General features: G+C 45.3%; 2 protein-coding genes and 2 pseudogenes across 2 annotated transcripts in view; 3 read left to right on the forward strand and 1 right to left on the reverse strand.

Moving 5' to 3' along the window:
• Nucleotides 1-16,395: 16,395 nt before the first annotated feature.
• On the forward strand, nucleotides 16,396-17,342 carry LOC140615549 (olfactory receptor 52R1-like; annotated as a pseudogene).
• An 18,425-nt stretch (nucleotides 17,343-35,767) lies between these two features.
• LOC140615313 (sal-like protein 4 pseudogene) lies at nucleotides 35,768-38,015 on the forward strand (annotated as a pseudogene).
• Nucleotides 38,016-44,215: 6,200 nt separating this feature from the next.
• LOC140615314 (ubiquitin carboxyl-terminal hydrolase 17-like protein 17) lies at nucleotides 44,216-58,740 on the reverse strand. Its single transcript, XM_072795221.1, has 7 exons — nucleotides 58,660-58,740; nucleotides 57,930-58,034; nucleotides 53,598-54,937; nucleotides 46,364-46,462; nucleotides 45,804-45,912; nucleotides 45,056-45,148; nucleotides 44,216-44,308 (listed from the first exon to the last, which is right to left on the reverse strand). Exons 1-7 carry the CDS (start codon nucleotides 58,738-58,740, stop codon nucleotides 44,216-44,218), a joined length of 1,920 nt encoding a protein of 639 aa, XP_072651322.1.
• A 12,633-nt stretch (nucleotides 58,741-71,373) lies between these two features.
• Nucleotides 71,374-72,089, forward strand: part of LOC140615315 (ubiquitin carboxyl-terminal hydrolase 17-like protein 6) — a 1,605-nt gene continuing 889 nt past the window's right edge. The window contains exon 1 of the mRNA XM_072795222.1: nucleotides 71,374-72,089. This exon is cut by the window's right edge and continues 889 nt beyond it. Within this exon, the coding sequence (XP_072651323.1) occupies nucleotides 71,374-72,089 (716 nt within the window).

A 72,089-nucleotide genomic window follows, 5' to 3' on the forward strand; every position in this document is an offset into this window, starting at 1 on the left:
TTGCAATTGTGGGCTCCGTGGCCCTTTCCTTTCCCAATCCTGGGATGTGTAAACTGCCTGCCCTGCCATTTGCCTTCTGATGTATCACTTTGGATTCACGTCTCGCATCTCCCACCTTGCCGAGGGTGGTTGCTTTTCTACTTGCAGAGGTCCAGCAAGTCTTTTATTAAACGTCATGTTGACTTCCTGGCTGTTCACAATGATTTGGTAGCATCTACCTAGCTTCAAGGATCCAGATGAACTGAGGTCCCCAATTCTTCTACCATCTTGCCCCTTCCCTATAATTTTTCATTTCAATTGTAATTTTGCCACTGATTTACAGACTTGAACTCAATGATTTTTTAAAATATATTTATTCTTGAGAAAACAATAATCAATTTGCCAGGCTCCTCGGGGAGTTGGTGCATATACAACGCCTAATATCTTTTGTAAGTTATCATAGAAATACAAGTATTGTGATGAAGCTATTTGGAGTTAATGATGTGCATAGAAACAGGGTTAGAGGATGATAACACCTCTAACTAGTTCATATCCAAAAGTAGATACTGATGCATTGATGGGAAGCCAGAATGGTCACTGTCCTCCTAATTTCTGTCAAATGCACTTAGTCCTATTTGGGAAATTTCAAATTCGATGTAGAAAACTCTTCTTGTTTAACTGATGTGCAGTATCTGATGGCTCTAGCTTTGCTTATTTAATAGAGGATGCACGGGCATAGCTCGTTGTTTTCCAATCCCGAGGAATCCACCCACATGTAGAGAAAGTATCCTCTTTCGTTTATTTATTTATTTTTTTTAATCCTCTTTCTTTTAGAATATAAAATAAATATGTGTCACTTGCTTCAAAAAGTTAAAATACATTGGGTCCAGAAGTGACGAGGTCTGAAGACAGGTGGAAAACCATTTGTCTTACTTAGACAATATTTAGAATCGTTCATTTATGTGTGGATGTGTGTGTTGTTCGAGTATCTGTGTGTGTTGGGGGTTTGTTTCAGGAAAGAGGGTCTACCTGGAGGAAGACCAGACCTTGCCCACCCCACAAGCTGTCCTCCAAAGCCCCATCTGCCCTGAAAACTCTAGTGATGAATGACCTGTCACTCTTCCTGCAATTTTCTCTATCCTACAACAGTCATGTCTGGGTCCAGGTGTGACTCTGAGACTGGGCTAAATAGTTCCCTCTGTGCCCTGAAATCCTGTGTCTGTCATTTTGGCTGGAGCCGTTTTGTAAAACCTACCAACCTTTGCATCCCTGGATCCAGGAATTCCAGATCAAAGAAGACTGATATAGTATTTTTGGAATTAAAGGGTTTAAACTCACAAAGTGGAGTTCGATTTTGAATGACTACATCCAATGCAGTCACTTTTATTGTTGATTTGATCTAAATTGACAAGAATCTTAAGTGACATGGAAATAGGGCAGCACGCATGAATGACGAAGGAAAAAACCACAGAAAAATCCACATATACAAGTCAGTCTGTAGATTTTGGTATCCAAACTTCTGCTGGATTAACATGTGCTTTCATACGCACACACACAAGCGCACACATTATTTGATCTTATCTCATGAAAACCTCCATAATTACCCATTCAGCTCCCTGCACGGTGTGGCCAGCACCTCCAGGAGGCCCTTCTCCCACCTGTGCTACCCACACCTGAGGAAGTCCACCCACCTGGTTCGCATTCCATGGGGGAAGTCACAGGAAGGAGCCTTGCACGGTGATCTCAGACCAGCAGGGGGCGACGCTGGCCAGCACAAGTTTTTCCTAGGCTTCCAGGAGGACCCCACTTTGTGCAGTTGCTCAGGCTGGCAGGTGTGCAGCTCCACACTTTGGGCTGCAGCGTGTGCAATTGCTAGAGCTGCAGAGGCACGATGAATATTTACAGAAGGTCTGGGAACGTGGTATTCCCACCTTGCAACTCTAATGTTGGCACAGCTGGACACTGCATTCTGAGGAAAGGTGAAAAAATCCTTCATGTGCTGTGCTTCCAGTACTCCACAGTCCTTGCTCATCCCCTGTGCAGCCCCTGCATCTGTGGAAATCGTGGCTTTCAATGGAAGACTGGAGGCCCTACTGAGAGTTAAATATTGGTTTGGAAAAGAGTAGATAGGTTGTGACCCTGTAGGAGCCAGGAAGTTTCTGATAATACTGCCCTGCTAGTAATTGCTCCTCAAGATTCACCTCTGGCTAGGAACTTCCAAGCAGGGAAGGAGGCCTGAGGAATCGCTCTCAAGAACAATGTTACTCCCTATCTATTATTCGATCTACTGTTTTGTCCACCTATCCCTGAAGAACCTATCTGTAATCCATGTCTCCTCCATCATCTCTCCATCATACACCTAGAAATATCTCATTCATCACAGTCCACATATTCACTTTCACATAATAGGAGAGGAGATGATTTTCCCGCTGCTGTGCACCTGATTTCACAGAAACTACTAAGGCAGGACTGTCTTGGCCCAGTACATAGTAGTTTTTAAACATAACTGTCTTGTGTTTTAAAATGACTTAGCTTGTGAAAAGTCCATTAAAAATGACATTGGCACAGGCATGTTGACTTCCATGTCTCTTAAACATCCTGCCTGCAATGCTGCTACTTTCTGGTGAATAACTCCATGACCAAGAGAAGAGAAAAAGAAAGTAGAGGAGCCCCAGTTTGCACAAACACCACAGTGTCCTCCATTAACTTGGTAATGAACATGTCTGCACGTGGCCTGGCCCAGAGCCTGATCCTTTATACTCCTGAGCGCTTGCCCCCAGGCCTATAGCCTTCCCCACCGCTGTGACACAGTCAGCACACACTAGCTGCACTGGAGCTTCAGTTCTGTGAAAGCAAGTGTTCCAGAAGACATAGGAAATAACCGGCCCCCTCCTGGACTCTTCTAAATAGCACATGAGTTAGTGAGTGTGCGTATCCAACATAGATATCATTTAATTTGGAATAATTTGTGTGGAGTCAGTCTTCTTGAATGTGTAACTCATGAATCGAAGTGTGAAGAGAAAGGACGGTTTTCTGAAATAGCTGCAGTTTTGAACACCTGACCCAGGGTTACAGGGCACCAAGGGTTCCATTCAGGAGCAAATCCACAACCCCAGACTCAGAATCACAACAGGAGTCCAGACGTATACCTTCTGACTCCGACCTTCTTCCATGCAAACTTCCTTCCTGGAAAACACTCACAGTCAAACACACACACACACACACTCACACACATTAAATAGTATTGTTGAATTGGAAAGACAAATGGTTTTCCAGATATTTTCCTACCCCATCACTTTTTGCTTCAATGCATTTCTGCATTTTGGAGCAAACAGCTCATATCTAACACACATTTAAAGAAGAGGACAAGTGCTTAGTTACTTGGATGTGTCTCTGAATTACTCGGGAAAGAGAAATGTTGAGGCACATTAGAATATCTTTTTTTTTTTCAAAGAAGCAAAATTAACACTCATCAGATAATGCATCATTTTCTCTTAACAAACTTCGGCAAGAACAGTGTTCTATTTTAGGCTTAATCCTTCCAAACATGACTCCATGAGTTTGGTGGAAGCTGAAAGGACAAGGAGATAACTTGCCTTCCCTAAATGCTTCTTTTCTAGTGCACGATATTAAATGAGTTATTAAATTTCTGACAATAGGCTCATCAATGCTCTGTATAAAAAGAAGTGTTATTTCTGTGAGTGAATATTTCCTTTAGAAATGTGGATGTTTAGGATGACTCCATGGGGCAAGACCAAATCCACTGACTTGGCATCAGTAATTGCTCAAATACTGGTCCAAGTGAGGGCACCCTCTGGTGTTCCCATAATCAGTGTCACTTTGCCAATCATTGCGTTGTTATTATCCGAAGCCTTGACTGAGTTGGATATACATCCTGGAAGAAGATTTCCTGGAAAGCCTCGAGAACGTAATACCATTGCCTGAGCTTCCTGCAAATCTTTCACCTCAGTTCAGAGCCCAGGGTCCAGCAATTTTCAAAGTAGCATCACTAGGGGGGATTTCTGGGTCCTCAGATATTCTGTAATTACCCACTGTCTCTTTAGGGCCCTAGGGAATGCTCACACTGCAACCCCAACCCATGGAGATGCAGACCTCCCTCCCTGGGCACCTGCACAGTGTCAAAGCCTCCTGGAAGCTTAGGAAAGGATTCTGGTTGCAGACGTCGCCCCCTGTTGGTCCAAGGACTCCTTACACGACTCCCTGTGGTGACCTCCCTGGAGAACCTGAAGCCAAGAGGGTGGACTTCCTTAGGTGTGAGTGCACTGCAGAAATTCATGTGGGAGCTGCCAGCAGCAATCATGCAGGGAGCTGCGAGGATGCTAATGAATGTCCTCATGAGGACCATTTCAATCACTATGAGCATGTGCATGTGTGTGTGTCTCTGTGAATAGAGATGGAAGTCCATGAGGAATATGGTGCAGGGTTTTAGACTGGAGAAAAAAGCAGGACCCATCTATTTGCTGTCTACAAGAGACTCATTTTAGACAGAAGGACACCTACAGCCTGAAAATAAAAGGTTGGAGAACCATTTATCATTCAAATGGCCCTCAGAAGAAAGCAGGGGTAGCCATCAGATAAACTAAAATTTATCCGAAGACTGTAGTGAGAGATAAAGAGGGACACTATGTCATACTTAAAGGATCTATCCAACAAGAGGACTTAACAATCCTCAATATATATGCCCCGAATGTGGGAGCTGCCAAATATATCAATCAATTAATAACAAAAGTTAAGACGTACTTAGATAATGATACACTTATACTTGGTGACTTCAGTCTAGCTAGCGCTTTCTACACTCGACAGGTCTTCTAAGCACAACATCTCCAAAGAACAAGAGCTTTAAATGATACATTGGACCAGATGGATTTCACAGATATCTACAGAACTTTACATCCAAACACAACTGAATACATATTCTTCTCAAGTGCACATGGAACTTTCTCCAGAATAGACCACATATTGGGTCACAAATCGGGTCTGAACTGATACCAAAAGATTGGGATCGTCCTTCTGCATATTCTCAGACCATAATGCTTTGAAATTAGAACTCAATCACAAGAAGTTTGGAAGGATTTCAAACACGTGGAGGTTAAGGACCATCCTGCTAAAAGATGAAAGGGTCAACCAGGAAATTAAGGAAGAATTAAAAAGATTCATAGAAACAAATGAGAATGAAGATACAACCATTCAAACTCCTTGGGATAGAGCAGTACCAAAGTTTCTACAAATAGTCCTATATTGGTTGATTTTACTGTGGGTTTTGACCTGAGGCTTCATCTCTGCTGATTTTTTTTTTTATTTTATCACGATTCTGCTCAACTTAGAGCAAATAACAATGGAATAGACCTACAAATGTGGATCACCAAATTAACTGAAATAGTTATCAGTCTACTAGTTTTAAAATGACCAATGGACGCCTGCCTGGCTCAGTCTGAAGGGCTTGTGGTTATTGATCTTGGGGTCGTGAGTTCGAGTCCCACATCGGGCACAGAGTTTCCTTAAAAAAAAAAAAAGAAAAGAAAAGCACAAGTGTTTAAAAATGCCCCAAATCAATAAGGCTCCCACCGCTGAGCTGGCCCATGGTGGGATGGGACTTCCCACCTGCTCCTTCAGCCGCTGAGCCACAGCACAGATAGTGCCAGAGCTGAGAAGCAGACCAGGTCCTCCTTCTCGGAGCTCATGCTCCAGGGGGAAAGATGGACAAAATACGGAAAATCATCAGGAATGAAAAGAGCAATTGCTCCCTAAAAAAAGAGCCTGGTGCTACCTCTGACTCCTGAACTCTACAGGTGAGGCTGTGTCAAACTGTGGGGCTTTGACAAACGCAGCAGCTGGGGTTCCAGGGAGCCACTGAGGGGAGGAGGTGCAGATCCAAGCAGAGCCACTGCCTGCCAGGATCACAGCCTGTGAAGAAGGCAGAAGGGGGCATGAAGCCAGCTCTGTGTCCTCTGTTGGGGGCCAAGGCTGCTCCTCCCTTCCTGAGGGGGCTGGGAAAAGGTTGTGTGGATGGAACTGGCTACAGACATGGAGATGTGACGGGGGTGGGGGTGGGCACTGACAGCCCAGACGGGAGGCATTCCAGCACATGTCAGTCTGAGGAAGAGCCCGGGTCAGGGCGACACACTGGGTGCACCGCTGTCCACAGCTCACCCAGTGGAAATGAAGGAATGGCCTGTAACACACGACAGGTAGGGTTTCAGGATGAGGACAGCCTCACACCTTCTGGGCCAAGACTCCGACAACTTCTGTAGGGTTTGCCTTGGATTCAGGAGCCTAGGATCGTGGGAAGCTATTACCCATCCCTCCCCCGGAGGGACTGTCATCTTCTGGGCCTCCAGAATGAGAATACAGGTGCCCACGTGTGTGCACACAGGACCTTGTGGGCCTGGACGCAGGAACACACCAAGGAAGAACATGTGGTGGAAGGTATTTCCTGCATGTGACACCCGCCTCCAATGTCATAGATATGATGCCACAGTGGCCTGGGGACATCTGGAGGAAGCACCCGCTAGGATACTCCCTGTTCCACAGGCAAGACACAGACCATCCCCGACAGGCACAATGGCTTCTGAGGGGTCAAAACCAGGGAAGAATGGAAAGTTGTGTCTGAACCCAGGTGTGTTTCCAGGCTGGGGCCCTGGCTGCACACAGTCCTTCCCTGGGGCCTGTGGAGAGGGGTGCGGTTGTGTCACTGTGTGCACACAGGCCATTGCCTGCAGGGAGCGGGGAGCCGTCGGCAGCCCCGAGCGCTGCTCCTGAAGCTTCCTCCAGGAGTGGACTCAGGTAGGGGTTTCCAGGCAGTGAGGTCACTTCCTTGACACAGAGCCCAACAGAACTTGGAACCCCTGTAACCAGGCACCCGCATTCTAGGGCAGCCCCACCTCAGGCTCACTTGGCTGGAGACATCCGCGACTGAAAGATGTTCTCTTGCTACTTTCCCACTTCTGGGGACTCTGGTTTCCAGGAACCCCAGGGATGCCGCTTGTTCACAAGGGCTTCCAGTCAGAGGAAGAACCCGGGTCAGGGCGACACACAGTTCACAAGGGGCTGTAGACTTTGGCTCCACGATAAAATCCAACGCCTCAGGGCGTTTATCAAGAGGCACCATAAGGTAATACAGAGCAGCCCAGCCCAGCCCAGGCCACCTCTGCCAGCCATCCTGGGCAGCCCCATCCCCTCCTCTTCAGTTTCAGGGAAACAGGGATCTGTGGGCAGGTCACATCCAGGCTGGAGGAGGTTGCAGGGCAGCAGGTTCTCCGGTGATCCCTTCAGGGTCACCCTGATGTCACGGTGGGCAGGGTGGAAACAGGATTCCTGAGGTGCCTCTTACCCAACCCAGAGTTAACCCAAGGCCTGGCAGCTGCATCCCTTTGCTCTCCTTGGGGGAGGTGTGTGCCGACTGCACTGTGGTGTGTCTGGAATGGAGTCAGCTGGGTGTGAGGCCCAGCCAAGGCAGCCAGACCGGGCGCTGAGGCCTCCTGCCGGGCTGCCGGGCACTGTCTTTACACAGAGATCCACCCAGGACATGGGGCAGGAGGGAGAGGAAGAGGTGGTCTGCCCCACCGCCTTGAGGAACTGGGAATTGCCCTGCACAGCTAACAGAGGCCAGCGCGGGCTCCAGGTGAGTGCAGGGGCTGGGGCTATCTGACACCCAGGGCTCTGATGTGGCAGGAAGACCCGGGGTCCCAGAAGCCAGCCTGCAACTCCCCTGGGCTCCCCCCTAGACACCTGCTCCCACATGAGCTGGATTCCCCTCCTCCCCAGACTTGCCCCCATGGCCCTGACCCTGCCTGGGCCAGATGCAGAGTCCCTGTGCACAGATTTGGAGGAATATCAGAATAGAGCCTTCAGGGGATGGCTGGTCGCCCAGTGGTTTAGCGCCTGCCTTCCACCCAGGCCCTGACCCTAAGAGTCCCGGTATCCAGTCCTGCCTCGGGCTCTCTGCACGGGGGCTGCTTCTGCCTCTGTCTGTGTGTCTGCCTCTCTGCTTTTGTGTCTCTGTGTCTCTCATGAATAAATAATACATGTTTTAAAAAAGAGACACACCATGTCTCATCGCACTCACTCTCCAGTAGTTTGCACTGTCCTATGCTTTCTCCTAACTGGTGCTCCCCGGAGACCCCATTGGCCTGAGGTCCTTCCCCACTTTCCCCAAGGCTTGAGCATGGTCCTGGTGAGTTGGGAGACTTTCTCCCAAAGGGACACGGGGCTCACTGTACTGTGTCTATTGCTCCGCAGTTAGGTTTTGAAGGAGCACATCCCTGACCCCCCTCCCGGGGTCAGGCACAGGGGCCTCGTGTGCTGCACAACATGTCAGAAGGCCAGTCGGTTCCCACAGCCATTGAGCCCTTCACTGATGCAGGGCTCGATGCGATTCCCTTCTGTTGCCAAATTACAGGATGGCGCTCAACATCCTGCAGCCCTCACACCCTGAGCCCTCCCACCCAAGGAAAGGTCTCCCTGTTGGCACCTCAAGAGACAGACGTGTGGTCAAATTCAAGGGGTAAAGCCATTAACGCAGGGAAGTGATGTTAAAACTCAGCTGGCAGTTGGACCTGGGATGCCAACCTCTCCCACTAGATCCTTGTATTGATCCAAAATTTTGAAAATTTATCCTCTCAGATTATTTCTTTATTGGATAATTTGCTTGTTTAAGAGGCAGGCAGGGAGCAAGGAGTAGGAGAGGGAGACACGGGCTCCTCAAGCACACTCTGCCCTAAGCGCAGAGCCTGCCAGGGGCACGATCTCAGGATGTTGAGGCTATGACCTGAGCCACAAGCAAGAGTCAGATGCTAAGTGACTGAGCTGCAGGCGTCTAGCCCCAGGTTCCTGCTGTGGGGAGAGAGAGTCCCTGAGATGTTTCCAAAGGAAATCCTGGCCCCTTTGGGAACATGGACCCTGTCTTTTGGAACCAGTACACCACCAATGCTCAATGGAGGTCTGGCCATGAAGACCAATGAGATCTCTGTGATCCAGAGTGGGGGGATTCCTACCCTCCCAGTCTCCCTGGGGCCAGCTCCATTGTGAACAACACCCCTATCTCCGAGATGGATGGCTCCCAGTCTGCCATCAGTGCTGAAGTGGAAAAACCAGGTGCTGCCGACAGCGTCCCCAAACACCAATTCCCTCACTTCTTCGAAGAAAATAAGATTGCAGTCAGCTAAGCTCTTTGTCGAGGGAGAAATGCAGGCAGAATGACCTCTAGAACTCTACTTTTTTTTTTTCCTTGTTAGAAGAACCCATCTCCTCCTGTTTTTCTTACTGATGTGCAGATGTTTAGGGTTGTGATCACAACCTCAGGCAAGTCCTACAATCAGATGTTGTTATGCTGCTTTGCAAAAAAAAAAAAAAAAAAAAAAAAAAAAATTAAAAAAGAGAAAAGAAATTGAAAAAAGAAAAAAAAAAAAAAACAAAAAATACTGAAACGTATACAGGCTAGAATTTTTTTTTCTTCATTTTGGAAAGAAGCGGGTCCTGCAAAGTAGCTTTGTTAATTGCGACAAGCTGTATACATAAAAGCCTTGTCCAACCAAGAATAAGTATTTCCAAAGACTACCCTCCTATTTCAAGTTGGAACTTACTGAATTAAAATGGACAAGACAAACCACCCAACCACCATCATTCCTTTTTTTTTTCCTGAATGTACTTTTTTTTCTTTAAACCAAGGTTGTAGAATTACAAAATTCCTTCAACCTTGGTCCTTAGGTAGGATACCCTCAAATGGACTGGTTTAGTCCTTAGGGAGTCAATATGTGTTGCTGCTTATTTAAATAGAGTCATTCAGAGCCCCAAGAGTGGCAATGTACTCCCTATGCTTTCCAGATGCCTCCTTCGTGAGTCAGCAGGAGGGCTAGGCACCTAAGCAGGGACCCTCAGGTGACTTAATTTGGTTCCCCAGTGCCTACTCGATCAAAGACCTGGGTTTTCCTTCTTGAAGAAACTCACGGAAAGGGCATATTTCTTACAGTTTCACATGCTACTTTGTACAAAAAAAGTGTCCTTGGTGCAGCTTATGCCAAGTTAGTATGAAGATTGTTCTTGAGTATTGCATGAAGGGTACGATGTTCGAATGGGGAAGTCATGGGTGTGAAAGCTTTAATTTATCTACCTCATTTATTTTTTATTTTTGTAGCCATAATGTCTATTTTCCTATTTTATGACCGCTGAAGTGTTCTAATGCGCTGTCTTAAACCTGAGTTGATGTGTGGTGGGAGCAGCTGGACGTGGAAGATATTTTCATGGTTCTTTTTTTTTTTTAACTCTACTCGCCCCCTTTTTTTTGTATATGTAATGATGAAACATGCTCTGATGGTTGAACAAGGAGGGAGAAAGAAAGACCTTAATTTCCAAGTGGAGAATCTCCTTCTTTGTGGAAAAGTAGATCAAGACTGTTAACAAAAGTTGGTCTGTGTTATTGCACCTGACTTTAGGATCCAAATTTTTTTTTGCCACGTTGTACCTTTCCTTCTGGAATTGTAAGTTGAAAACACAACGTTAATACCGCCTTACACTGTTAAGTGGATATTGTTACTGAGAACACACCAGCACTTTGTTCCCTGTTAAGCAAATCATGCCCGTGTGAATGTATGATCTGTGGAGAAACCCCTGTAGTTTTTACCTGCTGATGCTGTCGGTCTTGTTGGAGAATAAATTTTGGATGTTTTTGTTCTCCCCCCAAAAAAACAAAGAGCAAAATCAAGTGATAATCATCTTTCTCTAATCGACTTATTTTGCTTAGCATAATAACTTCTAGTTCCAACAACATTGTGGCAAATTGTAAGATTCCACCATTTTGATGTCTGAGTAATATTCCATTATACATATATATATGAATATATATATATAATGCATATATATTCCATATATTTATAATATAATGTTGCTTTCAAAACCCCTGCTCACGCTGCTTCACCTCCTGTGGAGGAATTCCAGCTCCACTCAACTGCACCCAGCAAACATCCCTTTGGGAGATACTCATTTTTCTTTCCTCTTCAACAGTCTCCTCTCTATTCCTTGGGACCAAGGTCTCCCACTTTTCTACTCAGAGGCCTTTTCCTGATGCTTCCGTTATGAGTGATGGCATGATTTGTGACATTAAAAATACATGTCTCTCTCAGACATGACATCTTAAGTTCTTGAATTCAGGATATGGTTTATTCCTTATGGAGCCTAGAATATGGCCAATGGCCAATGTACATCAGCAGAGCTGGTGTTGGATAATCGACCCAGGATCACACAACTCATTAAGAGCAAAACTTGATGTGTGTGCCTGCAAGACTTGGTTCATTTCCTCTTTGCTTCCCTCCCTGACAAAGAGATCTTCTACCCTGGAGATGCTGAGCTTGAACACAAAGATCTTTCTCCTAGAAATGCACATTTCTGGAATCCTGTGGAAGAACATGGAAATGATATTCTGATAGGAAAAATATTACATATAGGAGTTGTTTTAGGCAGAGGTAACTAATAGAGAAAGATTTACTTTTCAAAAATGCATGACAATGTAAAAATACCAAAGAGTGCAGAAATAACAGATGAGGCCAGGAGAGGTGATCTCCAAAAACGTAGGTCTCCTGAGATAATCAGTTACATGGAAAATAATCAAATATCAATCTTGCCCTCCTGTCTTATATTTACTAGGGAAGAGATTCCCAAGCTGCTGTTCATCAAAGGAGTTGTACCAAGTTCTGGATCTTATAAAGGCCAAAGAACGTATGGATACTCATTCTGACTTGTGTATTCTGCAGAGAAGAATAACAAATCTTCCTTCTCTTTCCTCCTTAGATTCTTTATCACACTCAGATCTCTTACCAGAGGCAGACAGCTCCTGAGATGCCTCTGTTGACCCTTGAGGATGAAATAGAGGCCAATCTCTTGACCCTACAGCAAGACACTACAGAGGTCTAGCTGTAGAGTCAGATGTTCTCTTAATGAACCAACCTGTTATGGGCAACTCAGAGTACAAATTATCAGTAACTTGGTACTAAAAAAAGGGGAGGGCAAGACACTTAGAATATAAGTGTATAATATAAGAAATTATATATCTTACAGTATAAGAAAAGGTTTATGATGAAAATAAGAACTGCCTTGCAGAGAAAAAAGACCAATAAGCTATACACATCAACAGCCCTGGTCCCATAGTTGAAGCCACAAGGGGATGTCTGAAACATTTAATCTGGACTCCAACATCCAAATAGGTAATATGTAAACAGTTATACTTAGATACATTTCATAAACAAGATTGCAACAATGAAATATGGAAACGACTATGGAAATTAATAGTTTAAGACATACCTTAAACATTAAAGAGAAATACACAGAAATGTATTAATAAAAGACTATATTCACTATAAAAATATCAACAAAACAGAATAAATACATATCCAGGACCAAAAGAATAAGTAAATGCTTGTTATCTAAAAGGAAATTTTGTAGTAGAATATCTACCAAGACAGGGTTGCTTGGCTGACTCAGTCGGTTAAGCATCAGATTCTTGACTCTTGATTTCAGCTCAGGTCATGGACTTATGGTCCTGGGATCAAGTCCCACATCAGCTCTGTGCTCAGAGGGGTGTCTGCTGGAGATTCTCTCTCCCTCTCCTTCTGCCCCTCCATGTTTTCTTTCTCTCAAATAAACAAATCTTTAGATAATGATAATAATCCTATTAAAAGAATATCCACCAAGAAAATCAAGGAATAATCTTTTCTATTCTGGATGCACAGGCCACTTTTAAATATTATTTGCATTATATTCTCAAAAGAGAGAGAAATTGATTTTCCTCCTACCCAAGAAGGACTCAATTCAAATGTGTTTTCTCATCCTTTCCTAGGAATGCATATAGTTACAAATGAAAGCAAAGGAAGAGATTACGTGCTGTAAAGAACAAATAAGTATTATACCAATTTCTCAAAGAAATAAAATAAAAGTCAATGAATTATCAGTAAGGTGCTCAAAAAAGATAATTATCTGTCAGAATCCTGAGGTTAATGAAAAGTCCTTTAAAAACAGAATTAAATACATTTTCATTTAAGAACAAACATTATGTTTTGTATAGAAAAGCATTATCTTCAGATAAATGATAGTGATCCCAGATGCAGGAAGCCTAAAGAATCAGGAAAGGAGAAAGAAAACAAAAAGGGCAAATTTTCATGTGATTAAAAAATAAGCAAGTAGTGTGTAGCAATGCTAATTTTATAAAAAGTCACGTATGGCATATAAACACATACACACACTAATATTTATATATATATATAATTTATATATTTAAAGACATATATTTAAATAAACTAATACACTAGTATCATAGTACACAATCCATAAAGGTAAAATTAGTTAAAGCCCAAAGACACATAAAATACTAGTTCATACTTGGCCTTAGTCTGTAGTAAGTCAAGGTTGTAAGTTTTTCTTTTTGAAGATTACTTTAAATATAAATGAATTAAACTCCCCAACCTATAGACATCGAATGGCAGCATGGATTGAAAATTTTAAACATTCCCACCAACAGTGTAAGAGGGTTCCCTTTTCTCCGCATCCTCTCCGATATTTATAGCAGCAATGGCCACGATAGCCAAACTGTGGAAGGAGCCTCGGTGTCCAACGAAAGATGAATGGATAAAGAAGATGTGGTTTATGTATACAATGGAATATTACTCAGCTATTAGAAATGACAAATACCCACCATTTGCTTCAGCGTGGATGGAACTGGAGGGTATTATGCTGAGTGAAGTAAGTCAGTCGGAGAAGGACAAACATTATATGTCCTCTTTCATTTGGGGAATATAAATAATAGTGAAAGGGAATATAAGGGAAGGGAGAAGAAATTTGTGGGAAATATCAGAAAGGGAGACAGAACGTAAAGACTGCTAACTCTGGGAAATGAACTAGGGGTGGTAGAAGGGGAGGAGGGCGGGGGGTGGGAGTGAATGGGTGACGGGCACTGGTGTTATTCTGTATGTTAGTAAATTGAACACCAATAAAAAATAAATTAAAAAAAAATTTAAACAAAGCAAAAAGCACTCCTACTGTCTCTGCTCCAGAATTTGCTCCTGGGTTGATTCCAAGTGAGGGAACACTCCTGGTATATCCATAACCTATACCAGTTTGTCCAGAATTTAACTCTTCTTCCATATCTGGATGAGAGTGGATTTTGCTTTGGGAAGATAGCTTTGGTTTGGTTTGGTTTGGTTTGGATTTTTGTTGGCGGAGAAGCAAAAGACACGAGAGGTGACTAGAGGGGGAGAACAGGCCTGCTCAGGACTTCTTCAGCTAGCCTTTCTCACTGATCTCCCTGGGCACATGGAAGGAATCCCCTCAACTGCACATGGAGTGCCAAACCTGCTGGAGAACCCAGCATTAAGGCCCTTCGCTCAAGCCTGCCTGCCTCCTCACCCCTGTGCCCTATATACCTGCAGGTCCAAGAATCCTTAGGCTACTTCACTAGCTTCAATCCTGAGATTCCCCTGTGAGGATAGGCCTTTCTACCCTTGGACCTCTGGGATCTTCATAGGCTTCCAGAAGGTAGGGAATGTTTGTTTCCCCACCTATACATCGAGTGGCCAGAAATCAAGAACCAGGAAGCTGGGTTTTCCTCAGAGGCCATGAGATAGCAATAGGGCAGCATTAATGGGATGAGACAGGGGCTTGAGGCTCAAGGGGCCAGACTCTGACCCTGGTCACATAACGACTGCATGGATGGGAGTTACGGAGGGCTTGGGAGAGTAGAGGGATCCCAAACCTGCTTCTGTACTGTCCTCTGCCTCTTAAAAATCTAGTGTGCTCATCGAGGAGCTCCTCCACCCTTCAGCTACAGGCATCTGCAGAGAAAGAGAGAGCACCCTTCAATAGGTGCTCTGGAGTGAGGAAAGACCAGTCAGTTGCTCTTCCTAAGAAAGGAATCCTCTCAACACCACTATGGCTTTGTTTGCTTTGGCTTGGTGTGGTATGGTTTTGTTTCCATGGGTTCTCATCAGAGATTTCTGAGAGAGAGAGAGAGAGAAAGAGAGAGAGAGAGAGAGAGAGAGAGAGAGAACTGTAGCCTGGATCTCATGCTAGTTGGACCAACATGGACCCAGTTGTCAAACATTGCTTCCTAAAGCATCTTGAGGGTGAAAAATCTCCATGCCGAGGCCTAAGAAAGGAGTCATCATGATCCAACATTGAAGTGGGTTCCGGAATATGCATAGAGGGAAACCACCAACTCATCCCTTCATAGACCAACATGTGACCCTGGCCCCTTGCGGTGTACATGGGACCCACACAGGATGCATGGGGATCAATGTTCCCTATACAGCTCTCCATGCAGGAGAGCTGGGTGTACCCTAGACCCTCGATGTCTAAGAATCCACTGGTCATAACATGCTGCTGTCTCTTCTCAGGTAATTAAGGCTGGAGGAATTAAAATAACTATAGAGAGGTTCAGAAATGCTGAAAAACAACAACAACAACAACGAGAAAACCCCACAAAACAAAATCAAAAGAAAGACATGCACACTATTCATTGGTGCTAACATTTTATTAAGGGAAATAAAACACTACACACGACTCTAAGGTAACATTCAAGAACAAAAATGAGCTACATGGGTGAAATATTGCCTATCACAATTCCGACAAAGCTACCACCAGAGAGTCAAGAAAAACTCATGTCAGGAGAGAATACGGCATCCATTTGCAGAGCACACAGTGGGTACGCCATGCTGAATCCCCAAATGCAGACATGCGTAAACCAAAGAGAGCTTAACATCTTAGATTTTATTTCCATTGGAGTGACAAGTGCTCTTTTACCAAAAAGAACAAAGTTTGCTGGCCTCTAATCTAGGAAGACATACACTAAGGATAGTAGGCTTAATTAGAGGTGTACAATCGTCAGTTATCTTCCAGCCCAAATTCTCCTGGTAACTCCTAGAGTCAGAGCAAACTTGGCATCACTATATACATTATTACTATGAGCCTTTAAGACAAAGTGTTTTCCAATTGGCTTCCAACCCTGAAAAACTGCCTAACTGACTTAAACAGAGAGCTGACAAGAATCTATGGGAAGGTTAAACAAATCTCTTAGTTCTGAAGAATAGAAGAGCAAGAATGAATATTAGTGACTTAAGTGTCAGAATAGTTTTCTGTGGGAAGATTCTACTTTCAAGGAACATACTGATTGCTCCACAAGAATCACACAGCTAGTGTGTTCTGATCCCATTTTGATGACATAAATATAAATGAGGAAAAAAGTATCATAACTTTTGTTGTAAAAATTATTAATTAAAACAGTTGAAATTATTCCATTAATGTCAAATGCCTCACTGTTCAATTGATTCTTTCAAATATTAAAAATAATAATTACTTGCTTATTATCAATGACAGAGAGTAGATTGCCTTTGCAATGGAGAACAATTTACCCATCGTATGATACTGGCTTCAGGGAACAGCTCTTCACATCCTGTGTTCTTGATCCTACTTGGAATCCCAGGACTGGAGAATTACCAATTTTGGATTGCCTTTCCTCTATGTGCCATGTATTTCGTAGCTATAGTTGGCAATATCATTATCCTTCATATAATCTGAACTGACCACACCCTGCTTGAGCCCATGTACCTTTTTCTAGCCATGCTGGCTATCACTGACCTGGCTCTATCCTCTTCCACGCAACCTAAAATGCTGGCTATACTCTGGTTTCGTGCTCATGAGATTGAATACCATGCCTGCCTCATCCAGGTGTTCTTCATCCATGCCTTTTCCTCTGTGGAGTCCAGGTTGCTCATGGCTATGGCCTTGGACAATTATGTGGCTATCTGTTTCCCACTCCACCACTCTACTATCCTGACCCCAGCTGAGTGGGTAAACTGGGAGTAGCTGTGATGATGAGAGGATTGCTATGGGTGAGCCCCTTCTGCATTATGGTCTCCAGGATGCCCTTCTGCCCCAAACACATCATTGCCCAGTCATACTGTGAGCACATGGCTGTGTTAAAGCTGGTGTGTGCAGACACTAGAGTAAACCGTGCATATGGGCTCTTTCCGGCTTTCTCGGTGGTTGGCTTTGATATAATTGTCATCAGTACATCCCATGTGATGATTCTGAGAACTGTTCTGGGGTTGCCCTCTGATGAAGCCCGGTTCAAGGCTTTTGGCACATGTGCTTCCCTTATCTGTATCATCTTGGCTTTTTATATCCCAGCCCTCTTTACTTTCCTCACTCACCGCTTTGGACACCATGTGCCCCAAGTGGTACATATCATGTTCGCCAATTTCTATCTCCTGGTACCTCCCATGCTCAACCCCATCATCTATGGAGTCAGAACGAAGCAGATCAGGGACAGGGATATTCAAGGTTGTTGTGGAAAAGATCCCTAAGCCAAGGGTCACCGCATCACAACCAACCCCATCACCCCACTGATCTAGGAACCTAAACGCAAAAAGGTTGCCAGGCCATCGCATTCAGCACAAAGTCATTTTTGTGAACAAAAGGCTCAGAGATGAGAAATCCCCCAGAGCAAAAGGAACAATTTTCAGAATGTCCAGAAGAAGAGCTCTCTGAGGCATGTGACTGATCATAAACGCTGAGTGGACAAACGTTCATCATCACAAAAACCCAATAAGAAATATGTCCATCTATCAAATTACTGAAGATTTCAACAGAATGCCATCTTCTTTTTTTTTTTTTTGCTGTCTTTTTTTAAAAAATTTTTTATTGGTGTTCAATTTACTAACATACAGAATAACCCCCAGTGCCCGTCACCCATTCACTCCCACCCCCCGCCCTCCTCCCCTTCCACCACCCCTAGTTCGTTTCCCAGAGTTAGCAGTCTTTACGTTCTGTCTCCCTTTCTGATATTTCCCACACATTTCTTCTCCCTTCCCTTATATTCCCTTTCACTATTATTTATATTCCCCAAATGAATGAGAACATATAATGTTTGTCCTCGGTGTCCAACGAAAGATGAATGGATAAAGAAGATGTGGTTTATGTATACAATGGAATATTACTCAGCTATTAGAAATGACAAATAACCACCATTTGCTTCAACGTGGATGGAACTGGAGGGTATTATGCTGAGTGAAGTAAGTCAGTCGGAGAAGGACAGAATGCCATCTTCTACAGACTATTAAGGGGAAAATGATCTTTATGCCACCAGGAGAATTATAAGTTGCTACACCTAATTAAACAGGAGATTAGAACTTGTCACTAAGACACCTAAAAAGTGTACATATTTTCACATCTTGTAAACTCATTATAAAAATAGAATTGAGGGAAAAAGTACAAAGACATGTATACATTGTTCATTTATAAAAACATGGAAACGTCCACATATTGATATGTAAGACCCAGATGAAGAATGGACAATTGAGTATCATGTATCATTTAACTAATGTATTTGCAAAAAGTATTTATAGATGTGAAAGATGATCAAGATATAATGGTAAAGAAAAAAGACACATAACATTTGCCCATAATGCTGATAACAATTTGCATAGAAAAAGATTCTGGGAATACATCTGAATCGTATAATAGCAACTCAGAGTAATGAGATTTGTGGTATTTCAATTTCCCTTTTGCACTTTCATGGATTTTTTAAAAATTATCCTTGATTTAGGAAGTTTAATTTTAGTATGAGGAAAAAGTAACTGACACAACAACAAAAGTGTACAGAACAGGTTAACTCAGTGCCAAGGCCCAGGGGAATGGAGGGGGTAATCTGAGAAGATGAAGGACTCCTGAATACAGCAAATTTCAGAAAAGCTTGAAAATCTTGATTAAGAGTCCTGACAGAATCACAACTCCTTGAGACTGCTGACAGTGAGGATTAGGGATGCTGAGTGTTGATCTCTCTTTCCACAAATGGCCTATTGCCTGTTGCCAATAAATTTCACAATGAAGAAGTTTTGGAAAGGAAATAAAAAGGAGATTGTCTTCTGAGGATATATTGTATGGTTACGGGTAGTGAGAAAGTCACTAGAAATTTGAGTATTTGTTAATATTTAATTTCCTTTTAAATTAAAAATTTAAGGGATCCCTGGGTAGTGCAGCAGTTTAGCGCCTGCCTTTGGCCCACGGCACGATCCTGGAGACCCAAGAACGAATCATACGTGGGGCTCCAGGTGCATGGAGCCTGCTTCTCCCTCTGCCTGTGTCTCTGCCTCTCTCTCTCTCTCTCTCTCTCTGTGTGTGAAAATCATAAATAAAAATAAATAAATAAATAATTTAAATTAAAATTTTAAGCTGTTTTAGAAAACTGTACTTTTTCTTATTTTTTTCAACTCTATTGAGGTGTCCTTACACAAAAAGTTGCACATGCTTAATGTATTCATTTTGATGAATTTGGACATATGCATACACACATGATAGCATCATCACAAGCAAGGTGAAAACCTTCCATCACAATTGTTGCATTTGTCCTTTTATCCTCTTTCACCATTCTCCTGTCAAAGCCAATAGTGAAGAAGGTTCTAGACCTCAGGCTCTCATGTTAGTAAAACCAACATCAGATGAAGGTGCTTGAAGAGGAATCGGGACCATGTTTGCTTCTCCCAGGAGAAACAACTATTAAAGCCAAAAAGTGTCCCCAGAAATGAATGGGTATTCTGAAGGAGCATTTTCATGATTCCCAAATATTGGAGATCTAAAGGGACCATGACCCTGTTATCAGCAAACCAGTAATGACTGTGACATCAGCAAATCTGTTACCGATTGTGAGGCTCTCTTTTTCTTTTTCAAATCATTTTGGTTGCTGCATAACTGTGACAATAAAATATAAATAGTTTAACACCCACCTTGAAGAGTTCTGATACATACAGCATGCCTCTGTAGCTACCAGCCCGATTAATACATAGAACATTGCCATCACTTCATGAACGTTTTCTTGCCTCTCTGGAGTCAAAACCCCTTCTGCACCCCAACCAGGCAAACCCTGATCTGATGTCTTTCACTATAGATTAATTTTTCTCTCACTAGCACTTTGATAGATGACAGAATAAGTAGTACATTCTTTGAGTCTGGTGTCTTCCACTCAGTATACAGTTTTTCAGATTCAGCTGTGCTGTTGCATGTATGAGAAGAGGGTCCTTTCCTGTTATTGCTGCGTAGTCTAGTCAATGTTTTCAACACACTCACTGAGGTATTGTTACCATACCAAATGTTACCTTTTTCCTTGGCTACAGCCCTTCTGGCCTTCTTCCAAACATATCCACTTCTTATCTGCCTACAGCTTTGCTCTACATCTTCCTTCTTTCCTCAGCTGTTATTTTCTAAAGCATATGATATTCCTCTTGACATCCTTTAGGTCTCAACTAGTACCCTCCTTTACAGTGAGATGTTTCTTAACTTCCTTATCTTATCTAGTTCTTGCTCCTGTAATTTTTCTCAACGCAAATATTTCATTTCTTCCCTCTCTTAACACAATATGTAATTATTCAAGTTACTTATTCACCATCTGTTCCTCTGACTTGAATATAACTTCCATAAAAGCATAGCACAGGTGTTCACTATCCAATACTTAACCCTAGCTCACTAGAAAAAAAAAACACAAACAAACACAAAACAAAACAAAACAAAACAAAACCTACTTCCATGAAAGAATGACTAAATGGTTACAGTTGCCTGGTACCATTGTCACAACAATTCCATTGCTGACCACAAGATGGCATGTGCAGGTATTGTGGGATGCCAAGTGGGATACCAGACTTTTTCATTATTTCATGGAAACCTGAAAGGATATTGTTGTCAAAGAAGGTAAATTTGATATATAAAAAACAATTTCTCCCTCACTCACTTCTTTTTATTAACAAATATCAAATATTTGGAACATTTTAAGTTTCTATCCAAGAAATATCTATTGAAAAAATTTTGTTGCACCAAACATTCTCTAAAAGTATGGGAGAGCATAGTGACCAAGAGAGACTGACAGAGAACGTAGTTAGTATCAAATGACCAAAAGAAGGACACTGTACAGCTACAATTCCAGCTCTATATGAAAACTAATTACTTAAGCCATGCAGCTCTGTCATGATTAGAAGTATCCTCAAGTATACTGAGTCAGTGAAAACAGTTGATTGCCTTCATTAAAACCTGAAGAACCAGAGGGCATTAGGTCCAGGACATAAATTCTGTAACTGACTCCATCATGTCTGTATTCATCTCCAAAGCCTTTTAAGGGAGTGCTTTGAGTTGGGACTGGACTTCCCATTTGTGAGTTGGTCAGAGTCATCACAGTGTGTCTCTTCTCTCAGAGAGCACACACCTCTAGGTGACCTACTGACTAGGAGAGGCCAGGAAATATTTAACGAAATCAGGTTAGCTTCTCCTGGATTTTAAATAGTACTCAGAGTCCAACTATGCCTGCCTGGAGTCAGTTCCAGAGTAACTTCAAAAGGAGAATCATGCATTTTCAGTATGACTACTCTGCATAGAGCGAAACACCTTGTTATTAGTATGGCATTTTACACCAAAATTCAGCAAGCATTACTTCATCACTTAGTATGTGCCAGCACTGTGTTTGGTGCTATATTTATGTACATAACAAGTTCATCATCCTAAAAACCCCTTCTCCAAGCTCTCATAGCACCTGCTACAATCTGCTATTATCATAAATTTATCCCTGATGATCAGATTGTGTTTATTGATTCTCAGTCTGCTACTCCTGAAGTTACTGACTAATGCAAGTCTTTTTTTTTTCTTTTTGAGGCTAAAACTCCCATGCCCAGAGAAAGAAGAATGGCCCAAGTAGGTATTTTGTCTTACTTTGCAGAGCCTTCACCTCATCTCCATTCCAGATAAACCTGGAGTCTCAGTTTTTGGGTTCCCAAAGGACCACCACAGAAAAGATACAGGATTCTCGGTAAATACTGGCCAGGATATTTCTTATAGGGTTTTGCATCTCTGCAGGTACATATGTACAAGTAGGTATAATTATCCGGTTACATTTTGTATATGAAAAAACAGAAACCAAAGAATCTAAGTAACATCTTGGGGTATATTTAGGAGCCAAAATATATAGCAGAGCCAAGAAATGGGGATGGGAGGGAATAAACAAGCTAAAATTTAAAAAAAAAACAGATTCCTAGGTAGGAACTGACCCTTTTTAAGAAATCACCTATAGGTCTTAGGCTGACAAATAAAGGGTTGTGGATTATAAAGCTCTAAAGAGGAATTTACATGATAATCCATATTATTGACAGCTTTGGAGTTGTACAAAACTACACCTTAAGAGAAAGATTTAAAAAGAAATTTGCCCATTTCCATTTCTTGAATGTGGCAGCTTCATTTTAAACCTCACATATTTAAAAAAAGACTCAGCCTGGAGGGGAGGGGATAGAGATAGGAAAGCTGTGGAGTAGTTCCCCATTTCAACTGGCTTCCTGAATGGAGTATAAAAGGCTCCATGGGTGTCCTAAACCAGATCTGTAGCAGTGGTTCTCTTACCACAAGAAACAGCAGTGATACAAGCACAGTGACTGGGGCAGGAATGGGTAGGCAAGACATCAAGAAGGAAAGATCATTGGGATGTCTGGGTGGCTTAGCAGTTGAGCATCTGCCTTTGGCTCAGGGCCTGATCCTGTGGTCAGGTATTGAGTTCTGCATCTGGCTCCCTGCAAGGAGCCTGCTTATCCCTCTGCCTTTGTCTCTGCCTCTCTGTCTCTGTCTCTGTGTGTGTGTGTCTCTCTCTTGAATAAATAAATAAAATCTTAAAAAAAAAAAAGGAAGTTAAAACCTTTGAGGGAAGAGAAAGAATGAGTCTGAAAAAGGAATGGAGAAGTCTAGCATGAGACAATGTAGCTTCTGACCCAGTTGGGGTAGTGGCCTTAGTGTTGAAGTCAGTTTTTCTTGTATCCACATGGGAGAAGCAGTCATTCATTCATGGCCTTATTTATTCAGTAATTTTTCAATAGTTACTTTTCTCTGTCTTCTATCTTACTACTCCTCCACAGCTAGGTTTTTTATTTCAACTTTTAACTGATTGAGATTTCTTGAGGGCAGACACCAAATATTCTTACTGATGCAGGCCCAACACTCAGTTTCCTCCAAAGAGACAATACTTAAATATTAGTTAAATGAACAAAAAAGGGAATGATGAATATGCATTCTGAAAAGCCTCATGTTGGATTCTAAAACACTGTTTCATATAAACTGTTTTATGGGTTCTCTGGGAGTTCTCACTTTCATAAGGCACACTGGCTCCTGGCAATAACAATGCTTCAAGTAGAAGCTACTGAAGAAACTAGCCCTGAGGCAACATCCCTTTCCCTGAGTTTCCCAGAAATTAGGCCCTAGATTTCCCTTGAAATAACATGGGAGTGAGAGAAGCACTACCTAGAGTCAGTAGACCTGGGATCTTGACCCAGCTCTTGCCTCTTTCTTCAGGGTGACTGGGCAAGCCTCCACCCTTCCCCAGGTTAGAATAGGCAGTTAAACTTTAATAGGATACCTAGAGGCAAAGAAGAAATCATAATCTGCTATTGGAAAAGTCAGAAGGCTGTCTTAGTAGCAGTCCACAGGAAGCCAGATCAATCAGACCCAAGAAAGAGAAGGCCAGAGACCCTGACCAAAGCTGGGAGAAAAGGCATTAAGCCCTGCTCCCAAGAAATCCCCTCCCCAAGAAATAAATATTCCACCCCCTAGTTAACAACTATCAATGAAAGACAGAAACCCAAACCCTGAGTTGCATAGCTGTCCCTTGAGAATGCCTATTCTCACAGCTGCAGAGTGTGCTCTCTTTCATAAACTCTTCACTTGCACCTCTCAACCACTGTGTCTGGTCAATCCTTAAATTATTTTCTTTCAATAAGACTAAGACCTCCCCCACTCACACAAGGTCCTGAGGACAAACCAGGCAGAGGCCTCAGGCCTCAAGGTCTCCCTAGTCAACCAGGCAACAGAAGGAGAAGGATGGGCAAGACTGATAGTTAGGTCTCTCTCTTTCTCTCTCTCTCTCTCTTTCTCCCTCTAAAGGGATATTCCACGGCCAAGTTCCAGCGTGTATGGGGTACACCACATCAACAAGTAATTTTCAGGACACCAGCTGGGTTTCCTACAATTCAGTTCAGGAGATGGCATAAGATTCCACAACTTAATGATTCAGATCTACAAGAGTGCACTCTCCACCGCACTTCAGATACCAATCACAAGAACAAATTGTTGTTACCTGTGTTCCTTACTACTGGCTATAAATCAGAGGTTCCCATGTCCTGCTCCTAGTGCTCCATGAATTTGCTAGAACAACTCATAAAATTCAGATAAACATTTTACTTACTAGCTACCAGGTTATTATAAGGATATAACTCAGAAACAGTCAGAAGGAAGAAATGCCTAGGGCAAGGGATTGGGAAAGGGCATGGAGCTTTTTTGCTCTCTCCATTGTGCTAGGCCCCCCAGTCTCCATATGATCACTAACCCAGAATCTCTGGGAACCTTGTCCTCCTGGGATTTTTATGGAGGCTCCATTATATACCCATGCATTAATTAATCAAATCATTGGCCACCTGGAAGTTGATTCAACCTACAACCTCTCTCTCCCTTTCCTGGGTGTCTGGGTTGAACTAAAAGTTCCAATTCTCTTATCACAAGGTTGGTTCCCCTGACAACCAGCCACCATCCTTGGGTAGGATACAAAACTTACTTCATTAACATAACAAAGGACACCTTAATGGTTCTTATCACTTAGGACATTCCAAGAGTTTTAGGAGCTCTGTGCCAGAAAAGAGGACAAAGACCAAATATATATATATTTCTGATTCTAAATCACATCACACCCTCCCTTCCTCTCCCCATTCCCTTGATTTTTCAAATTTACCTCATTTAAACCTATGTGAAAGATCAATGTTCAGATACCTCAATAGGCATTATGAAGGAGTAATTTCTTTCTTTAGATGCAATTGACTTTTAGGAGTAGAAAAGGGTGTAGATCAACACAGGATTTACTGTGACTCATTTCCTTTTAGAGATTTAATGCATGAAATGTATATTCCTCATTCTACAAATCTGGGCCTGTGATGGATAAACACTGCCATCAGGAATAACTGGATATAACCGTTTTTTTTAAGCATACTTTAGGAGAAAAAAGTGTATTTATAACATATGATAAGTGGGTTCTTGTTAAGACAATGTTCTGATCACTCAGCTCTCATAGTTCCCAGCCTTCTCAAAAACAGCAAAGATTTATGACTTGATTAGACCCTTCAGAAGGTAGGTTCTTTCCCCAGGAGCAGTGATCCTCAGCTGCCACCACCAGGGACTGCCTCCCACCCACTTCCTGTGTCTTTCCAAGGCATGAGGAGTCACAATTCTGGATCTGGGTCCTGCTCTATATCAGCTATGCTGTGGCTGTTGTGAAAAATAGCTCACTTCTCCAATGTGGCCAGCTCTGACTACTTCTATGAGCCATGTATTTCTTCCTGGCCCTGCTAGCTTGCATGGTAAAGGGCCTCTTACATCTACCTCACCTAAGAAGTTGTCCATTTTACTGGTTGCAAGCCCATAAAATAAACCAAGATAACTGCCTCTACAATGCTGGTTGGCTTCGTCCATACTTTGTCATCTGTCACTCAGGGGTGGCCATGTGCTTTTGGGTACTAGATGTACCAATCTCCTTTCTACTCCACCATGTTCATTTTCTTCCAATAACTGGAAGCACAGCTGGGGGAAAACTGTGATAGCACAAAGCGTGCAGTATGTGAGCCCCGTTTTCTTCATGATCTCCTGGTTGCCCTTCTACCTCAAACAGATCACCTCAAAGACATACTGTGAGCATATGGCTGTGCTAAAAGTGGCAAATGCTGACACCAGACCATATCTATGGTCTCTGGTGGTCTTCTTTGTGGTTGGATTTGATGTATTTGTCATTACAACACCATATATTATGACACTGCAAGCCATGTAGCTGCTCTGTGGAGAAGCCCTGCTCATGGTAGTTGGCATACATGCCTCTCACATTTCTGTCCTTCTGTCCCTGCATATCTATCTCAGTGCTCTGCTTTCTTTTGTGTTTTCACCAGAATGGCTCCAACATCATTGCTCAGTGCCTGCCACTGGTGCCTTCCATTTCAAAACTATTCCATGTTGATTGGAATATGTTGTGATCTTGGAGTACCTCAGAATATGGCTTTATTTGCAGATAGGGTTTCTACAAAGGTACCCTAGTTCAAATGAGGTCATTTTAGTGTGCTCCAGCCCAATGTGACTAATAAACTTATTATAAAAAAATAAATTTGAACATGGAGACATACACACGTGGAGAACATGTGAATACAAAGGCAGAGATTGAAGTGATGGTTCTGTAGGGGAGAAGAAAGAACATTTCCTAACTTATTTTGTGAGGCCAAAAACCTTGAAAAGATATTATAAAACAAGAACAAATGAAATTAAATCTCTGCTGAACATAGAGACAAAAATACCAAATAAAATATTATTAAAAATAACCTAGCAAGAATACAGAACAATCATTTAATATATTTAACCCATTAACAGAATAGAGAGAAAACAACTATGTGATTCCATAATAAATTTGTAAAAAATGATAAATTCCAATAGTAATTCATGATAACTTAGTAAACTGGACAGAAATTTCCTCATCAAAAATCACGATTATTCTGAACATACTGAAAATATTCTCTCTGAGTTTGGGCACAGGATGATGATGATAATAACTACCATCACTATTTTACTTGATTTAGTAAAGAGATGTTAACAACTACAATAAGGCAAGAAAAGTAAAAGACTGTTTAGCACTGCGAAGGAAACAAAACACATTATTTGCAGAGGACATGATTGTGTATTCACATAATCAGAAACACCAAACAAGCACAGTATTATATAAAATAAGTGACATAAGTGATTATTAGTGATTAGTATTATAAAGCAAGATAACTGGATATAAGAACATTATTAAAATACTAATTGTGTTTCTATATATCAACAATTATTAATTAAAAAGTAAAGTGCTCACATGATATATAATAAGATACCACTAGAAATCACATTAGTTGGATTACATCAAAAACTTTGTGAAAGGTATCTATAGGAAAATGATTAAATATCAGCTGGAGATATTAAGAAATTAAAGATAATATCCAAATACAGGCATTTATCATGTTCATGAATTACAAGGTTCTATGGTTTAGTCTTCCAAAAAGAGCCAAGAGATCTTATTCGATCCTAGTAAACTCCTAGGAGGTGTTCCTGTGGAAATTATGCTAATATTTACATGGAAAGGTGAAGGATCTAGAATGTCAAGGCACTGTTGCAAAATAAAACTGAAGGACTGATACTACTGGACATCGAAGCATGTTATAGACAGTGATGTATCAGCACAGGGAGGGGAAAATGGACAATAGGACACAACAGAAAACCTCAAAGGAAACATAGTCACTTGACATGTACTAAAAGTGATTTCGTGGTGATGGCATAAGAATGCTTACTCCACTAACTGCTGCTTGATCTCTGGAGAGCCATATGGAAATGAAAACATGAATGAGTAATGAGGAGGTAAAAGAACATCACTGGGTAGAAAATAGGCAAAATATTTGGGAAGGCCAGGCTTTGGTCAGCAACCAACAGAACATGGAGCTTTCTGTTGTGGGAATAAGTTACAAATAGCACCTATCTCTTTGCTTTCTCACCATTCTAATTGTGAAATTTGTATTGTTTGTGAGTATATCCTATAGAAAATTAAACTTGTCTTCACAAAAACACAAACTTGGAAGGGCACTTCCTAAAAGGAGATATCCAAACAATGCAAAGAAAATGCAAATTAAAACCTTAGTGAGGATTCATGGAAACTAATCAGAATGAAGATACAACCATTCAAAATCTTTGGGATGCAGCAAAAGCAGTCCTGAGGGGGAAATACATCGCAATACAAGCATCCATTCAAAAACTGGAAAGAACTCAAATACAAAAGCTAACCTTACACATAAAGGAGCTAGAAAAAAACAGCGGATAGATCCTACACCCAATAGAGGAAGAGAGTTAATTAAAATTCGAGCTGAACTCAACGAAAACGAGACCAGAAGAACTGTGGAACAGATCAACAGAACCAGGAGTTGCTTCTTTGAAAGAATTAATAAGATAGATAAACCATTATCTAACCTTATTAAAAAGAAGAGAGAGAAGACTCAAATTAATAAAATCATGAATGAGAAAGGAGAGATCACCACCAACACCAAGGAAATACAAACGATTTTAAAAACATATTATGAACAGCTATACGCCAATAAATCAGGCAATCTATAAGAAATGGACGCATTCCTGGAAAGCCACACACTACCAAAACTGGAACAGGAAGAAATAGAAAACCTGAACAGGCCAATAAGCAGGGAGGAAATTGAAGCAGTCATCAAAAACCTCCCAAGACACAAAAGTCCAGGGCCAGATGGCTTCCCAGAGGAATTCTATCAAACGTTTAAAGAAGAAATCATACCAATTCTACTAAAGCTGTTTGGAAAGATAGAAAGAGATGGAGTACTTCCAAACTCGTTCTATGAGGCCAGCATCACCTTAATTCCAAAACCAGACAAAGACCCCACCAAAAAGGAGAATTACAGACCAATATCCCTGATGAACACGGATGCAAACATTCCTACCAGGATACTAGCCAATAGGATCCAACAGTACATTAAGAAGTTTATTCACCATGACCAAGTAGGATTTATCCCCAGGACACAAGGCTGGTTCAACACCCGTAAAACAATCAATGTGATTCATCATATCAGCAAGAGAAAAACCAAGAACCATATGATCCTCTCATTAGATGCAGAGAAAGCATTTGACAAAATACAGCATGCATTCCTCTTCAAAACTCTTCAGAGTGTAGGGATAGAGGGAACTTTCTTCGACATCTTAAAAGCCATCTACAAAAAGCCCACAGCAAATATCATTCTCAATGGGGAAGCACTGGAAGCCTTTCCCCTAAGATCAGGAACGAGACAGGGATGTCCACTCTCACCACTGCTATTCAACAGAGTACTGGAAGTCCTAGCCTCAGCAATCAGACAACAAAAAGATATTAAAGGCATTCAAATTGGCAAAGAGGAAGTCAAACTCTCCCTCTTTGCTGATGACATGATACTCTACGTAGATATCTCAAAAGCCTCCACCCCAAGATTGCTAGAACTCATACAGCAATTTGGTAGCGTGGCAGGATACAAAATCAATGCCCAGAAATCAATGGAATTTCTATACACTAACAATGAGACTGAAGAAAGAGATATTCAAGAGTCAATCCCATTTACAATTGCACCCAAAAGTATAAGATACCTAGGGTAAACCTAACCAAAGAGGTAAAGGATCTATACCCTCAAAACTATAGAACGCTTCTGAAAGAAATTGAGGAAGACACAAAGAGATGGAAAAATATTCCATGCTCATGGATTGGCAGAATTAATATTGTGAAAATGTCCATGTTACCCAGGGCAATGTACACGTTTAATGCAATCTCTATCAAAATACCATGGACTTTCTTCAGAGAGTTAGAACAAATTATTTTAAGATTTGTGTGGAATCAGAAAGGACCCTGAATAGCCAGGGGAATTTTAAAAAAGAAAACCATATCTTGAGGCATCACAATGCCAGATTTCAGGTTGTACTACAAAGCTGTGGTCATCAAGACAGTGTGATACTGGCACAAAAACAGATGCATAGATCAATGGAACAGAATAGAGAACCCAGAAGTGGACCCTCAACTTTATGGTCAACTAATATTCGATAAAGGAGGAAAGACTATCCATTGGAAGAAAGACAGTCTCTTCAATAAATGGTGCTGGGAAAATTGGACATCCACGTGCAGAAGAATGAAACTAGACCACTCTCTTTCACCATACACAAAGATAAACTCAAAATGGATGAAAGATCTAAATGTGAGACAAGATTCCATCAAAATCCTAGAGGAGAACACAGGCAACACCCTTTTTGAACTCAGCCACAGAAACTTCTTGCAAGATACATCCACAAAGGTAAAAGAAACAAAAGCAAAAATGAACTATTGGGACTTCATCAAGATAAGAAGCTTTTGCACAGCAAAGGATACAGTCAACAAAACTCAAAGACACCCTACAGAATGGAAGAAGATATTTGCAAATGACGTATCAGATAAAGGGCTAGTTTCCAAGATCTATAAAGAACTTCTTAAACTCAACACCAAATAAACAAACAATCCAATCATGAAATGGGCAAAAGACATGAACAGAAATCTCACAGAGGAAGACATAGACATGGCCAACATGCACATGAGAAAATGCTCTGCATCACTTGCCATCAGGGAAATACAAATCAAAACCACAATGAGATACCACCTCACACCAGGGAGAATGGGGAAAATTAACAAGACAGGAAACAACAAATGTTGGAGAGGATGTGGAGAAAAGGGAACCCTCTTACACTGTTGGTGGGAATGTGAACTGGTGCAGCCACTCTGGAAAACTGTGTGGAGGTTCCTCAAAGAGTTAAAAATAGACCTGCCCTATGACCCAGCAATTGCACTGTTGGGGATTTACCCCAAAGATTCAGATGCAATGAAACGCTGGGACACCTGCACCCCGATGTTTCTAGCAGCAATGTCCACAATAGCCAGACTGTGGAAGGAGCCTCGGTGTCCATCGAAAGATGAATGGATAAAGATGTGGTTTATGTATACAATGGAATATTACTCAGCCATTAGAAATGACAAATACCCACCATTTGCTTTGACGTGGATGGAACTGGAGGGTATTATGCTGAGTGAAGTAAGTCAATCGGAGAAGGACAAACAGTGTGTTTTCATTCATTTGGGGAATATAAATAATAGTGAAAGGGAATATAAGGGAAGGGAGAAGAAATGTCTGGGAAATATGAGAAACGGAGACAGAACATAAAGACTCCTAACTCTCGGAAACCAGCTAGGGGTGGTGGAAGGGGAGGAGGGCGGGGGTGGGGGTGAATGGATGACGGGCACTCAGGGGGGCACTTGACATGATGAGCAATGGGTGTTATTCTGTATATTGGTAAATTGAACACCAATAAAAAATTAATTTATTAAAAAAAAAAGATTCACACCATGTCTCATCACACGCGGTCTCCAGGAGTTTGCACTGTGCTATACTTTCTCCGTACTGGTGCTCCCCGGAGACCCCCATTGGCCTGAGGTCCTTCCCCACCTTCCCCAAGGCTTGAGCATGGTCCTGGTGAGTTGGGAGACTTTTTCCCAAAGCGACACGTGGCTCACTGTACTATGTCTATTGCTCTGCAGTTAGGTTTTGAAGGAGCACATCCCTGCCCCCCCTCCCGGGGTCGGGCACAGGGGCCTCGTGTGCTGCACATGTCAGAAGGCCAGTCGGTTCCCACAGTCACTGAGCCCTTCACTGATGCAGGATTTCGATGTGATTCCCTTCTGTTGCCAAATCACAGAGCGGCACTCAACATCCTGCAGCCCCCACACCCTGAGCCCTCCCACCCAAGGAAAGGTCTCCCTGTTGGCACCTCAAGAGATGGATGTGTGGTCAAATTCAAGGGGTAAAGCCATTAACGCAGGGAAGTGCTGTTAAAACTCAGCTGGCATTGGGACCTGGGATACCAACCTCTCCCACTAGATCCTTGTATTGATCCAATTTTTTTTGAAAATTTATCCTCTCAGATTATTTCTTTATTGGATGATTTGCTTGTTTAAGAGACAGGCAGGGAACAGGGAGTAGGAGAGGGAGACACGGGCTCCTCAAGCACACTCTACCCGAAGCTCAGAGCCTGCCAGGGGTAGGATCTCAGCATGCTGAGGCTATGGCCTGAGCCACAACCAAGACTCAGATGCTAAGTGTCTGAGCTGCAGGCGTCGAGCCCCGGGTTCCTGCTGTGGGGACTCCTACCCTCCACAACCACTGAGAGCTCGGGCTTTGGTCTGTTCTCCAATCCCAGGGCTCCTGGTGGCTACAGTGCTGGCTGCGCATCCCATCTGTCCCACCTCAGGGTGAAAGGGCCTCGGCCGGGAAGTGGAATCCAATCTGCCTGACAAAGCCCACCCAGATGGAGGTGCTGCAGCACGAAGTCCAACAACTGCTGCCCGCCTTGCTGCGCAGGGACATCATCTCTATTTTCAGTTTCTTAGATGACTATAATGAATATGCCAGCACCGAAGAGGTGCTGGATCTCCTGTTTACCAAGGGAGCACCCTGACCCTCTGCAGCCCAGTGGGATGGGCCACCTCCTGGTTGGGATTCTGGGGAATGTTTCTGAGTTTCCCGGCCCCTCGGGCTGCTCCTCTGACTGGAATAGAGTCACATAGGGCCTGTGGCAGGTCAGCTAGAGGGGCTGTGCTTGTGCTCACCAGCCATGGTTCTCTCCCCATGATGAAGCCTGGGCTTCCTCCCCCACCCTCACCAGGGTCTTGAGCTGGCTTGTTTCCCTATTGAAAGGGAGTTTTGAGAGTCCATCGGGGGTCTGTGTCCTGGAGCAACCAGACTGGGGACACCAGGGTGCCCCAGGCCCACTCGGATATCAACCATGGGCCTGGCCGGAGCCCTTTAATTCCTCAAGCATTCAGGAATCCCCAGCAGATGTGGGCGCTTCTCCAGGAGATGCCCGTGGCCCCACACACAGAGCTGACGGCCCCCCAGGGCTCCGGACTTGTCTGGGGTCAGAGGGTTATAGCCCCCATGATGAGAGGTCACGTCCACAGGACGATTCATGTGATGCCCCCCGCCCTCCTCTAGATATGGATGCATCGTAGCTGCCCATGACGACAGCGATGCAGTCCTGCAGCGGTGGAAAATGTGAGTGGGCTCTTGCTCATGCAGGAGGGCCTCCCCTCTCCAGGAGGGCAGTGAGGGGGCTGTGGGTCAGAGGGGCTGCTGGACCCTTACCCCACACATCTCCAATTCCTGTGACAGAGTAAAGGTCTAGGGGCCCTTCAGGAAAAGAGCAAAGGAGAACTGTGGATGGGGTGTGGGCTTTGTGGGAGAGCACTGGGACCCTTAAGGGAGACCTTCTCCATGCCCTCCCCCTCCAAACCCTCTGTCTACCCCACACCTGGGCCCCGGAGCAGAGGGTGTGGGGAGCATTGCACTCACCAATATGGTGGCACCTGGACCCAGAGGCACAGCAGGTGCTCAGGAGTGCCAGTGAGGGCTCATGGATGAGGCAGCCCCCACCCCATGGGAGATGGGAGATTAGAGTCAGTGGAAGGACACCCCCTGGGAGCCCCTCATGAGGGAGGCAGCGCAGAGCCACAGGAGGGAAGGTTGAGGTACTGGGCGGATCCTGGCAAGGCCTGGAAAGACACAGAGCCCAAGCCCTCCTCACTTGGACATTCCCAGAGCGACAGTGTGTGCAGTGAGGGCAATGACAGGCCAGACGCCCCCCATCCCCGAACACCTGCCGGTGGATTCTAGGGGCAAGTGGGCATGGAGCCAGGCTGAGGAGGGAGTCCCACTTCCCCAGGAAAGACAATGATGGTCACAACACTGGTCGTGGGCTCCCACGCACAGAGGCTTCATGCCAGCCCCTCCTCAGTGAGCAGGCCTGTGTCCGGCAGGACCGCCAGGTGGCAGGTGGACCAGGAGCAAGACTGGCCTCCAACAGCCCCAAGCGGGAGGCGGGGGGCCCTGGTTCTTGCAGTGCTTCCCCAGGACACCTGTGTGTGAGGGAGCCCTGTCTTCTGACGCCTGTGCCCCCTTGTCTCTCCCCAGGGCCATCTCCTGCATCCTGGATATTTGGCTGGACTACTATGGGGAGGATTTTTGTCAGCTCCCAGAATTCCTCTCCCTCACAAAGCTCCTGGAATTCATGAGGCATGAATGCCAGGCTCACACCTGGAACACCGTGCCCCGCGTTTCCTCAAACAATTCAGACACCCCCATGCAGCGGAGCCAGAGGCTGGGGGTGAGGAGGACTGGGGGTGGCCTAGTTGGGGACAGGGTGGGCCCCACAGATCAAGCCTCCATGCAGCTGGGCCGGTAGCAGTGGGTAGGTTCATACAAGCATCCCCACGGGCTGAAGTCTGGGAAGACCTCCCAGGGCTCTTGCACTCACTCACGTTGAGCAATGCTAAGAGTGTCCTTGATTTGGGAGGGACATGGAAAGTCCTTCCTGGTGATGATACTTTGTCTTCTTGGAGCTACAGCTTCGGCCCGAGAACAACACCTGAGGGCCTCACTTGAGGGCCTGAGGTGATCGAGCCAAGCTGGTCCTGGCTACTGGAGCTGAGGGCTTGGCCTGAGCTGAGGTGCCAGCTGCTGAGTCGAAGCCCCTGCAGATAGTGGTCACTGCTCTAGTTCACTGTTATGCTCTGGAGGAGCCACCTGCACCCTTGGGAGCCCTGGAGGATGAACAGGTGCCACCACCTGCTATTGAGGTCGTCGATGTGCCAGAGCAGCCACCTAACTCAATGGAGCAACTGGCTTCAGACACCGAAAAACACCCTGAACCACGCCAAGAGCCTACCCCAGCTCTGACTGTGGGGCTTGCTGAAGCTTCAGGGCCTGAGGTGATCGAGCTGGTCCCGGCTGCTGGAGCTGAGGGCTTGGCCCGAGCTGAGATGTTGGCTCCTGAGTCTAAGTCAGTGCATTTGGTGGTCACACCTATGGTTCCCTGCCCCAATGAGGAGGAGCCACCTGCACCCTCGGCCTCCCCGGAGGAAGAGTAGGCACTGGCTCCTGCAATCAGGGCTCCCAAAGTGCCAGAGCCACCACCTGCCTCTGGAGCAACAGGCTTCGATACCTGAGCAACACCCTGAACCACCCGGGAGCCCTCCCCAGCTCCTACCGTGGGGCTCGGGATGGCTGTAGCCCAACGGAGGCTTCCCTCCCCGTCTTTGCACTGCTTCTATATTTTGTTTTTCTTTAACCTCTATAATGGCTTATGAATTTATTTGTAATATAGGATTAGTTAACTTGGCACAAAATTTACTCTGATGCTTTTAAATTATACATCGTGGTACTTTACGTCCATTCACAGAGTCACAGGCCCTTGAGCCCAGGGCACTGGGGGACACAGCCTAAGATCTGGTGCTCCCCCCAGGACAGGCAGAGGCCGGGAGGACACAGGACAGCCAGGACGCTCCTGCTGCCAGGTGGCCCCGAGATGTTAAGTTCAGTGGCCCTGGCCCCCAGAGCATCCAGGCCCCTGTGGACTGGGAGCTGTGGTAGTTACTGTGGGAGCCGACTCCAGGGCTGGACAGCTGGCTGCCGCCACTGTTGTTGTCCCTCCTGGTGTCACCCTGCACCTGGGACTGAGCAGGGGCCTCACTGGATAAACAACTCCCACTGAGCTGTACAACTGGCAGAGGGCTGGGCAGCTCCCCCAGGTGCACACACCTGAGAATCAGCACAGCAGGGCCCTCCCCCAGAAGACCAGCAGGAAGGTCAGGGGAAAAGCAAGTTATTGATGAAGCAGGACTGCAAAATTCCAAGGGAAGTCTAGGGATTTAGAGTATATAGGATCAGAGGATACTCCCCTTTGTTTTTTCTTTTCTGTTTGTTTCTGTTGTTTCCCCACCCCCGTTTTTATTCTTTTTTATTTCAACTTTTTTTTTCTCTTTTTCCAGTACAACTTGTTTTTGGCCACTCCACACTGAGCAAAATGACTAGAAGGAAAACTTCACCTCAAAAGAAAGAATCAGAAACAGTCCTCTCTCCCACAGAGTTACAAAATTTGGATTACAATTCAATGTCAGAAAGCCAATACAGAAGCACAATTATAAAGCTACTGGTGGCTCTAGAAAAAAAGCATAAAGGATTCAAGAGACTTCATGACTGCAGAATTTAGATCTAATCAGGCTGAAATTAAAAATCAATTAACTGAGATGCAATCCAAACTTGAGGTCCAAATGACAAGGGTTGACGAGTTAGAAGAACAAGTGAGTGACACAGAAGACAAGTTGATGGCAAGGACAGAAACTGAGGAAAAAACAGAAAACTATTAAAAGACCATGATGACAGGTTAAGGGAAATAAATGACAGCCTCAGAAGGAAAAATCTACACTTAATTGGTGTTCCCAAGGGCGCCGAAAGGGACAGAGGTCCAGAAACTGTATTTGAACAAATCATAGCTGAGAACTTCCCTAACATGGGAAGGAAAACAGGCATTCAGTTCCGGAGATTTAGAGATCCCCCCCCACCTTAAATAAATAAAAAATACTCATACCTCGAATTTTAATAGTGAAGCTTGCAAATTCCAAAGATAAAGAGAAGATCCTAAAAGCAGTGAAAGATAAGAAATCACAAACTTTTAAGGGGAGAAGCATTAGGACAAGAGCAGACCTCTCCACAGAGACCTGGCAGGTGAGCAAGGGGCAGCAGGATATATTCAGGGTCCTAAATGAGAAGAACCTGCAGCCCAGAATACTTTATCCAGCAAGGCTCTCATTCAGAATAGAATAGAAGGAGAGATAAAGAGCTTCCAAGATAGGCAGAAACTGAAAGAATATGTGACCACCAAGCTGGCTCTGCCAGAAATATTAAGGGGGACCCTGTAAAAGAAAGAGGAAGTCCTAGGAAACAATCCACAAAAACAAGGACTGAAGAGGTATCATGATGACCCTAAATTCATATCTTTCAATAGTAACTCTGAACGTGAATGGGCTTAATGACCCCATCAAAAGGCGCAGGGTTTCAGACTGGATAAGAAAAAAAGACCCATCTATTTGCTGTCTACAAGAGACTCATTTTAGACATAAAGACACCTCCAGCGTGAAAATAAAGGGTTGGAGAACCATGTACCTTTCAAATGGTCCTCAAAAGAAAGCAGGGGTAGCCATCCTTATATCAGATAAAGTTTTTCTCAAAGACTGTAGTAAGAGATGAAGAGGGACATTATATCATACTTAAAGGATCTATCCAACAAGAGGACCTAACAATCATGAATATTTATGCCCCGAATGCGGGAGCCGCCAAGTATATCAATCAATTAATAACCAAAGTTAAGACGTACTTAGATAATAACACACTTATACTTGGTGACTTCAATATAGCACTTTCTACAATCGACAGGTCTTCTAAGAACAACATCTCTAAAGAAACAAGAGCTTTAAGATACACTGGACCGGATGGATTTCACAGATATTTACAGAACTTTACATCCAAACGCAATTGAATACACATTCATACGTCCCGGAAAAAGGGTCCTGCTCCTCTTGTCCTGCAGCGACAGAGCAGCAGAGAAAACGGTTCGGTGGAGAGCCACGGCTTGACCAACGCCTCGTCGTCCTCAGTGATAGGGGACCAGGAGTACCAGAGTCAAAGTCCAGATGTGCTGGTGACCGCGTCCTTCCAGGCCCTGACGCCTGCCAATAGCCAGGCAGAGAGCGTCAAGTCCAGGCCTCCTGATGCTGGGGGCAAAGCAGACAGCTCCGAGGACAGCCGCACAGAGATGGAAGGTCGGAGCAGTCTGCCAGCAACATTTCCTCAAGCCCAGCCAACCTATGTCAAAGTCCAAGTCCCTGGTGCGTTTGTTGGACCCGCGGCCATGTCCCCAGGTGTGACAGCTTTGCCAGCGGCCCGGCCACGCCGACAGGCCAAACAACAAGGCTGCACACAGTGTGGGAAGAATTGCTCCTCGGCGAGCGCTCTTCACATTCACGAGCGGACTCACACTGGGGAGAAGCCTTTCGTGTGTGACATATGTGGGCGAGCCGTTACCACCAAGGGCAACTTGAAGGCCCACTATATGATGCATGGGGCAGACAATAGCTCGGCTCGCCATGGGAGGAGCTGGCCAGTGAGAACACCATGGCTCTGTTAGGAGCTGATGGAAAGAGAATCCCTGAGATGTTTCCAAAGGATACCCTGGCCCCTTCGGGGAACATGGACCCTGTCCTGTGGAACCAGTACACCACCATGCTCAATGGAGGTCTGGCCATGAAGTCCATTGAGAGCTCTGTGATCCAGAGTGGGAGGATTCCTACCCTCCCAGTCTCCCTGGGGGCCAGCTCCATTGTGAACAACACCCCTATCTCCGAGATGGATGGCTCCCAGTATGCCTTCAGTGCTGAAGTGGAAAAACTAGGTGCTGCCCACAGCATCCCCAAACACCAATTCCCTCACTTCCTCGAAGAAAGTAAGATTGCAGTCAGCTAAGCTCTTTGTCGAGGGAGAAATGCAGGCAGAATGACCTCTAGAACTCTACTTTTTTTTCCTTGTTAGAAGAACCCATCTCCTCCTGTTTTTCTTCCTGATGTGCAAATGTTTACAGCTGTGATCACAACCTCAGGCAAATCCTACAATCAGATGTTGTTATGCTGCTTTGCAAAAAATAAAAAATAAAAAAGAGAAAAGATTGGATTGTTTGTTTCTTTGGTGTTGAGTTTAATAAGTTCTTTATAGATCTTGGAAACTAGCCCTTTATCTGATAGGTCATTTGCAAATATCTTCTCCCATTCCGTAGGTTGTCTTTTAGTTTTGTTGACTGTATCCTTTGCTGTGCAAAAGCTTCTTATCTTGATGAAGTCCCAATAGTTCATTTTTGCTTTTTTCTTTTGCCTTTGTGGATGTACCTTGCAAGAAGTTGGGAAAAAGACATGAAGACAAATCTCGCAGAGGAAGACATAGACCTGGCCAACATGCACATGAGAAAATGCTCTGCATCACTTGCCATCAGGGAAATACAAATCAAAACCACAATGAGATACCACCTCATACCAGTGACAATGGGGAAAATTAACAAGGCAGGAAACAACAAATGTTGGAGAGGATGCGGAGAAAAGGGAACACTCTCACACGGTTGGTGGGAATATGAACTGGTGCAGCCACTCTGGAAAACTGTGTGGAGGTTCCTCAAAGAGTTAAAAATAGACCTGCCCTACGACCCAGCAATTGCACTGTTGGGGATTTACCCCAAAGATACAGATGCAGTGAAACGCTGGGACACCTGCACCCCGATGTTTCTAGCAGCCATGTCCACAAGAGCCAAACTGGAAGGAGCCTCGGTGTTCATCATAGATGAATGGATCAAGAAGCTGTGGTCTATATATACAATGGACTATTACTCAACCATTACAAATTAAAATGACAAATACCCACCATTTGCTTTAATGTGGATGGAACTGGAGGGTATTATGCTGAGTGAAGTAAGTCAATCGGAGAAAGACAATCATTATATGGTCTCATTCATACGGGGGAATATAGAAATTAGTGAAAGGGACTATAGGGGAAAGGAGAGAAAATGAGTGGGAAATATCAGAGAGGGTGATAGAACATGAGAATCTCCTAACTCTGGGAAACAAACAAGGTGTAGTGCAAGGGGAGGTGGGCAAGGGGATTGGGTGACTGGGTGGCAGGCACTAAGGGGGACACTTGATGAGATGAGCACTGGGTGTTATACTATATGCTGGCAAATAGAACTCCAATTAAAAAAATATATATGTAAAAAAATTCAAAAGGTGCACTTCCAACTAAAAAAAAAAGAGAGAGAGAGAGATTGATTTGGTAATCAAAAATCCCCAACAAAGGAAAGTCCTAAACAAGGTGGCTCCACTTGTGAATTCTACCAAACATTTAAAGGAGAATTAACAACAGTACTTCTCAAAAAATTTCAAAGTTTGAAATGTAGGGAATACTTCCTAACTCATTGTGTAAGGCTAGCAGTACTCTGATACCAAAGCCTAACAGAGATGCTACGAGAAAAGAAAGTATAGACCAAGATGCCTTATAAACATTGATGTAGAAATCTTCAACAAAGTACAAGCACAATTAATTCAAAAGCATATGGAAAGGATTATACACCACCATGGCCGACCAGGATTCTATTACTCAAATGTAAGTATTCTTCAACATAGGCAAAGCAATCAAAGTAGTAGAGTGCATGAGAAAAATAACAATAAACAGAGATCTCAATTGATGCAGAAAAAGCATCTATAAGGTTCACCAGCTTTCTTAACAAAAGCCATCGATAAACTACTAATAAAAGGAAATTTCCTCAGCATATTAATCATATGGGAAAACCTACAGCTAACATCAGACTCAATGTTGAGAAACTGGAAGGTTTTCTTTTTTTAAGGTACAAAGCAAAGAGGTCAGAGTTCATTACTTCTATTTCACTTAGTAGTGGAAGTACTTCTCTGAGCAATTAATCAAGAAAAAGCATCAAAATCTGAAAAGAAGTAAAATTATCTCTCTGCACAAGTCACTTGATCATATATATAGAAGACCCTAAAGGGTACAAATACACACAGACTGCTAAAGAAACTTTTTCTTTTCAAATTGCAACCTGTAGAATTGACATGCAAAAAGCAGTAGCATTTCTAAACAATAAAAATGAACACCAATAAATATAATTAAGGAACTGGAGGGTATTATGCTGAGTGAAGTAAGTCAGTCAGAGAAGGACAAACATTATATGGTCTCATTCATTTAGGGAATATAAATAATAGTGAAAGGGAATAGAAGGGAAGGGAGAAGAAGTGTGTGGGAAATATCAGAAAGGGAGACAGAACATAAAGACTCCTAACACTGGGAAACAAACTAGGGGTGGTGGAAAGGGAGGAGGGCGGGGGTGGGGGTGAAAGGGTGACGGGCACTGAGGGGGGCACTTGACGGGATGAGCACTGGGTGTTATTCTGTAAGTTTGCAAATTGAACACCAATAAAAAATAAATTTATTATTAAAAAAAGAAAAAAAAACAGTTCAATCATGGAGACACTGATCATGAATGGGACTAGACAAAGAATACTGATCTATAGTGTCAGGTCAATTCATCTCCAAAATGATGGGCAATAGGTTTTACAAGGGATTTTTTGGGAGTGTTGGGCCTGAACATTTTTTTGTAATACAACAGACTCAGCTGACAATTAGGTGGGGAATACAAGAATCTGGAGCGGGATCATGAGTTATATTTTTATGAACTAAATCAGCTTCAATTTGAACAAATAAAATAGTCATCTGCTGAAAAATAAAGGCTAAAAACAGAATAGGGAAGTATCAAATGAAAAGTCCACTGGCCAATTTGCATGCACCAAGGTTGGACCTGTTTCCTCCTCAATTCAAGGGTCCATGGGGATTTCCTCTTTTCTTTTTTTTTTTTTTTAATTTTTATTTATTTGTGATAGTCACAGAGAGAGAGAGAGAGAGAATGAGGCAGAGACACAGGCAGAGTGAGAAGCAGGCTCCATGCACCGGGAGCCCGACATGGGATTCGATCCCCGGTCTCCAGGATCGCGCCCTGGGCCAAAGGCAGGCGCCAAACCGCTGCGCCACCCAGGGATCCCTTCCTCTTTTCCTATACAATCCACCAGGGGGTCCGATGGACAGTTTGAGATGCTATGAACTCTGACCTCCGTGGACTTAGCAGAGCAGAATGTCCTCCTTGGTGGAGTGACCTCAGCCAGTCAAGCCATGACCTTCCTGGAGCACACAGCTGACCCATGTCCCAGGACGAGAACCCTGCCCCCGTGGGACAGCATTGGCAGTGACACAATGGTCGTTCCCAGGTCTCCAGCCTGCCAGCTTTCACACTGGAAAGACAGCACGGGTTCTCCTGGGCCCTGGCACTCAGACACGGCCAGGGTATTGCCAGTGCAGATGGAGGGCTATGCACTGGCCCCAAAAGAATACTTTTACCCCCTATCTCTCTGTCCTCTGTCCTCTATCTGACATCCATCCCTGCATATGTCACCTTTGGGAAATGTCTCCATCTTCTAGTATCCACCTGGGTTTCTCTCATCCTTTCTGTGGTACCCCTTCAATTCGGTCCTGGAGATGTTTTGTCAAGTCGAATGCCTTGGATACACATGTGGATGACAGGTCATATTGCTACTTTGACATCCAGAGAGTTGGATTCCCATCATTCATGGACATTTGCAGTGGACTCTTTGAGAGACCATTTTTCATTGGCAACTAGAAGGCAGTTTTGCCTCTCTCCTTCTGAAAGACAATCATTATATGGTCTCATTCATACGGGGGAATATAGAAATTAGTGAAAGGGATATCAGGGAAAGGAGATAAAAGATGGTCTCCACTCCGGGCAAGGGAGCAGGTCCCATTAGTACATGGCAGCTAGGAAGTGAATCTATCAGAAGTACACAAAGTCGGATCATTTCAGCTGCTTCGGAAGGGAATGCCTGTTTTCTCACATCCACTTGCAAAAATGGAGTCAAACTGCATTGCGCATTGTCAATCCCCATCATGAATTTGAGTGAATAATCTGGGAGGTGGTCTTTCTAAGAATTTTGGAAGTCCATGCTGATGGACTGTGGCCAATACCACTCCTACTGTCTCTGCTCCAGAATATGCTCCTGGGTTGATTCCAAGTGAGGGAACACTCCTGGTATATCCATACCCTATACCAGTTTGTCCAGAATTTAACTCTTCTTCCATATCTGGATGAGAGTGGATTTTCCTTTGGGAAGATAGCTTTGGTTTGGTTTGGTTCGGTTTGGATTTTTGTTGGCGGAGAAGCAAAAGACACGAGAGGTGACTAGAGGGGGAGAACAGGCCTGCTCAGGACTTCTTCAGCTAGCCTTTCTCACTGATCTCCCTGGGCACATGGAAGGAATCCCCTCAACTGCCCATGAAGTGCCAAATCTGCTGGAGAGCCCAGCATTAAGGCCCTTCGCTCAAGCCTGCCTGCCTCCTCACCCCTGTGCCCTGTATACCTGCAGGTCCAAGAATCCTTAGGCTACTTCACTAGCTCCAATCCTGAGATTCCCCTGTGAGGATAGGCCTTTCTACCCTTGGACCTCTGGGATCTTCATAGGCTTCCAGAAGGTAGGGAATGTTTGTTTCCCCACCTATACATCGAGTGGCCAGAAATCAAGAGCCAGGAAGCTGGGTTTTCCTCAGAGGCCATGAGATAGCAATAGGGCAGCATTAATGCGATGAGACAGGGGCTTGAGGCTCAAGGGGCCAGACTCTGACCCTGGTCACATAACGACTGCATGGATGGGAGTTACGGAGGGCTTGGGAGCAGGAGAGGGATCCCAAACCTGCTTCTGTACTGTCCTCTGCCTCTTAAAAATCTAGTGTGCTCATCGAGGAGCTCCTCCACCCTTCAGCTACAGGCATCTGCAGAGAAAGAGAGAGCACCCTTCAATAGGTGCTCTGGAGTGAGGAAAGACCAGTCAGTTGCTCTTCCTAAGAAAGGAATCCTCTCAACACCACTATGGCTTTGTTTGCTTTGGCTTGGTGTGGTATGGTTTTGTTTCCATGGGTTCTCATCAGAGATTTCTGAGAGAGAGAGAGAGAGAGAGAGAGAGAACTGTAGCCTGTATCTCATGCTAGTTGGACCAACACGGACCCAGTTGTCAAACATTGCTTCCTAAAGCATCTCGAGGGTGAAAAATCTCCATGCCGAGGCCTCAGAAAGGAGTCATCATGATCCAACATTGAAGTGGGTTCCAGAATATGCATAGAGGGAAACCACCAACTCATCCCCTTATAGACCAACGTGTGACCCTGGCCCCTTGCAGTGCACATGGCACCCACACAGGATGCATGGGGATCAATGTTCCCTATACAGCTCTTCATGCAGGAGAGCTGGGTGTACCCTAGACCCTCGATGTCTAAGAATCCCCCGGTCATAACATGCTGCTGTCTCTTCTCAGGTAATTAAGGCTGGAGGAATTAAAATAACTATAGAGAGGTTCAGAAATGCTGAAAAACAACAACAACAACAACAACAACAACAACAAAAACAACAACAAAACCCCACAAAACAAAATCAAAAGAAAGACATGCACACTATTCATTGGTGCTAACATTTTATTAAGGGAAATAAAACACTACACACGACTCTAAGGTAACATTCAAGAACAAAAATGAACTACATGGGTGAAATATTGCCCATCAGAAATCCCACAAAGCTACCACCAGAGAGTCAAGAAAAACTCATGTCAGGAGAGAATACGGCATCCATTTGCAGAGCACACAGTGGGTACGCCATGCTGAATCCCCAAATGCAGACATGCGTAAACCAAAGAGAGCTTAACATCTTAGATTTTATTTCCATTGGAGTGACAAGTGCTCACTCAAATCTCCCTCCATTTCACAGATAATGTATTTCCAGAAGAACAACTTGACATTCCACAGGGAAGACTAGCCTTTGCCACAGCCCATGGATTTCCCTAAAGAACAGTACAGTGTGTCTGTTGAGGGGTGGGCATCTGAGCACGGCCCCCAGAAACATGAGAGGCAGGACCCTGTGGGCCTGAAATATTCCATGCAATGCGGCTGAGCAAGTGCCGAATCCCCACATCAGTCCAGGAGTGGACCACGTCCTCAGGTCCACAGACACCCCGTCAGGGTGCAGTGGGGTGGAGGACAAGTGTCTGAGGCCAGGAGCCGGCTCATTCGCTCTCAGTGTCTTCTGAGGATGAGGACACCTGTAGGTCATCGTGGAGGATACTCCAGGGGACATAGTCACAGGCTCCATCCGACATCTGGGTGGCAGGAAGGCCCTGAGCAGGGCCTGGCTTCTCGGGAGGAAGGAATGAGGGAGCTGCTAGGAACCTGGAGCTCCAGCAGCTTCTGTCCAATCTGGTGAAGACCATTCTCAGGGGCTGAGTGGGGGCCAGCACAGAGGGCGGCCGTGGGGACACGGTGCACGGCTGCAGCGTTTCCAGGTGAGGTGTGGCAGGTGTGGGCCGGGTGCCCCTGCTTGGCAGGAGGGCAGGTGTCTTCCGGGTCTGCGGGGGCACGGCTGTGCATCCACGTGCACATATGCTTCCTGGAGGACATAGACTCCCCGAAATCCCCAGGTAGGCTCCCTGGATGCTCCTGGGGGTGTGCTGGGTGGGGCTCGATCGCGCTTTCTTTCGGGGGTTCTGGGTCCTGTCTAGGGGCATCTGGGCACAGTTCTTGCCTGGAGTCTGGAGGGCCATTTGGGAATTGTCTGCCAATGCGTTGCTGACAGCGGGACAGGTGTTCTCCTCAGGATACTTGGGTGGTGCCTGGGTGTGTCCCAGCCCATGGACCTTGGTGCCAGCCTGGGGATCTTCGAGGGAGACTGGGAAGGGCCTCTTGGCTCTCTGCTGCACAACCAGGCTATCAGCCCTGACACAGGGTTGGCGTGCCGGCTGAGGTGTGTCAGCAACCGGCATTTCCTGGACACCAGGAGGTCCACTAGGTGGGCTGAGGCTGACTTTAGGGCTACTGAGAGGAGATATGGAATGGGATCGGACACGCACGTCAGGGTTCTCAGTACGTGCCTCCGTCAGCAGGGAAGGCTCAGGGATAGAAGGCCTCCTGGTGGTGTAGACGGGCATCGGCATGTGTGGACGCTGTGGGAAAAGAGAACACACGGGACACCATGAGTGTGGCCTCGGCACCAAGGCAAAAGGAACATTCAGGAAAGAAAGAAACCAACAAATGCCTAAGACCTTCTGAACCACCCCCTCCCCCAGAACAGGGAAAGAAAGAGATGGGATCTGTTGACCTACAAGTAGGGAATCCGGCTCCAGGGCTGGTCCGGAACAAAGGCATGACTGGATGCTGTTGATGCAGTTTTGACATCGGGGAGGAACACACAAATTTTAGCCTCACATCGATGCTTCCTCCATTGGACCAGCTCTTCCATCCACTCTGCTCACGAGGCTATAGGAGTCCTGCTGCTGGAGGGTCACAGTGGCAGCTCCTGAGGAGGGATGGGCAGTGGGGGAATGTGTCAGGAAGGACAGCGGCTTGTTCTTCTCTAAGGATGGCATGTGTTCCAGGAGTGTCCGCCAATGACCTTCACATGTCAACAAACCCACTGTTCGCACACATTCAAGGCATAAGGCAACATCATGGGCACCAAGGGAAAAATGGGTGCAAAGACCGGGCCACTCAACTGCCCCTGGTCAGAGTGGAAGTGGAGCCCCGCCCTCCCCCAGGAGGCCAATGGAGCCCAGCGAGTGCCCCACAGAGCACAGCAGCCGGGAAGCAGCGCACACTCACCCTCACATAGTCACAAGATTCTGTGCCTTCCTTCCAGGTGCGCTTCTGCCCCTCTCGGGGTCTCCTGGGGAACCTCTGGAGCAGGGCCTTCCTCTGCTCGGCTTCTTGCCTGCACAAGAAATCAAAGCATGGAAAGGAGAAGGAACTCCCTTCCCTGTCTTCCAGCTGGACACCAGCTCCGGGCTTGGGCCAACATGGTCTTTTCCCTACTCCGCCATTTGACGCCCACGCCTGCCCCTCACCCTGACTAAAGTGAGCCCACCAGGTCGTCCAGGCAGTTTCTCTCATTCAGAGCCTATGAGAGAGTTTGCCTTGTATTGTGCCAAGCTCCATACATTCACTGGTGCAGGCACACTGCTCCAGCCACAAAACCCCACACCAAGTCAGCAAGGACAGCACCATCAGCCAAATGTGGTCCCTGTTAGCCTGGGAGCTCCTCTGCCTGCCTCGCCTCTCCTGACTCTGCCCGCACGCTGCAGGGCACACAGTGTGCATGCGCACAGACACGGTGTCTGTCGGTCTCATCCCTGGCATTCGGGTCAGCAAGCCCCATTACTCACCTTCGTCTCTCTACTTTCTCCCTCTCAGCCTGGTTCAACAGCCCAGCCTGGTGCCGCTGGTCCCGCTGACTCCACGGCTCCACGTTCTCCTTCAGCCTCCTGGAGCCCAAGGCCACGGGAATGAGGGTTGCGCCCCAGTGTTTTATGGGGCATCTGGTGCTTGATGCCTTGTGTCCAAAGGCCCCACAGTCCCTGCACTTTACCTGGGGGAGGAAGGGGGAGGAGTCAGTGCATCCATTCAAATGCCAGTGAACCTGCCAAGCACACCAATGGGAGGCCATCCTCAGGGTGTGGCACATGGGTTGAGGACAGGGGACATCCTATCTGGCTAGTGAGGTGCCAGCATAGTGAAGACCTCAGGATGCTTCCTCCACAGCCCATGGAAAGGGGAGGGGAGGGGAGGGGAGGGGAGAAGGCATTGGAGGTGTCAGGTTGAAGACAGGTGGAAGCATCATTAAGATTAAGATTCGGGAATCTTAATCTGAAGGCTGAATCTGATCTTATGGTGCCCTGGGGCTGATGCTCAGAGCCTCTGAGTGTCCCAATGTGTAGCCTGGGGCATTTCCTGCCCATGTCACATTGGACAACTGAGTCTGGGCCATGATCTTCTGGGAGCCTAGCCTGTCTCAAGACTCCTGGCAGAGCTCCTGCTTCAAAACCCATGCCAGCCTCCACACTTACCCTGGGATCCTCCTCCTCTGGTCTGGGAACTCTGAGGGCCAGTCCTGCTGTCTGTGGCCTCTTGCCCTTCTGGGCTCTCAAGGGTCTGTTGGGCCCAAGCTGGGTGTGACGCGCCGCCATCAGTCCCACGTCCTGGAGGGACAAGTCAGTCTGCTTCGGGGATGGGTTTCGGGTAGCCTGAGGCAAAAGAAACAAGTGAGTCCTATTCACCATGACATCGGCCTCCTCCCTGTACCGTCTTACCAAGGAGGCATTAGCGAGTGTCAGGACATTTGTGCCAAACACACAATTCCCACTGTCTCTTCTCTTTCCTCCTTCCTGTCTACACCCTCCTGGCCAAGCCACATCCCCGCTCTGAGGAAGCCCACCCTGGAGGCTCAGGGATTCTTGTTGACACTATCATTAAGTCTCTCCAAATCCCCTGTGGAAACAAAACCAGGGACGAGACCTCTCCCGATTGAGGCCCAGTGGGATCCACCATGGAGCACGCAAAAGGCAAAAGCATCGGGAAAGTGGGCTTCCCTCTCTCATATCTGAATGCCCCTTGGGACGCCAGAGGAAGCCATAGTTAAGTCCAGATACACTGGGAAAACACATTCCCCTCTACTCGATGGGAAGCTGCCCATCTGAGCACTTCCATTCCATGTGTTCGTGGCAGTGCCCCTAATTAACTGCCATCGAAACTTTGGGAAGTGAATTTCTTTTCACCTTGCGAACCAGGTAATTCTTCTATTGAAAAAAAAGTCAGTTATTTATGGGAGAGAGAGAGAGAGAGAGAGAGAGAGAGTGTGTGTGTGTGTGTGTGTGTGTGTGTGTGTGTAAGGGAGAGTGATCACCTGAGCTGTATGGACAGAGGGAGAAGCAGACACTCCCTGGGCAGGAAACCCAGTGAGCGAGCGCCTGGATTCATCTCCAGAGCCTGAGATCATGACCCGACCCAAGTCAGACCCTGAAACAATGGAGCTGCGCAGGCGCCCTGATCCTGTGTCTTCTCTAGGTCTGCAGTGCCCACTGAGACATTTACAGGCCTTCTGTCCCTGCTCGTCTACCACCCCACACCAATGTGACACTCGAGGCCCCATTCCATTGGCATTGGAACCTCCGGCTGTCCTGGGCATTCACAGCCATGCCTTGGCTCAGTCCCTGCTCTTAGAACATGTTAGACCAGAAAGAGTCCTTAACCCATGGAGGAAGGGCCAATCCCTCCACCATTTCCTCACTGTCCCATTATTCGCTCAGGAAAGGTAGGACCAGTGGTCCGAAAACTCACCTGAAGTGCAACTGTGGTCCTCACGCCTGTCAGGAGATGCTGGGAAAGGTCCTGGACAGGCTCCACTGCAGGAGACGGTGTGTCCCGTGGGAGAGAGGGATGGTGAGGAATGGCCACTTCCGTTGCTCCCTGACTTTTATACTGCTCCGAGGTCACGTGACGTTTCAACCACTTGAAAGACATCCATCTAATCCTCTTAGCTGCAGCAGGGTTTGAGCCAATCAGCAGCTGCAAGGAAGCTAATGATGCCCTCATCAGAAAGATTTCTATGACTCTGTGTGTGTGCCTGTGTGTGTGTGTGTCTGGGTGTGAATGGAGATGTAGGTCCATGCGGATTTGGTGGATACCAAAATTTCTGCAGGTGAAATTATATTGGTATATTTCAGCGTGGGAATTAACCTCAGGACTCACGGTTCCTGAACTATTTGTATTTTGCCAGCACTTCTGCTCAATTTAGAGCTAATAGCAATAAGAATGGGGTCACACTTTGAGGTTATTCATAATGTAATATCCTTTTTGTCAATTAACTTTCAGTTAAAAACTGAAATATCATAAAGAGCAAAAGCTTCCAATCGGCACTAATCACTTGATTGGATTAAGGGATTTGGGAGTGGTCCCTTTCTCATAGAGACCTATCAGGCCAGCCCACCTCCTCATCTTGCCTCCCTCAACAGACAGCACCTTCAGGTCTTTCTCAACCTCCCTAACAGCAGCCCCTGCACCTTTCTGAACAGAATTTGATCCGAGTTTCCATGTTGAATGGATACCTTTATGAATGTCCTTTTTCTTCTTGAGTAACTTCAAGTGAGCGAAGGAGAGTTAGACGTTAGTGCTCTAGAACAGGGAAGATCTCTTTCCCAAAGGAGCTCAGGTATCCCAGGGGAACGCCTTCTCCTCACCAGTCAGAGGCTTTGAGGCTGTAACCAATTATTTGGGGTATATGGTGTCCATGCTTTGCTTCTGCACTTCCATCTCTCTCAACTATGATCTCAACCTACAAAGATTATGAAGGTTTTGATGAATACCAGTATCTGCCTAGGTGTGGCCTGGGTCCACCACAAGAGAAATCCTCTGGCTGGTTTTATGCTTTTGGGAAACATTCCTTTGAACTCCGTTTCCTACAAGAGTCTATATCCTAAATGCAGTGTTTATATGCCTCATTTTAACTGTTCCTCAGGGAATTCCACCCCAATATCCTTTATATTCTCTTGATTCAGTTGGAGTACGTTGTAGGCTTGTGCCTTTTTCCACATTACTGAGTAACACTGGACTCCACAGATCTAATTGACTTGGATGTGGGAACTTTGATGCAAAGATGCAAACATGTTTCATTTTTTGTTTCTTGTTTAAGATGATAGATGATAGATAGATAGATGATAGATAGATAGATAGATAGATAGATAGATAGATGATAGATAGATTTGAGACAAGAAGAGACCAGAGAGAAACCACAGAGTAGCAGGAGAGTGGGGGCTGAAAAATAGAGGGAGAGAGATTCTCAAGGAGATTACCCAGCAGCGTGCTGAGCTGCCTCCCACATTCCTGAGACCAACGTGTTTCACATTATTTTTCATTTCCAGTTAAGAAGCATAGGACACTAAGGCCCTTGACCAGACATTATCTAGAACACCTCAACTGCCAAAGCAGCCACATTGGAAGGAATTGGCATCGGATTCCTTCCTGACAGTGGGGCTTTTCCTTATCCACTACTGTCCCACGTCTATGAACCAGAGTATCTTCACTCCCTTGCTCTTACTCTGTGTGGGATTTCTTAAAATTCCATTCTCTCCCTGAGTTCCCTTCCTTGTTTATGGAGTCTTCAGGTACCATGTTTCCTTCAATTCTTTGCTTCTGTATGATCCCTGGCATGTGAGACCCAACATGCTAGAGCCACCACATGGAACTGGTTTACTTAGATGTCTCCAAATGGAACAATCCCGAATGCAACAAAATGTATTGTTTCCATAAGGGTTCCAAATTGTGTATCACACAATCACTAAAAATTTTAAAGACAGGATTAGCTCTGTCCACTGCCAGAAGAGTGAATGCAATGGCTTCTGCTAAAGAAACTAAAATACTGTATTGAAACCTCCTCATCTCGCCCTCTGGTAACAGGAGGCTAATGTATTTTATGTCTCCTTATCACCACTTGGTTGGGTTTCTTGTCCCAGTAAAATGAGCACTTTTAATAATATAACTGTGGAATGGATTGTTCCTATCTCCATGCCTTTACTGTGGTTGATTACCAACAGTGGAGAGGCAGAGGTAAGATGTGGTCCATCTGTGGTATCTTCTATTAGAGCAGTTGGTAATGGGATAATGCATTCCCCATGTGAGGAGGCAATCTCCCTAGAAGCTGTTTCCACAAGTCTCCTGCATGAGCTCAAACCTGTTACGACACACACATGCCCCCTAGGATATCTCCTGTGAAAAGCCCTGACGTTGTTTTCTCCTGCTGGACAACACAAAAGCTCAGGAAGGGAAGTCAAGTAATCCCTTCAGCTTACATCCACCCACCATGGCCAGGAACCTACCCTCGTTGTCAACCTCACAGACCACTGATTCAATGTGGCCTCCCAGATTAATTAAGCCTCCACACACTGCCATGGAATCTAGCCTGGGGCTGTCCCCAAATCCCAGTTTCAGCCCAGATCCCTATTGTGAAAACATTTCCAGCCTGACATCTTGCAAAAGGTTGATGGAGCCAGGACTCAACTCATTGTCACCTGGAAACAGGTTGGAGGTCTCCCTAGAACTGCATCCAGGATTGGCAATTCCGGGTTCCCTGGAAAGGACTGGGGAATCTGTTCTGTGGGAGGCTATGGAGATTCTTCGGTCTGTCCTCCTGACTAATAGATCTTGATATAGAGTGAAACCCCTTAAGTGACTAATGGATACCTGGACAGGATGAGCATTGACCTCCAGACACCTACCCAGAGAATTCATCTGCTGACTGTCCAGCCTCCACAGTCCCCACAATGTGCTATCCAACCATCTCCTGGTCATCCCTCCCAGGTGTCTCTACTAGCCTTGGCCAGAGATGGTGTGCTCCTGGTTCAAATCTACTCCCCCCACCTAATTTTTCACACACACTTCTTCCTGGTCAGAGCCCTCATAACTGAAGAGACCCTGAAGAATAATGTGCCCATGTCCCATTGCATGTCCCCATAAATGGCTCCTGGTGCTTCCCCTATATTAATCCAGTGAGTAGGAGTGAGACATTCCCATAGAGGGAGGATATGAATTTAGGTTGCTGGTGACCTAGATGTAGCTGCAGGAATTCCACTCAGAGTAAACAGGCAAAGAAGCCTCTGTGAGGAGCCGGCCTGGAAATAAAATAATTATTTCAAATATCTGAAATACTGGGGAGTAAAAGCATGCACACCAAATCATATGTTGCAGTCTTCTATTAAGAATAAAAAAAACACACAACTGCCTAATAACATTTTAGATCAAAAATGAACAAAGCAGATGCAATATTCCCCATAACAATTTCAGAAAAATAATATCAACAAGTACAGAAAATGTCTTCTAGGAGAAAACATGGTATAATTTGCAGATCTCTGGATGGGATCTTTTTCTAAATCAGAAATTCAGACATTTGTAAAACAGTTTCAGATTAACTTGTTTACTTCTGTTTACAACCAATGTACAAATTGCCAGGATGATTTACCTACATTTTTTAGAAAATGTATTTCAGTAAGACAAACTTGACATTCTGGATTGGTAAGCACCCTTTGAGATTCCCATATATATACCTAACGAAAAACTGCAGTGTCTGTGTAGTGGGGGGAGTATATGTGTAGGCGCCCAAAAGCATAACACGTAGCACATTGTGGACTTGACCATTTCCAACTAGTTCAGCGGAGGAATTGCTGGTTCACCATATCAGTCCAGGAGGGGGACATATCCTTATTCCAACAGACTCCTCCTGAGGGTCCTCTTCTGTGAAAGACAAGTCTCCCAGTCCATGAGCTGTCTCATTCCCTATGACAGTCTTCAGAGGACGAGGATACCTACAGGTCTTCTTAGGAAACTCTAGCAAACACATACACAGAGGTTCCCTCACTCTTTATGACACGATAAACTGTGTTTGTAAAAAAAAAAAAAAAATTCCCAGACATGAAAGAAACCTTGACACTTTCTATCTCTAATCTGCCTCTGTTACATGAAAATCTACAAAAAAGTGTGATTTCTTCTGCACAGTTCCTATTGTCCCTTACTTTCCAGTAAGGGTGGCATGTCCAAGTTTGAATACAGAGTGAACATACATTATGATGAGATGTCACAACTGCACATCTATGGTCACACTCAGAAGCTTTTGGTTATCATGCGATAATTTTCATTCTACAATCAATTTGTCAATTACTTCTGTAAGAAATAGAATGATAACACAGAGCACCTATAACCTGACCTCAAAAACCATTTTGCTAGATTCGTGAACTTGGCACTGTTTTTCTGAGGTATCAACCCAGGTCCAAATGTGAATTTGAACTGGTCTGAAATCCAGAGTCCACTTCTTCTGTGGCAGGAGGTGCCACATAGCAGACGGTAGCAAAATATTCATAGAAACTTATGTTCAGTGGGAGGCTGGGCATTTCCCCTTGGAATAAGAGTCCCTGTCAGTTTCCTTCTCTGCCGTCTTAATGTAGGAGATAGTGAAGGGAACATAATACATTCAATGAGATTCAATCAGGCTGGATGCAGTTATCTCCCCAAAATAAGCATTTAATTCCTTTCTTACCATTTCCAAGCAATGACCAAAACACATCGCTGGCAAGGCCCCACGCATGCTTCTGTTCAGGCAAATATTCTTTCGATATAAATAGAAGATAAGCAATGGGAAGTGCGGAGCATGACGAGAGGGTCGAATATACTTCAAATCCAGGTCCTCAGCATCATATCCACTCTCAATCCTGACTGCTCACTGCCTCTCACCTGCAAGTTGCCCCTACTCTCCCCAAGGCTGAAGGAGAGGCCGGTTCCTGGATAGACCCCATATGAATCCACACTATTCCAATATAAGATCATGACAATGAACCCGCTTTAAAAGTCAGTGTCCTCTAGTTTCAGTCGAAGGCCATAGCCCATGAACACACCCAGATAGATGGTTCTTCCATACATACAGAACACACATTTCACACAACACCAAATATTTCCAGTGTGGGACTGTGTTCGGGTTTGGTGAGTGAGTGACACCGTGTGTGTGTGTGTGTGTGTGTGTGCGCACGCGCCCATGTGCAACAAAGTTAGTAGACACATCCCTGCACTGCTTCCCCAGACCTCTGTCCCTTCTTGCTCGTCCTCTTTGTTGGTCTGGCTCTCCCTGGCACATGCGGGACTTTGGCCACGTCCCCGGCCACGTGAGGTGGGATCATCCCAGCTGCAGTGTGGAGCAGGTCCATGGTTTGCTGAGGATGATTCTTGGGCATCTCATGTCTGTATTTGGAGTGCTGAAGGATGACTGCATTGTCAGGAAGAGCAATTTCTCTTCTCCTGACATGAAGTTCAGGCTTAGGTCGGTTGCGTTCTTGGAGGCATCTCCCCTGGTCTAATGTGGTTTGTTGCCTTGAGGTCTCTTCCCCGTGCTCCTCCGACTCAACAAGGTTCACAGTGGGATCCCTTGTGCTCTCTCCTGAGGCCTCACCCACCTCTGCGGGGTCTGCCTCGGGAGATGCGATTCCTCCCTCGACTGACCCACTCACAAGGTCTCTTTCCATATCGGTCTTCTGCATATAAAAGAGGACATAGGCAAGTTGGCGCAGGGCACAAGTCACAACGCAGGCGCTGATCTTAGCATCATCCATTTTATGCCACTGGCCGTTTCCTGCCTTTACGAAACAGAAATAACGTCCACTGTGGCAACTCCACCCAGCATGCACCAGCACGGCATAGAGCACATAAACCAAGGGTCCTGCCCTCCGCTCAGACAGGGAGTGTTGCATGTCAAGGCACTCAGGATATTGCATCTCCTTAGTCATTTTGTTGCCTGTGAAGTCTGAGAATCGTTTCAAGACCAGGATGAGGACTTTTGCACAACTGTGCCAAGTCAACACCTTGGACGCAGGCACTTTCTCTAGACACTTACTACAATGGTAGGCATTTTCACCTTCAAGCATTTCGGGCTTCACCAACTGCTCCAAAGCTTGGCTGACACTCTGAGCAGCCCCGATGTCCAGGCTGATGTCCAGGTAAGGTTCCAGAGTGCTGGAAATGCCTTGGCAGTGGAGACACTGGATTTGTGACCTCCAGTACCCCCCAAAGATATGCTGGATGAGGGTGCTGTCCTGAGCATGCTGAGAGTCTGAGGGCTTGTCTTCAGGCAAGCATGCTTGCTGCATTGCATCCAGAATGAACATGAGATACTCATGGGCATCTTCTTGCTTGTGTGTGTGGAAGGTGGCGAGCAGGAGTGGAAGGGGTCGGAGCACACGTCCAGGATGGCAGAGAACCCGGGTCATGTGAGCCTGCAGAGTACACAGCATGCAGGATGTCTGCTTCCTACAGGCTGTCCCGTGCTTCTGGGACAGCACGTAGCTGGCAAGGGGCTCTGTGTAGGTCAGACACTGTAGGGTTGCATTCACGTAGCAAGTGTTCCCCATGTTCTGAAGCCCAGCTCCCACCTGGGAAAGATCCTCCCAACTCAGAGGCGTCTTGGTGGGAGGCCACCCTGCTGATGCGGGAGCCAAAGGATCAGTCAGGGAGGAGAGTGTCTTTGATGCAGGGGATGTCTTCTCAGGCAGAGAGGGTCCTCCGTGGACTTCAGCACCACTTCTCTGTGACCAGCATGATTGGGGTTTGGGAGAGTCGTTGAACTGAGACTCCTCTGAGCGGTGGAGGTAGGCAGCGTCCATGTCGGCAGAAACAGTGTCCACAAGATAAATTCAACCAGGAGCTTCAGGTCACAAAGGGATGCTTCTCTCACTGAGCCAGTTTCCAAATGGCAGATAGTGACCCTCACCTCCACCTTTTATGGCTTTTGGGCCCTGGGATAAGGCACAAAATCCTCTAATCCACTGGAATCGCTTGATTGGATTACAGGATTTGGGTGTGGTCCCTTTCTCATAGAGAACATTCAGGTCAGCCCACCTCCTAATCTTGCCTCTGAAAACAGCCAACACATTCAGATTCTTCTCAACCTCTTTAAGTGTCCCTGCACCTTTCTGAACAGAATTTGTTCAGAGTTTCTATGTTCAAAGGAAATCTTTTTGAAAGTCCTTTTCCTTTGACTAACCGCAAGGGAGCCAAGGAGTGTCAGATGTCAGTCCTGTAGGACAGGGAAGATCACTTTCCCAAAGGAGCTGAGATACCACATAGGAACACGTTCTCCTCACCAGCCAGAATGTTTGTAGCTGTAACCAATTATTTGGGAACGTGGCATCCATTGCTTTGCTTCTACACCTTCATCTCTCTCTACTATGATTCCAATATACAAAGATTATGAAGGTTTAGATGAATATCATTTTCTGCTTAGGTGTGTCTCGGGTCTACAACAAGAGAAATTCTCTGGCTGGTTCTATGCTTTGGGAAAGATTCCTTTAAAACTCCTTTTCCTGCAAGTCTATATCTTAAATCCAGTTTTTATATGCCTAATTTTAACTGTTCCTCAGGTAATTCTATACCAATATCCATTATATACTTTTGATTTAATTGGAGTATGTTGTAGGCTTGCACATTTTTTACACATTATGGTTTTGGCAGTTGTAGATGCAGGGAGGAAGGCACTGCGGTGGCTCGTGGTTTGGAAATGCCATTATGGTTTATTCTGCTTACAGAATTAGTAGTGTCTGCTGAAAATTTTGAGTCGACAAGACAATTAATTCCTTCTTGTGACCATGACCTTTTCCAGTTTATGAATTTGGGTAAGTCTTAGGAAAGGTGGAAACCTAAGTCCATTAGTCTTCTTTACTAAACAGAGGCCAAGAACAACAGGAGCATTTTGCCAGGCCTTGGTAAGTGACTGGGCTTCAGAAACACTGGGGCCCTGCTGAATTCTTGACGTTCACTTGTCATCACTGGACACTAAGAGAATAAAAGTGTCATCTTTGACACCACCATGTTTTAGGATATTTATTCTGTAATCACGGAGTCCAAAAAATTTTTGTGTAGGATGCTCTTTATGATATCTCCGTTTTTAACTGGAAGTTTTAATTGACAAAATGAATGTTACATCATCAATATCCTCAAACTTTGACCCCATTTTCATTGCCATTAGCTCTAAATCGAGCAGAAGTGTTGGTAAAATACCAATAGTCAGGAAACAGGAGTCCTGAGGTTAATTCCCACGCTAAAATGTACCACTATGATTTCACTTGCAGAAATTTTGGTATCCACCAAATCCGCATGGACTTACATCTCCATTCAGAGACACACACACAGGCACACACACATAGAGCCCACCCGCTGTGGGCTCTGCAAATGGACATTGTTTTCTCCTGAGATGGGTTTTTCTTGTGTCAATGCTGGTAGCTTTGCGGGAACTGTGATCGTCAATATTTAACCCATGCAGCTTGTTTATTCTTTAGTGTTAATTTAGAATTGTGTGTAGTGTTTTATGTCCCTTAATAAAATATTAGCACAGATGAATAGCGTGCATGTCTTGCTTTTGATCTTGTTTTGTGGGGGGGTTTTCTCGGCATTTCTGAACCTCTCTATAATTATATTAATTCCATTAATTCCTCCAGCCTTAGTTACCTGAGGGGAGACAGCAGCTTGATCGGTTCAGGGAATACGTAGACATTGAGGATCTCCTGCACACCCAGGGTTCTGCGTGAAGTACTGCATAGGGAACATTGATCCCTGAGCATCCAGGGTGGGTGCCATTAGCACCACACGGGGCCTCGGTTGCACGTTGGTCTGTAATGGGACGAGTTGACGGTTGTCCTCTATACATATCCCAAAACCCACTTCAATGTTGGTTCATGCTGCCTCCTTCCTGAGGCCTGGGCATGGAGATTTTTCACCCTCCAGATGATTTCCCAAGGAGGCAATGTTTGACAAGTGGGCACATAATGGTCCAATAACACGAGACCCAGGACTGGTTGCTTCCTTCTGACTCTCTCTCTCTTTCTCTCTCTGTCTCTCATCCTCAGGCATATCTCTGATGTGGGCTCATGGAAACAAAACAATACAACACCATGTGAAACCAAACCAAATGAAACTAAATGAAACAAAACCAAATCAAACCAAACCAAACCAAACCAAACCAAACCAAACCAAAGCACATCCATTGTCGTGTTGAGAGAATTTCTTTTTTTAGGAAAAACAACTGACTGCTCTTTCCTCACTCCAGAGCACATGTTTAAGGGTGTTCCCTCTCTCTGTGCAGATGCCTGTAGGTGGAGGGTAGAGGAGCTCCTAGATGAGCGCACTGGGCTTTTAAAAGTCAGAGGTCAGTAGAGAAGCCATGGTGTGGGATCCTTCTCCTGCCCCCAAGGCCTAAGTAACTCCCATTCATGCAATCATTATGTGACCCAGGTCAGAGTCTGGTCCCTTGAGCCTTGGGCCCCGGTCTCATCCCATGAACACTTCCCTATTGCTATCTCACGGCTTCTGACGAAAATGCGGCTTCTTGGGCACTCAAGGGATGCGTGCAGTAATAGAAATGTTCCCTACTTTCTGGAAGCCTATGAAGATCCCAGAGGTCCAAGGGTAGAAAGGCCTATCCTCACAGGGGATGTTGGGATTGGAGCTAGTGAAGTAGCCTAAGGAGTCTTGAACCTGCAGATATATAGGGTACAGGGGTGAGGAGACAGGCAGGTGTGAGCAAAGGGCCATAAGGCTGGGTTCTCCATCAGAATTGGCACTTCATGTACAGTTGAGGGGATTCATTCCATGTGACCAGGGAGACCAGGGAGAAAGGCTAGCTGAAGAAGTCCTGAGCAGGCCCGTGCTCTCCCCTCTAGTCACCTCACGTGTCTTTTACTTCCCCGCCATCCATTAACCAAAGCAAAGCAAAGCAAAGCAAAGCAGACCAAACCTGTCTTCCCAAAGGAAAATCCACTCCCATCCAGATATGGAGGAAGACAGAGTTATCTGGACAAACTGGCATAGGTTATGGATACACCATGAGCGTGAGACACTAAATCTCAAAATTGTCAAGAAGCAAAACTTATAGATGGAGAACCATAAAATTCATTCCAGTGACAAAAAGCCAAACATGAAATGTATCTATAAAATAAAAATGTAAAAAAATTGATGTTAACAAAAGCCTTAAAATCAGAGTTGAGAAAATATGAAACCAGGTGAAAAGGGGAAAAACACAAAAAAGCATCGTATAATTTTAAACCGCAGGTATAGGAATCATTAGGTAAATGCTCAAATTCTGTATACTGTGTTGTCCCACACCCGGGATACGCAGTCCTTTGATGTCCATAAACATGGTGTTCATGGGATCTTCGGAGCTGATCTTCCGGGGGAGGGGCATGCTGCACTGATGCACAGTGGTCTGTTGCTCGTCTGGTTTACACCTCCCCTTGCCACGGGGTCTGGCTCATTGTGAGCTCTTTCTGGTTTTCCTGTGTGGCTTCGTTCCCTGAAAGCTCCCTGTGCCACTTTAGGAGACCAGCACAAAATGGCTGGAATCTGATCTCCAGTCTCAGAGCAGAGAGATCAGGCTCCTGCTCTTCAGTCAGCTCTCAGGGACAAGCAGGAGTCACTGCTGGGGGTGCCAGACGCTGCAGACTCCTGTGGTGGATGCCCAGACCAATCCGCCTGGAGGAGAGAGAGGGTTGCCCTGTTACTGTTTGTTCCAGGGTCCCTGCACTGAGGGCTGTCCCCCGGTGGTGCACCTACACCCTCTGTCTCTCCCAGGGCAAGGCGCAGGGTCCCCACTTCCCTGTCCCTTGCAGAATTCCCAGGTGGAGAGTGGTCAGCCGACTAGGCAAAGTGGCTCCAGTTTTACGGCCAACTGAGCTGAGAGCCCCCTTGCACTCTTGGTGACCATGACCAGTGTCCACAGCCCAGGATTTGGGAAGGCCACCCCCTCGGGCATCCCCAGTCTTTCTGGAATTCTGGGAATTCTGAGACACTGTGTCCGGACTAGTGTCTGCCCATTTCACCAACTGAGCTCCTTTCAGGCAAGGTTGTCTCTCACCAGATCAGATTGCTAAGGCTTGCAATTGTGGGCTCCGTGGCCCTTTCCTTTCCCAATACTGGGATGTGTAAACTGCCTGCCCTGCCATTTGCCTTCTGATGTATCACTTTGGATTCACGTCTCGCATCTCCCACCTTGCCGAGGGTGGTTGCTTTTCTACTTGCAGAGGTCCAGCAAGTCTTTTATTAAACGTCATGTTGACTTCCTGGCTGTTCACAATGATTTGGTAGCATCTACCTAGCTTCAAGGATCCAGATGAACTGAGGTCCCCAATTCTTCTACCATCTTGCCCCTTCCCTATAATTTTTCATTTCAATTGTAATTTTGCCACTGATTTACAGACTTGAACTCAATGATTTTTTAGAATATATTTATTCTTGAGAAAACAATAATCAATTTGCCAGGCTCCTCGGGGAGTTGGTACATATACAACGCCTAATATCTTTTGTAAGTTATCATAGAAATACAGGTATTGTGATGAAGCTATATGGAGTTAATGATGTGCATAGAAACAGGGTTAGAGGATGATAACACCTCTAATTAGTTCATATCCAAAAGTAGATACTGATGCATTGATGGGAAGCCAGAATGGTCACTGTCCTCCTAATTTCTGTCAAATGCACTTAGTCCTATTTGGGAAATTTCAAATTCGATGTAGAAAACTCTTCGTGTTTAACTGATGTGCAGTATCTGATGGCTCTAGCTTTGCTTATTTAATAGAGGATGCACGGGCATAGCTCGTTGTTTTCCTATCCCGAGGAATCCACCCACATGTAGAGAAAGTATCCTCTTTCTTTTAGAATATAAAATAAATATGTGTCACTTGCTTCAAAAAGTTAAAATACATTGGATCCAGAAGTGATGAGGTCTGAAGACAGGTGGAAAACCATTTGTCTTACTTAGACAATATTTAGAATCGTTCATTTAAGTGTGGATGTGTGTGTTGTTTGAATATCTGTGTGTGTTGGGGGTTTGTTGTAGGAAAGAGTGTCTACAAGGAGGAAGACCAGACCTTGCCCACCCCACAAGCTGTCCTCCAAAGCACCCCTCTCCACAGGCCCCAGGGAAGGACTGTGTGCAGCCAGGGCCCCAGCCTGGAAACACACCTGGGTTCAGACACAACTTTCCATTCTTCCCTGGTTTTGACCCCTCAGAAGCCATTGTGCCTGTCGGGGATGGTCTGCGTCTTGCCTGTGGAACAGGGAGTATCCTAGCGGGTGCTTCCTCCAGATGTCCCCAGGCCACTGTGGCATCATATCTATGACATTGGAGGCGGGTGTCACATGCAGGAAATACCTTCCACCACATGTTCTTCCTTGGTGTGTACCTGCGTCCAGGCCCACAAGGTCCTGTGTGCACACACGTGGGCACCTGTATTCTCATTCTGGAGGCCCAGAAGATGACAGTCCCTCCGGGGGAGGGATGGGTAATAGCTTCCCACGATCCTAGGCTCCTGAATCCAAGGCAAACCCTACCGAAGTTGTCGGAGTCTTGGCCCAGAAGGTGTGAGGCTGTCCTCATCCTGAAACCCTACCTGTCGTGTGTTACAGGCCATTCCTTCATTTCCACTGGGTGAGCTGTGGACAGCGGTGCACCCAGTGTGTCGCCCTGACCCGGGCTCTTCCTCAGACTGACATGTGCTGGAATGCCTCCCGTCTGGGCTGTCAGTGCCCACCCCCACCCCCGTCACATCTCCATGTCTGTAGCCAGTTCCATCCACACAACCTTTTCCCAGCCCCCTCAGGAAGGGAGGAGCAGCCTTGGCCCCCAACAGAGGACACAGAGCTGGCTTCATGCCCCCTTCTGCCTTCTTCACAGGCTGTGATCCTGGCAGGCAGTGGCTCTGCTTGGATCTGCACCTCCTCCCCTCAGTGGCTCCCTGGAACCCCAGCTGCTGCGTTTGTCAAAGCCCCACAGTTTGACACAGCCTCACCTGTAGAGTTCAGGAGTCAGAGGTAGCACCAGGCTCTTTTTTTAGGGTGCAATTGCTCTTTTCATTCCTGATGATTTTCCGTATTTTGTCCATCTTTCCCCCTGGAGCATGAGCTCCGAGAAGGAGGACCTGGTCTGCTTCTCAGCTCTGGCACTATCTGTGCTGGGGCTCAGCGGCTGAAGGAGCAGGTGGGAAGTCCCATCCCACCATGGGCCAGCTCAGCGGTGGGAGCCTTATTGATTTGGGGCATTTTTAAGCACTTGTGCTTTTCTTTTCTTTTTTTTAAGGAAACTCTGTGCCCGATGTGGGACTCGAACTCACGACCCCAAGATCAATAACCACAAGCCCTTCAGACTGAGCCAGGCAGGCGTCCATTGGTCATTTTAAAACTAGTAGACTGATAACTATTTCAGTTAATTTGGTGATCCACATTTGTAGGTCTATTCCATTGTTATTTGCTCTACATTGAGCAGAATCGTGATAAAATAAAAAAAAAAATTCATCAGAGATGAAGCCTCAGGTCAAAACCCACAGTAAAATCAACCAATATAGGACTATTTGTAGAAACTTTGGTACTGCTCTATCCCAAGGAGTTTGAATGGTTGTATCTTCATTCTCATTTGTTTCTATGAATCTTTTTAATTCTTCCTTAATTTCCTGGTTGACCCTTTCATCTTTTAGCAGGATGGTCCTTAACCTCCACGTGTTTGAAATCCTTCCAAACTTCTTGTGATTGAGTTCTAATTTCAAAGCATTATGGTCTGAGAATATGCAGGGGACGATCCCAATCTTTTGGTATCAGTTCAGACCCGATTTGTGACCCAATATGTGGTCCATTCTGGAGAAAGTTCCATGTGCACTTGAGAAGAATATGTATTCAGTTGTGTTTGGATGTAAAGTTCTGTAGATATCTGTGAAATCCATCTGGTCCAATGTATCATTTAAAGCTCTTGTTCTTTGGAGATGTTGTGCTTAGAAGACCTATCGAGTGTAGAAAGCGCTAGCTAGACTGAAGTCACCAAGTATAAGTGTATCATTATCTAAGTACGTCTTAACTTTGGTTATTAATTGATTGATATATTTGGCAGCTCCCACATTCGGGGCATATATATTGAGGATTGTTAAGTCCTCTTGTTGGATAGATCCTTTAAGTATGACATAGTGTCCCTCTTTATCTCTCACTACAGTCTTCGGATAAATTTTAGTTTATCTGATGGCTACCCCTGCTTTCTTCTGAGGGCCATTTGAATGGTAAATGGTTCTCCAACCTTTTATTTTCAGGCTGTAGGTGTCCTTCTGTCTAAAATGAGTCTCTTGTAGACAGCAAATAGATGGGTCCTGCTTTTTTCTCCAGTCTAAAACCCTGCACCATATTCCTCATGGACTTCCATCTCTATTCACAGAGACACACACACATGCACATGCTCATAGTGATTGAAATGGTCCTCATGAGGACATTCATTAGCATCCTCGCAGATCCCTGCATGATTGCTGCTGGCAGCTCCCACATGAATTTCTGCAGTGCACTCACACCTAAGGAAGTCCACCCTCTTGGCTTCAGGTTCTCCAGGGAGGTCACCACAGGGAGTCGTGTAAGGAGTCCTTGGACCAGCAGGGGGCGACGTCGGCAACCAGAATCCTTTCCTAAGCTTCCAGGAGGCTTTGACACTGTGCAGGTGCCCAGGGAGGGAGGTCTGCATCTCCATGGCTTGGGGTTGCAGTGTGAGCATTTCCTAGGGCCCTAAAGGGACAGTGGGTAATTACAGAATATCTGAGGACCCAGAAATCCCCCCTAGTGATGCTACTTTGAAAATTGCTGGACCCCGGGCTCTGAACTGAGGTCAAAGATTTGCAGGAAGCTCAGGCAATGGTATTACGTTCTCGAGGCTTTCCAGGAAATCTTCTTCCAGGATGTATATCCAACTCAGTCAAGGCTTCGGATAATAACAACGCAATGATTGGCAAAGTGACACTGATTATGGGAACACCACAGGGTGCCCTCACTTGGACCAGTATTTGAGCAATTACTGATGCCAAGTCAGTGGATTTGGTCTTGCCCCATGGAGTCATCCTAAACATCCACATTTCTAAAGGAAATATTCACTCACAGAAATAACACTTCTTTTTATACAGAGCATTGATGAGCCTATTGTCAGAAATTTAATAACTCATTTAATATCGTGCACTAGAAAAGAAGCATTTAGGGAAGGCAAGTTATCTCCTTGTCCTTTCAGCTTCCATCAAACTCATGGAGTCATGTTTGGAAGGATTAAGGCTAAAATAGAACACTGTTCTTGCCGAAGTTTGTTAAGAGAAAATGATGCATTATCTGATGAGTGTTAATTTTGCTTCTCTGAAAAAAAAAAAAAAAGATATACTAATGTGCCTCAACATTTCTCTTTCCTGAGTAATTCAGAGACACATCCAAGTAACTAAGCACTTGTCCTCTTCTTTAAATGTGTGTTAGATATGAGCTGTTTGCTCCAAAATGCAGAAATGCATTGAAGCAAAAAGTGATGGGGTAGGAAAATATCTGGAAAACCATTTGTCTTTCCAATTCAACAATACTATTTAATGTGTTTGTGTGTGTGTGTGTGTGTGTGTGTGTGTGTGTGTGTGTGTTTGACTGTGAGTGTTTTCCAGGAAGGAAGTTTGCATGGAAGAAGTTCGGAGTCAGAAGGTATACCTCTGGACTCCTGTTGTGATTCTGAGTCTGGGGTTGTGGATTTGCTCTTGAATGGAACCCTTGGTGCCCTGTAACCCTGGGTCAGGTGTTCAAAACTGCAGCTATTTCAGAAAACCGTCCTTTCTCTTCACACTTCGATTCATGAGTTACACATTCAAGAAGACTGACTCCACACAAATTATTCCAAATTGAATGATATCTATGTTGGACACGCACACTCACTAACTCATGTGCTATTTAGAAGAGTCCAGGAGGGGGCCGGTTATTTCCTATGTCTTCTGGAACACTTGCTTTCACAGAACTGAAGCTCCAGTGCAGCTAGTGTGTGCTGACTGTGTCACAGCGGTGGGGAAGGCTATAGGCCTGGGGGCAAGCGCTCAGGAGTATAAAGGATCAGGCTCTGGGCCAGGCCACGTGCAGACATGCTCATTACCAAGTTAATGGAGGACACTGTGGTGTTTGTGCAAACTGGGACTCCTCTACTTTCTTTTTCTCTTCTCTTGGTCATGGAGTTATTCACCAGAAAGTAGCAGCATTGCAGGCAGGATGTTTAAGAGACATGGAAGTCAACATGCCTGTGCCAATGTCATTTTTAATGGATTTTTCACAAGCTAAGTCATTTTAAAACACAAGACAGTTATGTTTAAAAACTACTATGTACTGGGCCAAGACAGTCCTGCCTTAGTAGTTTCTGTGAAATCAGGTGCACAGCAGCGGGAAAATCATCTCCTCTCCTATTATGTGAAAGTGAATATGTGGACTGTGATGAATGAGATATTTCTAGGTGTATGATGGAGAGATGATGGAGGAGACATGGATTACAGATAGGTTCTTCAGGGATAGGTGGACAAAACAGTAGATCGAAAAATAGATAGGGAGTAACATTGTTCTTGAGAGCGATTCCTCAGGCCTCCTTCCCTGCTTGGAAGGTCCTAGCCAGAGGTGAATCTTGAGGAGCAATTACTAGCAGGGCAATATTATCAGAAACTTCCTGGCTCCTACAGGGTCACAACCTATCTACTCTTTTCCAAACCAATATTTAACTCTCAGTAGGGCCTCCAGTCTTCCATTGAAAGCCACGATTTCCACAGATGCAGGGGCCGCACAGGGGATGAGCAAGGACTGTGGAGTACTGGAAGCACAGCACATGAAGGATTTTTTCACCTTTCCTCAGAATGCAGTGTCCAGCTGTGCCAACATTAGAGTTGCAAGGTGGGAATACCACGTTCCCAGACCTTCTGTAAATATTCATCGTGCCTCTGCAGCTCTAGCAATTGCACACGCTGCAGCCCAAAGTGTGGAGCTGCACACCTGCCAGCCTGAGCAACTGCACAAAGTGGGGTCCTCCTGGAAGCCTAGGAAAAACTTGTGCTGGCCAGCGTCGCCCCCTGCTGGTCTGAGATCACCGTGCAAGGCTCCTTCCTGTGACTTCCCCCATGGAATGCGAACCAGGTGGGTGGACTTCCTCAGGTGTGGGTAGCACAGGTGGGAGAAGGGCCTCCTGGAGGTGCTGGCCACACCGTGCAGGGAGCTGAATGGGTAATTATGGAGGTTTTCATGAGATAAGATCAAATAATGTGTGCGCTTGTGTGTGTGCGTATGAAAGCACATGTTAATCCAGCAGAAGTTTGGATACCAAAATCTACAGACTGACTTGTATATGTGGATTTTTCTGTGGCTTTTTCCTTCGTCATTCATGCGTGCTGCCCTATTTCCATGTCACTTAAGATTCTTGTCAATTTAGATCAAATCAACAATAAAAGTGACTTCATTGGATGTAGTCATTCAAAATCGAACTCCACTTTGTGAGTTTAAACCCTTTAATTCCAAAAATACTATATCAGTCTTCTTTGATCTGGAATTCCTGGATCCAGGGATGCAAAGGTTGGTAGGTTTTACAAAACGGCTCCAGCCAAAATGACAGACACAGGATTTCAGGGCACAGAGGGAACTATTTAGCCCAGTCTCAGAGTCACACCTGGACCCAGACATGACTGTTGTAGGATAGAGAAAATTGCAGGAAGAGTGACAGGTCATTCATCACTAGAGTTTTCAGGGCAGATGGGGCTTTGGAGGACAGCTTGTGGGGTGGGCAAGGTCTGGTCTTCCTCCTTGTAGACACTCTTTCCTACAACAAACCCCCAACACACACAGATATTCAAACAACACACACATCCACACATAAATGAACGATTCTAAATATTGTCTAAGTAAGACAAATGGTTTTCCACCTGTCTTCAGACCTCATCACTTCTGGATCCAATGTATTTTAACTTTTTGAAGCAAGTGACACATATTTATTTTATATTCTAAAAGAAAGAGGATACTTTCTCTACATGTGGGTGGATTCCTCGGGATAGGAAAACAACGAACTATGCCCGTGCATCCCCTATTAAATAAGCAAAGCTAGAGCCATCAGATACTGCACATCAGTTAAACAAGAAGAGTTTTCTACATCGAATTTGAAATTTCCCAAATAGGACTAAGTGCATTTGACAGAAATTAGGAGGACAGTGACCATTCTGGCTTCCCATCAATGCATCAGTATCTACTTTTGGATATGAACTAGTTAGAGGTGTTATCATCCTCTAACCCTGTTTCTATGCACATCATTAACTCCATATAGCTTCATCACAATACCTGTATTTCTATGATAACTTACAAAAGATATTAGGCGTTGTATATGTACCAACTCCCCGAGGAGCCTGGCAAATTGATTATTGTTTTCTCAAGAATAAATATATTCTAAAAAATCATTGAGTTCAAGTCTGTAAATCAGTGGCAAAATTACAATTGAAATGAAAAATTATAGGGAAGGGGCAAGATGGTAGAAGAATTGGGGACCTCAGTTCATCTGGATCCTTGAAGCTAAGTAGATGCTACCAAATCATTGTGAATAGCCAGGAAGTCAACATGACGTTTAATAAAAGACTTGCTGGACCTCTGCAAGTAGAAAAGCAACCACCCTCGGCAAGGTGGGAGATGCGAGACGTGAATCCAAAGTGATACATCAGAAGGCAAATGGCAGGGCAGGAATTTTTCACATCCCAGGATGGGGAAAGGAAAGGGCCACGGAGCCCACAATTGCAAGCCTTAGCAATCTGATCTGGTGAGAGACAACCTTGCCTGAAAGAGCTCAGTTGGTGAAATGGGCAGACACTAGTCCGGACACAGTGTCTCAGAATTCCCAGAATTCCAGAAAGACTGGGGATACCCGAGGGCGTGGCCTTCCCAAATCCTGGGCTGTGGACACTGGTCATCATCACCAAGAGTGCAAGGGGGCTCTCAGCTCAGTTGGCCGTAAAACTGAAGCCACTTTGCCTAGTCGGCTGACCACTCTCTACCTGGGAATTCTGCAAGGGACAGGGAAGTGGGGACCCTGCGCCTTGCCCTGGGAGAGACAGAGGGTGTAGGTGCACCACCGGGGGACAGCCCTCAGTGCAGGGACCCTGGAACAAACAGTAACAGGGCAACCCTCTCTCTCCTCCAGGCGGATTGGTCTGGGCATCCACCACAGGAGTCTGCAGCGTCTGGCACCCCCAGCAGTGACTCCTGCTTGTCCCTGAGAGCTGACTGAAGAGCAGGAGCCTGATCTCTCTGCTCTGAGACTGGAGATCAGATTCCAGCCATTTTGTGCTGGTCTCCTAAAGTGGCACAGGGAGCTTTCAGGGAATGAAGCCACACAGGAAAACCAGAAAGAGCTCACAATGAGCCAGACCCCGTGGCAAGGGGAGGTGTAAACCAGACGAGCAACAGACCACTGTGCATCAGTGCAGCATGCCCCTCCCCCGGAAGATCAGCTCCGAAGATCCCATGAACACCATGTTTATGGACATCAAAGGACTGCGTATCCCGGGTGTGGGACAACACAGTATACAGAATTTGAGCATTTACCTAATGATTCCTATACCTGCGGTTTAAAATTATACGATGCTTTTTTGTGTTTTTCCCCTTTTCACCTGGTTTCATATTTTCTCAACTCTGATTTTAAGGCTTTTGTTAACATCAATTTTTTTACATTTTTATTTTATAGATACATTCTTCATGTTTGGCTTTTTGTCACTGGAATGAATTTTATGGTTCTCCATCTATAAGTTTTGCTTCTTGACAATTTTGAGATTTAGTGTCTCACGCTCATGGTGTATCCATAACCTATGCCAGTTTGTCCAGATAACTCTGTCTTCCTCCATATCTGGATGGGAGTGGATTTTCCTTTGGGAAGACAGGTTTGGTCTGCTTTGCTTTGCTTTGCTTTGCTTTGCTTTGGTTAATGGATGGCGGGGAAGCAAAAGACACGTGAGGTGACTAGAGGGGAGAGCACGGGCCTGCTCAGGACTTCTTCAGCTAGCCTTTCTCCCTGGTCTCCCTGGTCACATGGAATGAATCCCCTCAACTGTACATGAAGTGCCAATTCTGATGGAGAACCCAGCCTTATGGCCCTTTGCTCACGCCTGCCTGTCTCCTCACCCCTGTACCCTATATATCTGCAGGTTCAAGACTCCTTAGGCTACTTCACTAGCTCCAATCCCAACATCCCCTGTGAGGATAGGCCTTTCTACCCTTGGACCTCTGGGATCTTCATAGGCTTCCAGAAAATAGGGAACATTTCTATTACTGCACGCATCCCTTGAGTGCCCAAGAAGCCGCATTTTCGTCAGAAGCCGTGAGATAGCAATAGGGAAGTGTTCATGGGATGAGACCGGGGCCCAAGGCTCAAGGGACCAGACTCTGACCTGGGTCACATAATGATTGCATGAATGGGAGTTACTTAGGCCTTGGGGGCAGGAGAAGGATCCCACACCATGGCTTCTCTACTGACCTCTGACTTTTAAAAGCCCAGTGCGCTCATCCAGGAGCTCCTCTACCCTCCACCTACAGGCATCTGCACAGAGAGAGGGAACACCCTTAAACATGTGCTCTGGAGTGAGGAAAGAGCAGTCAGTTGTTTTTCCTAAAAAAAGAAATTCTCTCAACACGACAATGGATGTGCTTTGGTTTGGTTTGGTTTGGTTTGGTTTGATTTGGTTTTGTTTCATTTAGTTTCATTTGGTTTGGTTTCACATGGTGTTGTATTGTTTTGTTTCCATGAGCCCACATCAGAGATATGCCTGAGGATGAGAGACAGAGAGAGAAAGAGAGAGAGAGTCAGAAGGAAGCAACCAGTCCTGGGTCTCGTGTTATTGGTCCATTATGTGCCCACTTGTCAAACATTGCCTCCTTGGGAAATCATCTGGAGGGTGAAAAATCTCCATGCCCAGGCCTCAGGAAGGAGGCAGCATGAACCAACATTGAAGTGGGTTTTGGGATATGTATAGAGGACAACCGTCAACTCGTCCCATTACAGACCAACGTGCAACCGAGGCCCCGTGTGGTGCTAATGGCACCCACCCTGGATGCTCAGGGATCAATGTTCCCTATGCAGTACTTCACGCAGAACCCTGGGTGTGCAGGAGATCCTCAATGTCTACGTATTCCCTGAACCGATCAAGCTGCTGTCTCCCCTCAGGTAACTAAGGCTGGAGGAATTAATGGAATTAATATAACTATAGAGAGGTTCAGAAATGCCGAGAAAACCCCCCCACAAAACAAGATCAAAAGCAAGACATGCACGCTATTCATCTGTCCTAATATTTTATTAAGGGACATAAAACACTACACACAATTCTAAATTAACACTAAAGAATAAACAAGCTGCATGGGTTAAATATTGACGATCACAGTTCCCGCAAAGCTACCAGCATTGACACAAGAAAAACCCATCTCAGGAGAAAACAATGTCCATTTGCAGAGCCCACAGCGGGTGGGCTCTATGTGTGTGTGCCTGTGTGTGTGTCTCTGAATGGAGATGTAAGTCCATGCGGATTTGGTGGATACCAAAATTTCTGCAAGTGAAATCATAGTGGTACATTTTAGCGTGGGAATTAACCTCAGGACTCCTGTTTCCTGACTATTGGTATTTTACCAACACTTCTGCTCGATTTAGAGCTAATGGCAATGAAAATGGGGTCAAAGTTTGAGGATATTCATGATGTAACATTCATTTTGTCAATTAAAACTTCCAGTTAAAAACGGAGATATCATAAAGAGCATCCTACACAAAATTTTTTTGGACTCCGTGATTACAGAATAAATATCCTAAAACATGGTGGTGTCAAAGATGACACTTTTATTCTCTTAGTGTCCAGTGATGACAAGTGAACGTCAAGAATTCAGCAGGGCCCCAGTGTTTCTGCAGCCCAGTCACTGACCAAGGCCTGGCAAAATGCTCCTGTTGTTCTTGGCCTCTGTTTAGTAACAAAGACAAATGGACTTAGGTTTCCACCTTTCCTAAGACTTACCCAAATTCATAAACTGGAAAAGGTCATGGTCACAAGAAGGAATTAATTGTCTTGTCGACTCAAAATTTTCAGCAGACACTACTAATTCTGTAAGCAGAATAAACCATAATGGCATTTCCAAACCACGAGCCACCGCAGTGCCTTCCTCCCTGCATCTACAACTGCCAAAACCATAATGTGTAAAAAATGTGCAAGCCTACAACATACTCCAATTAAATCAAAGTATATAATGGATATTGGTGTAGAATTACCTGAGGAACAGTTAAAATTAGGCATATAAAAACTGGATTTAAGATATAGACTTGCAGGAAAAGGAGTTTTAAAAGAATCTTTCCCAAAGCATAGAACCAGCCAGAGAATTTCTCTTGTTGTAGACCCGAGACACACCTAAGCAGAAAATGATATTCATCTAATCCTTCATAATCTTTGTATATTGGAATCATAGTAGAGAGAGATGAAGGTGTAGAAGCAAAGCAATGGATGCCACGTTCCCAAATAATTGGTTACAGCTACAAACATTCTGACTGGTGAGGAGAACGTGTTCCTATGTGATATCTCAGCTCCTTTGGGAAAGTGATCTTCCCTGTCCTACAGGACTGACATCTGACACTCCTTGGCTCCCTTGCGGTTAGTCAAAGGAAAAGGACTTTCAAAAAGATTTCCTTTGAACATAGAAACTCTGAACAAATTCTGTTCAGAAAGGTGCAGGGACACTTAAAGAGGTTGAGAAGAATCTGAATGTGTTGGCTGTTTTCAGAGGCAAGATTAGGAGGTGGGCTGACCTGAATGTTCTCTATGAGAAAGGGACCACACCCAAATCCTGTAATCCAATCAAGCGATTCCAGTGGATTAGAGGATTTTGTGCCTTATCCCAGGGCCCAAAAGCCATAAAAGGTGGAGGTGAGGGTCACTATCTGCCATTTGGAAACTGGCTCAGTGAGAGAAGCATCCCTTTGTGACCTGAAGCTCCTGGTTGAATTTATCTTGTGGACACTGTTTCTGCCGACATGGACGCTGCCTACCTCCACCGCTCAGAGGAGTCTCAGTTCAACGACTCTCCCAAACCCCAATCATGCTGGTCACAGAGAAGTGGTGCTGAAGTCCACGGAGGACCCTCTCTGCCTGAGAAGACATCCCCTGCATCAAAGACACTCTCCTCCCTGACTGATCCTTTGGCTCCCGCATCAGCAGGGCGGCCTCCCACCAAGACGCCTCTGAGTTGGGAGGATCTTTCCCAGGTGGGAGCTGGGCTTCAGAACATGGGGAACACTTGCTACGTGAATGCAACCCTACAGTGTCTGACCTACACAGAGCCCCTTGCCAGCTACGTGCTGTCCCAGAAGCACGGGACAGCCTGTAGGAAGCAGACATCCTGCATGCTGTGTACTCTGCAGGCTCACATGACCCGGGTTCTCTGCCATCCTGGACGTGTGCTCCGACCCCTTCCACTCCTGCTTGCCGCCTTCCACACACACAAGCAAGAAGATGCCCATGAGTATCTCATGTTCATTCTGGATGCAATGCAGCAAGCATGCTTGCCTGAAGACAAGCCCTCAGACTCTCAGCATGCTCAGGACAGCACCCTCATCCAGCATATCTTTGGGGGGTACTGGAGGTCACAAATCCAGTGTCTCCACTGCCAAGGCATTTCCAGCACTCTGGAACCTTACCTGGACATCAGCCTGGACATCGGGGCTGCTCAGAGTGTCAGCCAAGCTTTGGA

This window comes from Canis lupus, chromosome 23 (assembly GCF_048164855.1).
Source record: "Canis lupus baileyi chromosome 23, mCanLup2.hap1, whole genome shotgun sequence".
NCBI classification, from domain to species: domain Eukaryota; kingdom Metazoa; phylum Chordata; class Mammalia; order Carnivora; family Canidae; genus Canis; species Canis lupus.

What these genes read in the sequence shown, in the direction of transcription:
- LOC140615314 (XM_072795221.1), bottom strand. Translation starts at nt 58,740, where the DNA reads ATGCCCCTCCCCCGGAAGATCAGCTCCGAAGATCCCATGAACACCATG. An exon ending in TCTTCATAGGCTTCCAGAAA is followed by an intron (nt 54,938 to 57,929) that starts GTAGGGAACATT and finishes GATCTTTCCCAG; the next exon opens with GTGGGAGCTGGGCTTCAGAA. An exon ending in CACGTACTGAGAACCCTGAC is followed by an intron (nt 44,309 to 45,055) that starts GTGCGTGTCCGA and finishes CCTGCCACCCAG; the next exon opens with ATGTCGGATGGAGCCTGTGA.